The 72,089-nt window shown below is 34.8% G+C and overlaps 1 pseudogene; it reads right to left on the reverse strand.

Annotated features, from left to right (window-relative positions):
* Positions 1 to 6,559: 6,559 nt before the first annotated feature.
* On the reverse strand, positions 6,560 to 19,979 carry LOC149528300 (xanthotoxin 5-hydroxylase CYP82C4-like; annotated as a pseudogene).
* Positions 19,980 to 72,089: the final 52,110 nt, after the last annotated feature.

Here is a 72,089-nt window from a genome sequence, read left to right on the forward strand (position 1 = left end):
GGATTACTTATAAAACCACTCACAACTCCCACTGCATGAGCAAGATCCATACACATGCTAACCATGGCATACATCAAACTCCCAATAGCTGAAGAATAAGGAACACCATCCATCTCACATTTTTCTTCTAGAGTGGAAGGACACATCTTTGAAGACAACCGAAAATGATCGACCAATGGAGTGGCAACACATTTAGCATTTGACAAATTAAACTTTTCTAAAACTTTAAGAATATACTTTTCTTGAGATGATCTAATTTCTCTTTTATGTCTACCATGGATTATATCCATCCCAAGAATCCTTTTCACTGCTCCTAAATCTTTCATGGAAAAACGAAGAGCCAAATGCATCTTCAGCTCATCAATAACTCTCATACTATTTCCAATAGTCAACATATCATCAACATACAATAGAAAAATAAAAAACTCACCGGTAGGAAGCCTTTTATAGTAAACACATGGGTCTGATTCACATTGAGTAAAACCTTGTTGAGTCATGAAATTGTCAAACTTAAAATACCACTGGCATGAAGCTTTCTTCAACCCATATAGACTCCTCTTTAATCTGCAATAAAGATGTTCCTGCCCCTATTTAACAAATCCTTTCGGCTGCTCCATGTATAATTCCTCTTCAATATCCCCATGTAAAAACATTGTTTTGACATCAAGTTGCTCAAGCTCAAGGTCCCAAGATGTTTCTATGCCTAAAACCAATCAAATGGCTTGCATTTTTACAACTGGAGAGAAAATTTCATTAAAATCCACACCTTTTTGTTGAGAAAATCTCATCACTACCAATTTGGCCACGTATCTTTTACATCCTCCATCGTCCTCTTTTATTTGGTAGACCCATTTGTTTTTCAAAGCTTTACGATTTGGCGGAAGAGGAACCAAATCCCATGTCTGATTTTTTTTTGAAGAATCCATTTCATCTTTCATGGCATCCATCCAAAATGTTGAATTAACATTAGTACATGCTTTCTTATACATTTGTGGTTCTGTATAATCAGAACATAGAGAAAATAAGAAGTCATAGTCATCAAATTTTCTTAGATGCTTTCTCTCTCTCTCTTGTAGATCTTCTTCGTTGTATATGGTGTTCATTGATACTCTCTTTATTCACTGTAGAAGAGTTTGTACTAGAGCCCTGTGCAAATGGCACATTTTGAGCACCAAAATTTTGATTATACTCCCCAATTGAAGAATCATTAGTGACAATGCCTTGACGAGACTGAACGTGGATTGTAGATATTGCATTAGGAGTAAACGTTGAATTGAAGAGTGGCAGTACATTGGGTTGAGTATGAGTGGCACTATCATTAACAATCCATGTTTGAGCAAGTGATTAAGCTCCTTGTCTCTGCGACCAGTCAAATAATGAAGAAGGATTGCATGGGTTGGCTTCATTGAGCGATGGCTTGAACACAGTGTTGGGCATGGTGAATGAAGGTTGTGTAGTATTTGGTGGGATCAAGAAATGGACTGCGGTAGGTGAAGACCATTTCTTGATGATTGCACTTGGAAAGTTTGGTGGTGCTAACCATTTTGTCTAATACAACTACAGGGTATTGGGTCCCAGGTGTGTCTATGGTTCACAACATTGGAAGAGAAGAATGCAATGTAAGTGGAGCATTTTTCTCTGTCCCCGATAACTACATAAGGAACTATGTCATTGTCCAATGCAGAAGTGTAGCGAGCTGGGAAGTGTAAGAATACCATAGGTCTAAACAGAGGGACATACTCAGGTGTAGCCGCATCAGTTTGAGTGATAGTGTGTATGGGTGTAACTGTTGAGGTCGATGAGAATGTAACTATGTAGGAAAAACTCACAAATTTTCAATGTAGTACTTGGCCTTTTAGAGTAGACTAAGATCCATTATCAAACAAGTCATATTCAAAATAATTTTCAGAAGTAGTAACTGTTGTATGCAAACCTGAGAATGATTTCTCATTGAAAATAACATCGCGACTGCGAACAACTTTCTGAACTTCTGGATCCCACAATTGAAAGCCATATTGATCTTCACTGTACCCCAAAAAAATGCATATTTTAGATTTAAAATCCAATTTCGTTTGCTGCTCTTAAGGAACATGAACATATGCATCACAACCAAACACTCGTAAATGAGAGAAAGAAATCCTTTTACTAGTCCACCTTTCTTTGAGAATGTCAAAATCCAAAGGTGATGAAGGAGCTTGATTCATTAACTAAACAACAATATTGCATGCCTATGCCCAAAATTCCTACCCCAAACAAGCATTTGATAACATACATCAAGCCCTTTCCAAGATGGTCTGATTCAAATTCTCTGCTGCACCATTTTCTTGAGGTGTATAAGGGACTATTTTATTCCTTTGATTACCATGATCTACACAAAAACTTTCAAACTCCGAAGAGCAAAACTCACCACTATTGTCCGTTAGTAGACATTTAATCTTTTTCCCAATTAGATTTTCCACCATAGCCTTAAAAAGTTTAAATTTTGAAAATACTTCAGATTTCTTATTCAATATGTAAACCCAAACTTTCCAAGTGCAATCATCAAGAAATGTGACAAAATGGTTAGCACCACCAAGACAAGTTACTTCCGTAGGACCAAAAACATTAGAATGCACAAGCTCTAATGGAGAAGATTTCTTCTCATGACCTATCCTTACAAAGTTGGTGCAATTTTTCTTACCATGAAGTCAATGCTCACACAACTCCAAATCAAGAGATTTAAGACCCAAAAGCTAGTCTCTTCAAAGCATGACTTCAAGACCCATTTTTCTCATATGACCGAGCTTCTTATGCCAAAGTTCAACATTACTTTCCACAACCGCCATGGCTGATCCCACTTCACTATTGTACTCTAAAATATATAAACTTCCATATTTCTTTCCTTTAGGCAAAACTAACCAACCTTTGGACACTTTCCATGAATCAAGATAAAAGTTAACATTACAGCCTTGTGTATACAACTAACTGAAATCAGATTATGCTTGAGTGTAGAAACATGCCTAACATCTTTTAAAAGCCATTGACTACCATTTTTCAGCAAAAATAAAATATCCCCTTTGCCGACAATATCACATTCTTTTTTATCCCCAAGAAAAACTTTACCAAACATACTTTTGTGGTAATTTGTGAACACACTCTGACATGGAGTAGCATGAAAAGATGCACCAGAATCGAGAACCCATGAACTTGAATCCATATCACCAGCTGCAAGTACCAAAGCTCCATCAGCTGCAATATTTATGCCATCTTGGATTACTTTATTTTGAGCCCTCTCGTAATTCCAACATTGCTTCTTTGCGTGACATGGTTTACCACAAAACCAACAAGTGCCATTTCTTCCTCTAGACTTTGAATGATGATTCGATTTGCCTCTTCCATTATTATTATTATTATTATCATGTTTTCCTCTTTTAGGACTTCTTCCTCTATTATTTGTGCTCACAACTGTTAGAGCATCACCAGAAGAGGGTTCTTGGTGCTTCCTCCGCATGTCTTTGCTAAGTAGTGTGGCTGCAACTTCATTGAACTTTAACTTGGTCATGGCTGCAACCGAAGTGTTCACAATTATTACTACACCCTCCCAGCTGTTCGAAAGTGAACATAATAATAAAATGACTTTTATTTCATCATCTAGTGGGATACCAACTGAAATGAGTTGACTAACCAATGTATTAAACTCATTCAGATGATTCAACATCACTCCCTCTTCTTTCATTTTCAGATTATATGACTTCTTCATTATAAAAACTTTGTTCGAAGCTGAGGGTATCTCATATAATGAAGATAACTTTTCAACTAGCTCTCTAGTTGTCTTTTCTGCTAAAACGCTAAACAATATGTTGCTAGGGAGAGCTAAGAAAATTATTGCATCCAAATCCATTTTCTCCTAGTCATCATCCGACATCTTTCCTTGGCCCTTTGTTCTACTAAGAAACGCAGGTTGCAAATCTTGCTTGATAAGCAAGGACTCTATCTACACTTTCCATAGTTTGAAGTTTTACCTAGAAAACTTTTTGATTTTCCACTTGCACACCTCATCCATGGCACCTGTAAATCTTCACCGATTTTCAAAAAACTGTATGAGCTTAACCAGCTCTGATACCAATTGTTGAGCTAAAGAAAATACAGAAAATAATATAAAATCTAAAACTAAATCAGACAAAGAAAAACACAAGATTTAACACAGATTTATAGTGGTTCCTCTAGAATGTCCGGAATACATCCACTCTTCAAGTAGGGCAATATCTCTATTTGAATTATAATTCTCAATGCAATGAACAGTAGTCTCAACTGACTTTTCATATTTCAATGGAAAATGAAAAGACCAAAAAGAGGAAGAGTTAAGACAATGATTGTCACAATCAGAACCGTTACATATTCCCTTGTCAAACTTGTGAAAATCACGTTGAAGATTTCCAGATTTCCACATGGCCTGGGTCTCGCCGCACCCCCTGCAGTCTCAATAAATACTCCGTCTATTGTCATCATTCTCGTCAATGCTAAATTCCATCAAACAATGTCTCTCAAATCTGATGTGGGCTTTTTCCGTTGTGTGGACAATATTATATGCTATGATGGGGGAGTCTGCTTAGCGGATCTGGATTCATGGAGGTCAGTTCTAGCTATAGTCTTAATATTTATAATTCAACCTCGAAAAATGAGGTGTGACCCTGTATTTCGAAGAATAAAGGCAGGGTGATATTATGTTGTATGCTTCCATTAGAAATCGTCAAGTCTAAGAGCAGACGTATAAAATGGAACGATAGAGGACTAGGCTTTGAACCTTTAAGCTCTGAAATGTTTGACTGAAAGCCACAAAATAGTTGTTGTCTCATGGAAAATGATACAGGAAAGCTTTTCGAACTTGTGTCGGAAATCTTGGAAAGGATTGGGAGAGAGGAAGCGAGGAGAAGGAAGGAAGAAATTTGGCCACAAAGGTGAAAACAAAACGACGGGAATATTTGGAGACGTTGCCGGAATGTTAAGGGTTTTCTTTCCCTGAAAATTTCCGCGACCTTGCGGTAAACGTATCAGGAGTCAGAATCTTGTGGAAAACCTGTCTGTTTTGGCTTAATGTAGACAACATTGTGAGAGGTGCTGAGATGTGAGGCGGCCATTTATGGTACTAAGTTGTCTCAATATTGCTAACTCCGCAGATTTTTGAAAACACCTCAGAGCAACCAAGAGTTTTGAAGACGTTTGAAAGTAAAATCTCAGAACAGTCGAGAACCTAAAAATTAATGAAAATCAAAGTGGGCAAAGCCAGACGTCAAACCGCTCAAAAGATCTTAAACTTATCGTCCTATTTGAATAGTTCAAACTTGTGCATACATTAGTCTTTGTAGGAAAGTAATGAGAGTTTGAAGCATGAAGGCACCGCATAGATGCAGCAATTCCTACATCATAATTCGAGCCATAAACACAATGGATAACCCACATTGAAATAACAGAATAAATTTGAATCTGAATCAATTTAGATAATTCGAGCCATAAACACAATGGATAACCCACATTGAAATAACGGAATAAATTTGAATCTGAATCTCGTCTACAAGTTGGCAGAGATTGCATTTAGATGAGATTGAGAACTTGTCTGGGTTTAAAGACTTTCCTCAACTTAAAAAATAGCTTGTCTTGGCTGGTAGGTAGCTCACAGATTTTGTTGTGCTGTCTTGCATAATTGAACCCTCAAAAAATAAAGCAGTTTGTCATAGTTCCTACCAAATAGTTTGTTGAGAACCCTCATTTTTCACTGCAACTTATGGTTCCATAGAAGTAAACGTTGTATTATATTTTCCTCAAATCTCTATTGTTCAGATAATTTTATGAACTAAATAGAAAATCCAGTTCACCCTATTTGATGATCTTGCATTGCAGCAATAGCATGGTAAGACGATTAGAAAAATAAAACAACAGAAATAAAAAATGAGAGAATAGAAGAATGCTATACAAATTTCTGAATTTGTTTGTGTATATTTTTATCTTCTCAAAATTTTAAATCACACTATTTAGAATATAAGAAAATTGAAGTAGGCAAGAGCCTACAACACAATGGTAAATTATGAGGTCTTGGGTTCGAATCTCGTGCTTAATAAAATAATAATTACTAATAATACATAATAATTAATCTTGGCTTTGACCTCTTACCGATAAAAAAAAATCGAAGAAGCAAATAATAATAGATCATATAGCATGCATGATTCCTTTCTAGTCTAAATGAATTCTGAAAATAGAAGAATTCAATACATACTTTTATTGATGAAAACAAATTCCAAATTCCTTATACATCTTCTATACAGACTAACTTCTAAAAGGGAACAGGTCTAATATGCAGTACACAATTCAGTTTTGACATATTCTAACAAAGACAAGCTTCAATAAGGTTTAAAGAGTTAATGATCTAAGGACTAAACCTATTCTTCAAAGTTCATCCAAAAAGCTTCAGTAACCTCTACAAGGTTTATATAGAGAAGCTTCAATAAACTGTACAAAATTTTATCTTTAATCCAAGAAATAAGCAAAAGCAAAGGAGTTCAACAGTTGAATTCTAAACCTCTTGTTAATAAAGATGATAGGGAAGACGGGGGATGATGATAACCTCCAAAGGCTCTTTCTTTGCCATTATCACTCCTGCACCTTCACTCATGTCAATGGTTTTTGATTTGGAAGAACCCAATTAAAGCTTTGCAACAACCTTGCCAGAGTTGTTTGCACCACACTAATTGCTAAAGAAGCACCTGGGCACCCTCTTCTCTCAGCCCCAAATGGAATCATCTCAAAGCCATTCCCTCTCATATTCACGTTTAACTCTATTTTGTTCTCTATAAAACGCTCTGGTATAAATTCCAATGGCTTGTTCCACACTTTTGGGTCCCTGTGAATTGCCCACACATTTAGCATTAGAATTGTTCCTTCAGGAATATGATAGCCTCCCACCATGCAAGCCTCAATAGATTTGTGCAGCCCTATTATAGGGGCTAGTGGATAAAGATGCATAGTCTCTTTCAGTATTTCTTTCAGGTAAGTTAACTGGGGTATGTTGGATTCCTCCACCACTGTTCTGTCCGACTTTAGAATCGAGTTCCTCTTGTGCCTTCTTCATTGCATGGGGATGTTGCAGTAACAATGACAATGCCCACTCTAGGGAAATAGAAGATGAATCAGTCCCTCCACTTAACATGCTCTGCAAGGATACAATATTAATAGCAAGAAAAAGAGGTTAAACTTGCATGAAGTAAATTTCTTCTAATGTATTGAAGTATTTCTCGAGCACAAAAGTCCTTGAAAAGCATGTGTAAATAACTGCCGATTTTTACTCTCCATAACTGCTACCAAGAAGTTTTTATGTCCTCACTTTTGCGCTCTAGATAGATGGATCAAGGCATTTAAGGGTCTTTTGACTTTTTTGAGGCATGTTTTGATTGAAAGAATGGCTTTTAGGGGTTAGACATGAGTCAGGTGAAGTTATTTATATCTTAGGTCTAAGCAAGGACCTGTGTACGATTGATGTTAAATAATCTCTTGATCCCTTCTCCAAATCAATGGGTCTACTATTAATTATTTGTCATAGCTCAATTGCAAAACAGTTGGTGAGCATTAGGTATGCATAAAACAGAAACCAACTATGATGTGCTCCTCCCCTGAATGTGGGAAGTATTGTTAGGCCCTTTTCTCATCGTTTCACTATTGCCCACCTTATCATTTCTCTCATTTCCCCATAGTATTTATTGCTCACCATTTCAAATGCACATCCTTGATTTAGTTTGGAAATTGAAAGGATCTGAAAGCAAACCATTGGCAACTAATGGTGAGCACATGTGAACCTAATGAATTTGTGGCCGCTTACACCTTTATAAGGAAGAGGTGTTGGTTGAATGTGTAATTGTGGCTGAATGCGGATTTAGTTGAATTTGTATATGAAACAGGGTATTGCATTGTATATACATATTTAAGAAATTAAATGTTTAATTAGGAAATCTAGCAATCATGTACATTGTTACTTGTACGAACAGAATCCTTGACAATATCAAATTAGGCATTTGAAATTTCACATGCAATTAGAAATCGTCCATTTGTATTTCAACATAGATTCTTGGAACTGGCCTGCCTATCATATTAGGTGGTGGTTCAGTACTAATTTATCAGCTTTTGGGATATTTTAAAGTAGGTTTTGATGATATTTTGAAATTATCATTTTTTAATCCTTGCACATATAAGAGGTCCCACAGCGTACCCCATTACTACTCAGAAATCAAAACAATTGCGCACTGTAGATACATAAAACTATAACAATTACGAGCACACTTACCCTATCCTAATAATATCTCAGCATTATAAAACAGGATTACCAAAACTGGCAAGTTGGCAGCAACTTACTATAGCAGTGGCCTTAATAAATGCATCTTTATTAGGTATTGCTTCACCATTCTCCTCAGCCTGCAAGATCAACACATCAACAAAGTCTTCCATCACCCCCTCCTCTTTTGATCCCTCCTCCCTATGCTTCTCTAGAATTCTCTGCATATACAAGTCTAATTTTCCCTGCACCTCCTTCATAGCCTTCTCATACCCCAGCAAATCAAGCCACTTCAACTAGGGAAACTTTTGTAATGGGCCGATTGATTTAATGTATCTCGGACCCATTTTTATTTTTGTTTCTATAGTTTGTGTCACCGTCAACTATCTTTGTACACCCTCGAAAAGTTTTTCGATGGGTATTTAAGGATGGCTTGTAGGTAGTCTGTAGGTATGCTTTGGATTATATTTGCTTTGTATTGTGAATTCCTGTTGGGGATTCTCTATAATTCGCCAATTCGAAATTGAAAGACCTTCCCTATTTGGTTCGTGTGGTTTCGGTGGGATTCAACCCTTACCCTAGTCCATTGTTGCATGTATCAATTCGCTCGGATCTGACAAATTAGAGTAATATCTTTCGACAATTATTTCAAGTGTGTTCCACCAAGAGTTATTGTGTTTTGTGTATGAATCAGATTGCATTCAAATAACTATTCATGTGACCATCGATCTACTTCCGTACTACTCACTACTGAGCCGTACGACCCTCATTCATCCCTATATGGCATTTAATTTCTTTCATACCACTTAGTATCATCTTTGTGCAGTCTCTACCTGTACAACTTCATTTCCCATCTCCGTACTTCCCTGCACCCCCTCACTCCTGTACGGCATTCACCACCTCACCATCGTATGTCTAATACTGCCCATTGTATGACTATTTCTGCCCACCATATGGACTCATACTGCCACCGTACAGCTATCAAATCTTTTTGTACGACCATTGGAAAGACCACTGTACAGGCTCTCACTCATTCGTATGGCCAACTTTGCCCAGCGTATGGCCAACACACTTACCGTACGGCCTCTTGTTTGTGCATTTCTGGTCCTATACATATGGTGCCTTGAGTTCTGTAACTTGCCTCCAATTGGAATTGTTGGGAACACTACACATAATCCCCAATATTAATTTCTCCTTGAAGCACAAAGGACTCTTTGAACAACTAGGTGATTAAATCTACCGAGATCCCTAATTCCTTTCCGAAATACCTTTCATCTATGATCATACTCATCAGAATCTTAAAACTTAAGCTGGCAAGAACATTTCTCATGTTGACAATACTCTACAGTTGTGACAGCTGAAATAGAGAATTGTTAGAATAATGTTTATTCTAAGGTGTAGTAGCTGGGCATTTAATGCATACTCCAGATCTTTCTACTTGCCTCATGAAGATTCTCTCTTTGTGCAATATGTGAATTAAAAAATATATAGAAATCTCTAGATTGCTTCCTTTCTTGAAGCTTCTCAAGAAGCCTCTAGAAATATGTATAAGCTCTATAAATAGAGCATTCCTCTCAGCTGTAAAAGCATGAAGAAAAAATATAGTGCTTTAATGATAAAGTGTGCATATTGGATATATTGAATCTTGTTTTTCTATTTTGTTTTATTTAGCTCTATTTTTACTCTTTATGCTGCTATTTTTTTAATTAGTTCATCATGGTATCAGAGCTATTTTTAGTTCTTTGGGCTGTGTATATATGGCATTTTTGGTATGAGTGAATACTTGCAAGTGTAAAATTTGGGAGTGAGCAGCACCAACATTTCTTGTGACAAAGGAAGAATATTACAGCAAGAGAAAATAGGTTTTTCTTCAACAAATTGGTGAGATTTTTTCAATTTTAAGTCTGGGTGCTCAAGTTTTAAAAATGAACTTAATTCTCCTGGAAATGATATAGGTGATAGAGATTTTGTGCAAATTATATTACAAAGTCTTCTAGGATCTTATCAATCATTTTTAAAGGGGCTTAGATACTACAGATAAATTAAAAAGTATTAAATCTGAAGAATTGTGTGCTAAGTTAGTTCAAGAAGAGAAAAGACAAGTTAAAGAAAAAGAATCATTTGATGGTGAATCTCAAGCATTTGTAATGAAAGGAAAACAATATTATAAGAAGTCACAAGATAATCAATTTAAAGGAAAAAATTGGAAGTATGAAAATAAGAATGTTTCATCTATAGATCATAATAAAAGTAAATGGAAATGTCATTATTGTGGTAAAATTGGTCATAACGCAAATGAATGTTTCAAGAAGAAGAGAGATATAGAGAAAAAGGCAAATAATTCTCCAAAATTTGGTGATTTTAAAAGAAATGCATTTTGTGTTGCACTTAAAGAAAATAATACTTTCAAAGATGATTGGGTTATTGATTTTGGTGCTACACAACACATGTCTCATAATGAGAATCAATTTGAATCAATAAGTGAAAATAATATAGAGAAAATATATTTGGGGGATAATACTGCTTTAGAAGTTAAAGGGACTGGTGATGTCAAAGTTGATAATGGTTTGTTCAAAAATGTGAAGTTAGTTCCTAAATTAAAAACAAATCTACTTTTAGTATCTCAAATTGCAAGTTAAGGACATAAAATAGAATTCTACAATGATAAGTGTTTAATCAAGGATGTCAATGATAATTATAGAGTTATTGCAATTGGTAAAATGGAGAATGGATTATATAAGTTTCAAGAATTTACTTCTAAATGTGGAGATAAACATTTGTGTGCTATTGCCCAATATGATGATATTAGTAGGTTATGGCATGAGCATTTGGGGCATGTCAATTTTCAAAGTCTCAAGCTTATGGAGAGATTACAAATGGTGCATAGGCTTCCAAAGATATCATTAAGTCCCAAGGTATGTGAAGGATGTGCAATGGGAAAACAACATGTGGAAAGTTTCCCTCAAGGTAAATCATGGAGAGCAAAAACTCCTCTACATTTAGTCCATAGTGATGTAATGGGTCCTTTTAAAACACCATCAATTGGAGGATCAAGGTATGCTCTCACCTTTATAGATGATTGTAGTAGAAAAATTTGGGTGTATTTTCTACAAAGGAAAGATGAAGTGTTTCAAAAGTTTAAGGAGTTTAAAGTTTTGATTGATAAACAAAGCACAAAGTGTTTAAAGATAATAAGAATTGATAGAGGGAGTGAATACATGAATAAGGATTTTTTAGATTTTTGTAAAGAACATGGCATATGTCAGCCAACTGGATGGTTTCAACGGTGTTTCTATAGCCGACGGAATGATTGTCGTCGGTGTTCGATGGTGTTTCTGTAGCCGACGGGTTGATGTCCGGCGGTGTTTCTGTATTCTGTAGTCGACGTCGTCGGTAGATAGTTTGTAGTGGATAGAATATTTGTGGCCGACGGACTCTTTCGAGAAGGTTTGGTGGTAGTATTTATAGCCCGTCTGGGATCTTTGTAAATCATCATGAATCTACTATTGCGAATATAATTCTGCTATTCTGTTCGTGTTCATTGTCTGTATGCATTCATTTTCTTTACCTGTACGGTAAACATTTGGCACCATTGCCTTATGAATCTGGAAGGTGGGAGGAATGAAGATTAATGCCAAATCAGCTTAACAAAGATCAAAATAAGGTCAAGGGAAAAGATGGAATCCGTATTATGCAAGAGAATTTAATTCTAGCATAGCTAGCCGAACGCCAACGAAGATTTCAAAAGATTGCCGATGAAAATTGAAGTGCGGAGGAATTGTTGGAGGAGACTCGGCAGTGGGTGGAATTGGTGGAAGAAGCACGAGAGTAGTTCTTGAATTTGTGTTTGCCAAGGGAAGAAAATTCAGACGGAAGAGCATCAACTCGCATGGCTCGCAGTGCCGAGGGAGCACGAGCATGGAGTGACCTCTTCGTCCGAGATAGACTTCCGTGGGAAACAATTTCAGAGGATCCTTCTTCTTCACCAAGGTTTGCAGCTGTTGACACCTCCGGTGTGGGAGTGCAGACCGCCGGTGCGAGAGTTCAGACTGTCGGTGTGGGAGTTTAGACTGTCGGTGTGGGAGTGCCGACCGTTGGTGTGGGAGTGCCGATCGTCGGTGTGGGAGTTCAAACTACCAGTGTGGGAGTGCCGACCGTCGGTGTGGGAGTGCCAACCATTGGTGTAGGAGTGCAAACCTCCGGTGTGACAGTGCAGACCTCTGGTGTGACAGTGCAGACCTCCAGTGTGGTGATGGTGGGACCCAAAGAAAAGTTGCTAAAATTTGAAGGCGATGGTATAGTCGACCCCATCTGACATTGTAAGACATGTGAGATGATCTAGCAGGCAAATGGAATCACAGCTGTTGACGAATGGGCCAGGCAATTTTTGGCAACCCTACGGGGTGTCGCGATTGATTGGTTTTCGGATATGGATTCGCAAAAGCTAGATACCTGGGATAAAAATAAAAAGGAGTTCCTGGCAAAATTTAAACTCTTGTAGGATGATAATGAAATTGTAGCAGAGATTTTTAATATGAAACAGGGGAAGCACGAAACTGTCCATGTCTATGCTAGGAGATTAAAAGACTTAATAAACAAAATGGAAAGCAAGCCGGCGAACAGATTATAGAAAAGGTGGTTTGTGGATGGCCTACGCTTGCAATTGCGTAGGAAAATGAAAATTGTGCCACCGTCGTCATATGTGGATGCTTATAACAGAGCACTGGACCTTGAAAGTGCGCACAAGACAAAGAAGAAAAAAACTAGCTCCTCTGACTCTGATGATGACGAATCTGCTGGAGATGATAGCAGTGATGACGAAGGTAGTATCAAAAAAGTTTGTGCCTTACAGAAGGATATGGTTCACATGATGAAGGAGTTTAAAAACATGTAGAAGGAGCCAAAAGGCGGTGACCTGTGGTGCACGGAGTGTAAGACCGATGGTCATACTAAAGGATCGTGTCCAAGGAACCAATTCTGTGACATTTGTCAGATCATAGGCTATTCGACAAAGGAGTGCCCCTTTAACATAAAGACAAGAGGATCTCCACAGGTGTTTATCACATAGGAGGCTTCCCCGTCGGGTAGTAGCGAAAACACGAATATCGCCAGTGCTACATCTAGAGGATACAAGAATAATAGCAGAGGGCAAAATAACAATGCAAATAATAACAATAATAATGGGAGCCAAAGTCAAACTCAGTATGATGCAAACGGATGGCCGATCGTTCAATGCCGAGCATGTAATTTGTGGGGTCATTTTGCACGAGATTGTACAACGGCAAATACACCCAAATTATTATGCAGATAGTGCGGACCCAGCGATCACGAAGATTCCAAGTGTCCAAAGGCTGGAGTAAACTTGATCACTGTTAGCACGGATGTAGAGGAGGTTTTGGCAATTACACGGAGGCAAGTGGAGGAAAAGAGAAAAGTGGAGGAAGCGCAGGCGGACATTGCAAAGGCATCGTCGGCGGGGACATCTCAGTTGAAGGATATCACCGGCACCTTGGCAAGGAACTTCGCAAAATAAAATATTGTACGACAGCTCTTACAAACGCAGATATCGGTCAAGATAAGTGACCTCCTTCTTACAATGCCCCAGTTACGGATGACCATTCTGAATCATACACCATTTTCGAAAGCACTGGAGGACACAAGAAGGGATAGTAGGGAAGTGATGGCAACAGACCCAATGCTGCTGGCACTCACATCCGGACGGCATCCAGCAGTCATCGAGATGGGGATTTTGGGAAATGTTTTGATAGACACAATTGTCGACGGAGGGTCCAACATGAATGTGTTGCCGGAGGATACTTGGAAGAAGTTGAGAAAGCCGACATTATGGCCACCTGCATTTCAGTTTCTCATGGCAGACCAACATGGAATCAAACCGTTGGGAATCTTAAAAGCACAACTGGTAACAATTGGTATGCAACCATTTTTATTGAATTTTGTGGTCATTCCATTAAAAAGAAAAGGATATAATGCTATTCTGGGACGGGACTGGTTGGTGCAAGCAAAAATAAAACATGATTGGAAATGAAATACCCTATTAATGGAGCACGAAGAAAAAAGATTCACAATTGACCTGCATACACAAATGGTCGGTGAGGAGGCAGCATCGTCAGATTCAGAGAGTGATGGCGAAAGTGATGATGAAGCAAAGAAGAGAATGGAACCAGACGAAGAGGGAGTATTGAGACTTGATGGAGGATCGAATGACGACAACCTGGACTCGGTGAATGGCCTGTTCCACTGGCAGATAGAAGACTACGAACTGTTTTCGAGTTGCAATATGTTAACGATCGACAAACGTGACAAAACACAAGAAAATGAATGTCCAGAGGAATGCAAGGAAGCGAAAGAAGGAAAAGCTACCATGGCTAAAGCTGAGGGGAAGAACATACAGTTTGAATATAGAAAAATGAAAGATCCCACTGTCTGGTACATGGTGAATAGACCGCGCGGAAAGAAAAGGTTACACCACAGAATAAAATTAGTGGAAGGGCACCAACAGCAAGGAAATAATCCAGCTGCATGACGACCGCAGGCACAGTGGGTGACGGAGGTGGCACAAAACAAACGTAAGGTGTACGACAGTTAGAATGAAATCAAAGTGGAAAAGTTTAAGGGTAGATGGGTTGGACCATATCAGATTCGGAAGGTCGGCGACAATGGAGTGATTAGATTATCAACTTTGGACGGGCAGAAGGTACCTTTGGTAGTCAACAGATCCAAATTCAAAATATATGGTGTTAGGAAGACTTCGTCGTTGTCACAGGATGGCCAGTTGACTTCATCGTCGTTGCAGAATGGCGACGCCTGGAGGCAAAATGGAGGTACCTCTGTTATTTGATTTCTTTTAAAAAGAAAAAATTGGAAAAAAAAAAAAAATTGAAAAAAAAAAATAATAATAATAATAATAATAATAAAAAAATTTTGGGGCTCCGCGGACTGAAAAGCCCCGCGGGCAACAGCCTGTCTGCGGGCAGAGTCAAAGATCCCGCGGGCAGCAGCTTGTCCGCGGGAGTGACAGGAATGTCCTCACGAACAGTTTGTTTGCGGGTTGTTAAAAGCCCCGCGGGCATAAAACTTGGAAAGTTCTCCGCCAAAAAAAAAAGCCCCGCGGGCTTAAAATCCTTTGCTCTAAAAACATAACATCCTCTATCAAGGAAAGCCCTGCGGGCTTAAACACAGTTTGCTTTGAAAACTTCTTAAAATCTCCTCCATGCGGGCAGTCTTCGCCGGTAAAAAGGAAGAGGACTGCGGGCATAGAACTTAGAAAACTCCTCCGGCCAGCAGACTTCTCTGCGGGAATACAAGATTTCGATGCGCGTTCTTGGGTTTTCTCTATGCTTCAGGTGAACAACATAACTGGCGTTGGCTTATGGGGGAAGGCTGTTCTCATTTTTCGAGCAGTTGGCCATCATTCTTTTGCCGTTGGCAGTTCTCAATTTGTGCGCTCGATAGTTTCCATCCAGAGGATTAGGATTTTCGCCAAGAGTTTCGAGAGGCACACTAATTTCTTCAAGAGGCATGCTAATTTTGTTAGGAAGGAGAAATTGACAAAAAAAAAAAAAAATGATGACAGATTCAAGTTGTTCAGAATGAGTTATAGATGATGCCAAAGGAAAGGGGATTCATCTGTAGTTGCTAGAAAGAGTGCAGAATCGACAAAAAATGATAGAAATTGTGGGTTCCGTGCATTTCTGTGTGGGTTGCGAAGTGCTAATTTGGTCTTGGCAGTGAGGGGCACTGCCCCTCGACCCCGCCCTGTACTGTGACAGGGAGCGCACCTGAGGTGCTACCCGAGGACCCTGCAGGGGCGCTGCTCCTCGACCCCACCGGGGGCATTGCCCCCTGGACCCCCAGTCATTGCGGATATCAGTCGTGGGAGTCTGACCAGTTGAGAAGAGTTGAAGTTGTTGTAGTCATGAATTTTTGTATACCAGAGGTAGTGGGAGCAGGTGTTGGCTGTGAGGTTGTCTTAGTGGATGCGTAGAGAGCTCGGAAGGAGCTGATCATCCAGTTGGAGGCAGTGCAACGACACTTAGCTCAGTGGACCCAGTATTGGAAGCAGAGAAAGCAGCACAGGTGGCTATCAAGGTTAGCTTCATCAAGGAGGCAATGTTGTGTTAGCAGAGGCTACAGGCACATGATGAATGTGGAAGTGATGTGACAAAAGCAAATTTTTCTTGTTGTAGTCACTCTGATAATATATTTTGTTTATTAATTTGTCTCAGATATTTTGTAATTGTCGTTCGGAGATGACTTTTCTTTTTTGGGGGGATGGTGTCAGCTGACTGGATGGTTCCGACGGTGTTTCTGTAGTTGACAGAATGATTGTCATCGGTGTTCGGCGGTGTTTCTGTAGCTGACGGGTTGATGTCCGACGGTGTTTCTGTATTCTGTAGCTGACGTCGTCGGTAGATAGTTTGTAGTGGATAGAATATTTGTGGCCGACAGACTCCTTCAGGAAGGTTCGGCGGTAGTATTTATAGCCCGTCTGGGATCTTTGTAAATCATCATGAATCTACTATTGCGAATATAATTCTACTATTCTGTTCATGTTTATTGTCTGTATGCATTCATTTTCTTTACCTGTACGGTAAACATCATAAAGAAGGAATCAATAGTCTCTTATTCACCCCAACAAAATGGGGCTGCTGAAAGGAAAAATAGAACTATAATAGAAATGGCTAGGTGTATGCTTTATTCTAGAAATCTAGAAGCTAAATTTTGGGCTGAAGCGGTTCATACTGTTGTATATATCTTGAATAGAACACCTAGTAAGGCAGTTTTGAACATAATACTTGAAGAGGCATGGAGTGGAAGAAAGCCTACAATATCTCATTTTAGAATTTTTGGTTGTAAAGCATATGCTCACATTTTTTATGAAAGAAGGAGCAAACTTGAAAGGAAGAGTGAGAAGTGCATAATGGTTGGATATAGTGAGGAATCAAAAGGATATAGATTAAACAATCCTAGAACTAATGAAATCTATATTAAAAGAAATGTATAGTTTGATAAAGATGTTAAGAATGATAACTCTCCAACATTATCTTTCTTTCCAATTTGATTGATGAAGAAAATTCTACTTCTACCAATAGTCAAAGTCAAGGTGTGCAAACTACTACATGGAAAGAGACTCAAGTTGAAGAATCAAGTGAAAGTGATAATGAAAATCTAAGAAAATTTAGAAGCATCCAAGAAATTTATCAAGAAGGTCCTAGAAATATATTTGCTAACTATGCTCTTATGACTAAGGTGATGCAAATTGACACTCCAAGTACATATGAAGAAGCAAAGGGAAAAGATGAGTGGGAAGCAGCTATGCAAGAAGAATACAACTATTTGATAAAGAATGGAACGTGGGAACTAACAACACTTCTAGAAGGAAAAAATGTGGTTGGTTGCAAGTGGACCTATAGAACCAAGTTCACATCAGATGGAGCTATTGAAAAATACAAGGCAAGGTTAGTGGCTAAAGGTTTCTCACAAGAAGAAGGTATAGACTATACTGAAACCTTTGCTCCAGTAGCTAAGATGACTTCCATTCGTACAATAGTTGCTTTAGCTACAAAGTCTGGTTGGAAAAATTTTCAAATGGACGTAAAGAGTGTTTTTTTGCATGGTGATCTAAAGGAAGAAATTTACATGCAACAACCACCAGGATTCATTAAATATGGTGAGGAAAAATTGGTGTGTAGATTAAGAAAATCTCTCTATGGTCTTAAGCAAGCACCAAGGGCATGGTACTCAAAAATAAATAAGTACTTTCTAGATAATGGATTTAAAAGAAGTAAGGTTGATTCAGACGTGTATGTAAAACATAGTGATGATAAAGTTGTTATCATTGTATTGTATGTGGATAACTTGATTAATACAGGAGATCACACACATAATATTGAGATAACAAAAGATCAACTCAAACAAGTTTTTGAAATAACTGATTTAGGATTAATGCATTACTTTTTGGGTATGCAAGTATGGCAAGGAGGAGGAAGGATCATGCTTTCTCAAACTAAGTATGCTCTTGATGTACTAAAGAAATTTAATATGAGTGATTGTAAACCATGTAATACACCATGTGAAGTAGGATTAAAGTTGAGTGCTAACTCTACTCAAAAGAAGGTGGATGAAAAATTGTATAGGCAGCTTGTTGGAAATCTTTTATATCTTACTATAACTAGACCAAATATTGCATATGCGGTTGGTATTGTATCCAGGTACATGACAGATCCACACATTGAACATTGGAAAGCAGCTAAAAGAATATTAAGATACATTAAGGGTACTTAACAGCTTGGCATTGAATATAGATATGGAGGAGAGCCTACTTTAGTTGGATATATAGATTCTAATTATGCAAGTGACATTGATGATAGAAAGTCAACTTCAGGATATATCTTCCATCTTGGATTGGGACCAATCTCATGGAGCTGAAAGAAGCAATCAACAGTGTCACTTTCATCTCTAGAAGCTGAATATATTGGTTCATCAAAGGCATCTCAAGAAGCATTGTGGCTTAGGCGGTTACTTGAAGAATTGCATCATCCACAAGACTCTCCAACAACAATATTTTGTGATAATCAAAGTGCTATCAAGCTAGCAAGAAATCCAATATATCATGCAAGGTCCAAGCATATAGAAGTGCATCATCATTTTGTTCGAGATTTAATTGAAAGTCAAGAGGTGGAGCTACAATTTTGTGGAATAGAAGATCAAGTCGTTGATGTATTTACAAAAGCATTATCCATAGCCAGATTTATGAAATTTAGAGATCTATTGCAACTCAAAGATGTTTCTACTCTCTCCAAATAAACATTATGGGGGGGTGTTAGAATAATGTTTATTCTAAGGTGTAGTAGCTGGGCATTTAATGCATACTCCAGATCTTTCTACTTGCCTCATGAAGCTTCTCTCTTTGTGCAATATGTGAATTTTAAAATATATAGAAATCTCTAGATTGCTTCCTTTCTTGAAGCTTCTCAAGAAGCCTCTAGAAATAAGTATAAACTCTATAAATAGAGTATTCCTCTCAGCTTTAAAAGCATGATGAAAAAATATAGTGCTTTAATGATAAAGTGTGCATATTGGATATATTGAATCTTGTTTTGCTGCTCTGTTTTATTTAGCTCTGTTTTTACTCTTTATGCTGCTGTTTTTTTAATTAGTTCATCAAGAATTAACTGTGTTAGAAATCTCTTGCATTCTCTTGGGCTCGAATGATTGGATTCTTCTGGATGAAAGAAGCTCAAGAACATAGATTTTTTCTAGCATTTCGCCCGTAGGGGCCATAAGGAGCCCAAGCTAGCATAGAATAATTGTAGCCTAGATGCTGGGCTTGTGCAAGCTGAGGGCGAGAAGCGAAAGACCTATCATTCACTGTAAAACATTCTTTGGCCAACTCTGAAGAACTTGTCACTAAAACAGGGCAGCTACCGAATTTGAGATACATAATAGGTCCATAGATTGGTGAGAGTGAATTTATGATGTGGTGAATTGGCTTGGTTTTGTCAATGAAAAGATGAAGGTGGCCAAACAGAGGAATAGCCATGGGCCCTGGACGAAGATGGCTTCTACAATTTCTATGCTGTTTTAGTAGAAGTGTAGCCACAAGAACAAGTGTGGCTGCGCCTACTACAATAACAAACATCGTTCAGAATGTTATGTCCATGACTAGATTCATTGCTTCAAGTTCTTTCTTTTCTAAATGCTATGCTGAGAATAAGTATGACTACATAAATTGAAACTTTTTTGGGAATGTAAATAGACTCAAAGACGTGAGTATGACCTGCCTGTTAATTTTTATCACCCAAACATTTCCATATGTCCTTCTGCACACGGTCCGCTATTCAGAAAAGAATCTTTCTGAGATTGAGATAGTTTTCACATTAGATTTATTCAGATTTTTAGATATTAGAAATGTAATTCAATTATAAATGTAGTTTAGTAATACATTGGGCAATTTCAGGGACTCTGTAGTGTAGTTTAAATTTTCAAATTATGGAAGTTTGTGTTATATATAGCGTTGAAATATTTTGTGCAAGAGAGATCAATTTACTGTCCAGATATTTGATATTATTAATAAGTGCAAAGAATATTAGTTGAATCTCTTCAACCCCCAATACTTAGGTTTTAATGTTCAAATTCTTATATTAATCAATCAAACAAATTTGGTTATTGAAATGTGTGTATGAAAATTTAAAGTAAATGTGTTGTTGCTCTTTTCTTTGGTCTGTACAATGCTTTTTAATATATCTGTAAACAAAGAAATTAAAAAATATAAATAGAGGTATATAAATTTAGTTCAATTATAGATGTCCTTTAGTTATAAATTTTGTAGTGCAGCTTAAGCTTTTAAATTATGAATGTTAGTGGTTCAATATATTTTATTTTTTATTGTTTATTTATGAAATTTTTTATTAAACATTGATATGTTGAAATATTTTGTGTAGAGGATGCAATTCAGTATCTAGATATCTGATATTATTGGAAAGCACAAAGATCTTCGTTTGAATCTCTACAGAATCTAATGACCAACTTTCTAATTGTGTGATTTTGAGTCAAACTCATTGAAACATGTTTCATGAGTAGTGATTCAACATGAATCCATCTCTCATGAGAATAAATGGAACACTTAGCACTCATTGGATCTAGGTGATGCTCATAGGGGTGAAGCACCAGGACTTCCTGGGAGGTCACCCATCCCAGTACTACTCCAGCCTGAGCGCGCTTAACTACAAAGTTTCCTCCATAGTTAAACCCAAAGCTTGCAACCCCATTTGCAAAACCTTCACCAAGTGTTGTGCCTTATGAACCATTCATTAGAAAGCCCCTTAAACTCATCAATTGATAAGTAGGAGATAATTTCCACAGCAAGTCAAATTTTGATATTGCTATCAGGATTTAACTATGTGATTTCGAGTCAAACTCATTGACCCATGTTTCATGTGTAGTGATTCAACATGAATCCATTTCTCAAGAGAATAAATGGAACACTTAGCACTCATTGATCTAGGTGATGCTCATAGGGGTGAAGCCTCGAGACTTCCCGGGAGGTCACCCATTCCAGTACTACTCCAGCCTGAGCGTGCCTAACTACATAGTTTCTTCCATGGCTAAACTGAAAGCGTGCAACCCCATTTGCAAAACCTTCACCAAGTGTTGTGCCTTATGAATCATTCATTAGAAAGCCCCTTAAGCTCATCAATTGATGAGTAGGAGATAATTTCCATCGCAAGTCAAATTGTGATATTGCTATAAGGATTTAACTGTGTGATTTTGAGTGAAACTCATTACATGTATTAATTTTGATTGTGATTTTGATGTTGAATTGCTACTTAAGAAACATGGGTATGTAATGAGTTTGACTCAAAATCACACAATTAAATCCTTATAGCAATATCACAATTTGACTTGCTATGGAAATTATCTCCTACTCATCAATTGATGAGCTTAAGGGGCTTTCTAATGAATGATTCATAAGGCACAACACTTGGTGAAGGTTTTGCAAACGGGGTTGCAAGATTTCAGTTTAGCCATGGAGGAAACTCTATAGTTAAGCACACTTAGGCTGGAGTAGTACTAGAATGGGTGACCTCCTAAGAAGTCTCGATGCTTCACCCCTATGAGCATCACCTAGATCCAATGAGTGCTAAGTGTTCCATTTATTCTCTTTAGAAATGGATTCATGTTGAACCACTACTCATGAAACATGGGTCAATGAGTTTGAATCGAAATCACATAGTTAAATCCTGATAGCAATATCAAAATTTGACTTGCTGTGAAAATTATCTCCTACTTATCAATTGATGAGTTTAAGGGGATTTCTAATGAATGGTTCATAAGGCACAACACTTGGTGAAGGTTTTGCAAATGGGGTTGCAAGTTTTGGGTTTAACTATGGAGGAAACTATGTAGTTAAGCGCACTCAGGCTGGAGTAGTACTGGGATGGGTGATCTCCTAGGAAGTCCTGGTGCTTCACCCCTATGAGCATCACCTAGATCCAAAGAGTGCTAAGTGTTCCATTTATTCTCATGAGAGATGGATTCATGTTGAATCACTACTCATGAAACATGGGTCAATGAGTTTGACTCAAAATCACACAATTAAATCCTGATAGCAATATCACAATTTGACTTGATGTGGAAATTATCTCCTACTTATCAGTTTTCTAATGTTCACACTTTTAAAACACAAATGATGAAAATATAAACTAATAAGATAAATTTTAATATTGAAATATGCATATGATAATATGATAATTTAAACTGTCTATACCCTTCTAGTTCTTCATTGATCTGTGCATTGCTCTTTGATTGTTCTCCAAATAGAGAACTCAAAAAAAAAATTGAAATTGAAAAAATTCATCGGCAAAGAATTTCATGATCAATTGGTAACAATTAAAAAATTATTCATGGTTGGCAAGTGGAGAAAATTTCTAGTCTTCCCTTAAGTGTGTTGGTTCAAAAATTATAAGAAGAAATATTCTCAATAGAAAACTAATCTAAATTGATGGTTTATTTTTCAAAATTAGAATTACTTGTTGGATGGATCTATAAACAATCATATTAAATTGTAATTAGTTGCAATGAGTATTAGGTGGTGTTTAATATAAAAACTTCTATAAGTATGATGTTCCTATGTTCTCACTGGTAATTCATTTGGAGAAGAACTCACAACTTTATAATTGTTTCCATATGCCATCATAAGTGCATGATGGCAACATACTCTTGTAGTACTAGAATAAAAGTGGTGATGACTAGGAGCATGGTGACGTTTTAATAGATTCTTAAAGAGGTTGAAGCCTTGGTTAGAGGGTACTTATTACTTTCATGGGAAAATAAATTGTGGATGTGTTTTTTCTAGTAAATTTTGAAAAGACTTTTCATATGAATGTACGCATCTTATGTTTATTCATAGTTTGTGTATGTGTGTACATTTTATTTTATTTTTAAATTAATGCTTGATAAACTATTTAATGTTGTTTGGTGATGTTGGTAAGACACTCTTTGACTCCACATAAAATGCTTTTTGTCAAAAGCTATGAATAAGTTATCTCATAAATGGGGGACCTCATCTCCATACTTGTTGAAATTCACACGCTCCATAAATTTGTAAAGGCACAAGGACTGTGAGCACAATGGCCATGCAAGGGAACCTTGGTGACTTAAACTATGATAGCTTGAAGACTATAGACAACTAACATTGACCACTAATAATTTAATTCATTGTCTCAATTCTCCTATTGTTTCTTAAATTTTAGTATGTGGTAACTTATATATATATATATATAATATTTATCTATGCTATGCTATCTTTACCCCTTTAATCAATGACATTAAACAAATCTTTTCATTTATTTTACTTTATTTCTATGTAATCTTCTATGAACCTTGAAGAAACAAACAAGAAAAACAAATCTAATTTGACTTCATTTTAATCCTCAATTTTCTCTATGAAGCTTGTCATTTCCTCCATTCTTTGTCACTTGCATTTTGCTTAATCCTAAAATTCCTCTAATCTCACCTTACCTCTCCTAATCACTTGCATACTTCTAATTGATTGGATTAGAGAGGGTCAACTCTTTCAAACAAATGTCTAGCCTTTTTATCCCCTAAACCTTAAATGCATAATATTGTTATGAAGGACACCCACATGGGCCCTTTCCCAAAAATTCCATATGTAGAATTTAGTATCTATTTATTGTAGACACCTAAATTTGATTACATTGCTTTAGTAATCCTATTTAGTTATCTCTAAAGGCATCATTAATTAAATTTTTATTTAATTAATCCTTTGCCATCCCTAGTTGATTAATTTAATTAATCATCTATAGTCCTAATTGATAAATCAAATAACCTATTATTTATCAATTAAATCTTATTCTTCTATCTAATTCCAAAAATCCCCATTTATTAAATAAATCTATTTGATAAATAAAATCCTCAAATCTAAAAACCCCTAACTTATCCCTAATCCATCATTTAGCCTAATCCACCCCATCCACCCATACTAACCTAGCTTAGCCACTAACTCACCCAACCTCATTAATGCCATCCACTTGCACATCTCTAACATCTCTAATCTAATCCTAAACCCAAGCCTAATCTGCCCCCTAATGTTGTCACATTCCTTAAACAAGTTTAAGACTTTCCTAATCCAAACCAAAGTCTCCCCTCAAAAATCCCAACCACCAAGTCATGAGTGCTCTTACAAACCATAAAAGACTCTTACAAGTCCACTCATGACTCTTACATCCATCTTCCACACTCTTCCCTCTTCCACACTCATTCCTCTTACATCTCTCTTACATACTCAACCCCACTCATCATGCCTTTAACCAACCCTTTACCCTACCCTCTCACATTCATCCTCCTTGTGACAAGTGTCACCTTCCCATTGGTGCTAAACAAGCACAATCCATGTGCTCTCCTTTGAGTGCATCCTAGCCCTCCTTAAGCCTTAATCTCTCCTTGCATCTTAGCCCTCCATCCCTCAAGCCCTTAGCCTATAAATTGGATCCCCTCCCAAGCCATTTCATCAACAATCTTTGAGCTAAAGTTACCATGCTATTTTGAGAACCAAAGCCATCAATCTTACCCTTATAATGCCAAATTGAGAGCTCACAAAGCTACCAATTTGCCATTACCCACCTCCATTGAAGCAGCTTTTGAGCATCTTGAGCATACATCCACATCAAAAGGACACATCTACAGAATCAAGAAAGCATGGAGTGTTTTCTCTTGTGAGGTTTGCACTTTTTGTTTTTATTTTCTTTGTCTAAACATATATGTGAATTTAGTTTTTGGTTTGTGAATGTTTACTTTATTTGTTAATGTTCTTTGCATACTAAATCTTGTTCTACATTTATTACTTGATACCTATAACTTTGGAAGTTAGGACAATGATTGACTTTATGAAAAGATGTCTTTTCCTCCCAAGGGTATAGTCTCCTTGTCAAGCCAAAAATATTTCCATATTATAACTTGAAGAGGACCACACTTGTCTCGATCCTTATTGTCCATTGTTTCCATGTTGGCCCTCTATTGGTCTTTCATCTCCTTGTATTTCTAAAAATAAATTAATGATTTTTCACAACATCATACATCTAAATCAATTAAGCATTATTATACTATTGATATTTAATGAGAATAAATTGAATTTGAAAAAAAAACTATAGAATGAAGAGATCAACATAGGCTATGTCATTATCATTATCTTTTATTATTATTATTTTTTATAACTCTAAAATCCCTTTTTAATACGTTTTGACATGCTTGAAAGGCCTCATATTAGATGTCAAATCCTAAACTTGTAAAAGTTCATAGCTTTTCCTTGATTAAACTCACTTTTCTTTTAAACATGCTTAGAATCATCATGTGCATAGGTGAATTTATCCTATAGAACAATTGATTTTATTTTCCATGCTTTGTGCTTGGGTGATCAACTCTTGCTTGGGAAATTTTTTATCTTTCTTGGTAAACAAACAACAATAAGAAAATCATGAATATAACAACATAAATAGATAAATAAGGAAATCATGAATATAACATGTATAGAGAAATGAGAAAATCATGAATGTAACAGTTACATAAACTAAATGTTGTTACCATAGATTGAAGAAGAACAATTTTTTTAATTAACTGATAAAAACTAACTAAATCACCTTTATACATAGAGGATTGCTAGTAACATAACTGTTAGCATCAATAATTAATTATTATTACACTTTACTTAAGTTTACTTAGGTTAATGCATTATTTTATTATTTATTAGTTAGACACCTAGGAGTATGTGTACTCATATGAGTTGTCTTGTTGAAAACACAGGAGCTAGCAACTCTAATTTAGCACATGCTATCTACAACATAGGAGTTCGCATATTTATCTAAGTTGTCATGTAGACAACACAATTGTTCACACTCTAATTAAGCACATGGTGTCTACAACATCTTTTTATGTGACACACCTATGTAAGCTTATCCTCTCATCATCACACTAACTTCTATGCTCAATGGAGGATAATCCACTCTTGGTGGACATGTGCTTAGTTATGAGACTTATCACTTTGCTGACTCCTAGTCATTCTAGGGGCCTTTATATTCAGACACTCCTAGTGTGTATGTACATCAATTCATTTTCATATTGTTATTCTGATCATACTTTATTGGTCTATTTTGTGCTAGTTCTTGAGCTTCTTGATCTTAGGTGATTTTTCCCTAAGGAAAATTCTTACATGGTATCAAAGCTAAGGGAGCTTCTCTTCACATAGCTATTAGAGACATTTTTGCTTCACCTCTCGAAAGACCTTGATTTAGATCTGGAGTATCACAATCATTGGGAGTGTCTAGAGCCAAAACAGACCTCACCATTGCATTTGAAGTGTTGATTCGGTGAATTTTGACTATAATTTTGTCTACACTAGGCCATAGTCAAAATTGAGGCAATTTTTTTTTGCAAACTAGAACCTGAAGGCCCAATTTGCGAATTTTGGTATGATCATTTCAAATCTCTGAATTTAATTATTAGATTTTCATATTTTATTATTTTGCTTTTCTACAATTTTCAGATATGCGTATTTCTTTCAATTTTTTTGGCCTAATAAGCTTGTAGAGGCAAATTTTTTGCAGGAATCGAGTGGTCAAATCTCAGACCCTACAAAGGAATTTCTAATAGCATGGTAGAATATTCCATTATTTCTAGCCACACATAAACTGATAGTCCACACTTCTGTGGCCCTTAAGCCACTACACCATCCGTGGGCTCTTTCTTTTAATAATCCTTTTGCACTGTGGTGGAGTGCATGTGAGATAATTTCCCACCATCAACATTTACACCACTAGCACCCACTCCATCTTCTAGCCACTTCAACCTCCTACCATCGATCAAAGGTTTTCCAGTGCTGGCACCGACCACTTTTGCAGTCATCACCGAACAGAAACCCATTGGTGAAAAGCTCTTGCTGACCTTTGCTCTCACTGCCCTTTCTCCAATGTCCACATGGTGCATCCTCCAAATGCCACATAATAGCACCCAATAACTAGTCAACACACATACTCAGATACATGTGGATTTACCACGATAGTGACACATGTCCCATGCGGATCCTACTCAACACGCTATACCAACCACTGTACACACATGATAGGCCATGTCACCTGCCACGTTGGACACATCACTCTTTTGTACAAGCCATGTCGCAGGTCATACAATTCTATACAATGACACAACAGTAGTGATGTCACCTACCACGTCATTAGGACAAGCCCTTTTTTACTGACATAAGCATTTGATGGTCATCTAACCATCACAAGCAAGCTAGATTGCACTACCACAATGGCCATTTGGATGTCAAATTTAACATGGTGTTTTGCTAAATAGACCCCTCTCCATATGTAGTTTTGATTCGACAGTCCAACTTTGGGAGGTCATATCTCAATCATCTAAACTCCAAATCAAGTGCATTTTTTTTGGATTTTGGCTAGAATTTCCTAAATTTTTTCACGGTGCTATTATTTCCTAGTTTTGGTGCACGAATTTGTTAGAAATTTCAGTTTTTGGTGACTATACCTATCTAATCCTATATTTTAGAACTTCAAACACTCCGTGCAGGCTCATCTGGACACATTTTTTGGTTCTATTTTTTTTGAAAGTGCTTTATTTTTTATCTACTTTCTAGATCTACAATCAAATTATAGACTTGTGTGGACATAAATGCCACTTTCAGAAATAGGTCCTTTTTTGCATTTTATTACTTTGATAAAACTTTAAAATTGTTGTACATTTGAGCTAAGTTGTTAGGTACCAGATTTGAACTCCAAGAGGAGGTTGTAAATAGAAAAATCAAAAGCCCACTTTTGTCCATTTTGACAAGTGGTCTATTGTAAATGCACTACATATAAAGTGCCAAAAGCATAATTTTTGGGGAGGTTCTTTGATTGAGTGAAGGGTGGGGCGGGGGGAGGGGTATCTTGTGTTTTTGTGTCTCTCTTTCTCTCTTGTGCTCTTTTAACCTTTTGCATCATGGGTTCACCTAAAACTCCACTTCTAACTTCACACAATTATAATACATGGAAAGATATTGTATGGAGTCGACTAATGGAAAAAGGTTTAAATCTATATGTTGATGGTACAATTGTAAAACCCACTGATGCTAATGCACAATTTGATTAGCAAGTTGAAGACAACTATGCTTTAGGAATTATTAGGAGTTGTGTTCATAGAGATCTCTTCTTCCACATATCTAGCTTTAAGGATGCCAAGGGTGCTTGGGAGAAACTTGAAGGGATGTATGATAAGGTGGATGAGGAAAATGGATTCCAAATTGAGGATGATCTACTTCTATTGGATCCTAAGAATTTTGACACAATTCAAGACTATGTCAACAAAGCCAATGAATTGAGAGAACTACTTAAGGATTGTGGTAATCCTATGAAGGATGATAGATTGATTTATCACATCTTGAAGAGTTTATCTCCTGAGTATGCATCTTTTGTTTTGAGTTACAACACTCACATGTTGACCATGGGAAGTGCCTTCACTAAGCCTACATTTGATGCATTTGCAAAAATGTTGATGTTGGAAGAATCCAAGCCAATAGATATGGAAATTCTCAAGTCATCCAAGTCTATAGCATTGATGGCTAGTAATGAGAACCAATCAAATTAAGACGAAAAAAGTTTTATGAACAACAAGATAAAGTAGTGGAAGTAAAAATCACAATCAGAGACACAACAATCTTCCTCCTCACAGCAAGGCAATTCTTCTTCTAACAAGAAGGGAAACAACAATAAGAAGGATAAACTATTTTGTGCATATTGCAAGAAACCAAATCATGATGAGCATCATTGCAAGACCAAGAAAATATATGAGCTGGAAAACTTACTTAGGAAGAACAAAATCAATGTGCCAAATGCTTCTAAGGATTCAAATCCATCCACTTCATAGGGAAAAGGGCAAGCATTTATGGAAAGTTCAAGTTCTTCTGGGGAATGGATTCTTGGCTCAGGTGCCTCATATCATATGGGTTCTTCAAAAGGATAGTTTTCTTCATTGAAGTAGTTTAAGGTACCTCACATCTTTGTAGGGAATGATACACAAGTGGAAGTTGAAGGGAAAGGACAAATTGAGACGGAAAATGGAGAGTTCAAAGATGTTCTCTATATTCCTAATCTTAGCACTAATTTCCTTTCAATTTACCAAATCACTCACTATGGAGGTGGCAATAAAGTTGAGTTCATTCCTAATTCAGTAATGGTGCATAATGTTAAAGATGATTCATTGGTTGCAGTGGGTAAAGTCAATCATGACACAAGGCTTTATTCCTTCTCCCACTTTGTGCCTAAGTCTCCTTCACATGCCTTATTGAAACACTCACACTCACAAAGTAAATTATGGAATCAATGGTATGGTCATCTTATCTTTTGCTATCTTCATCAACTTAGCTCAAAAAATATGGTCAAAGGTCTACCTAAAATCAAATTTTCTACAAGTGAATGTTCAACTTGCTCAATGGATATGCATCTAGAAGAGAATTTTGACAAAGGAAAGTCTTCGAGGGCATTCGTTGTTCTTGAGTTAATTGACATAGTTCTAACGTGCCCTTTTTTAGTGACATCAGTTAGCAAGGGTCACTATGTCCTCACTTTCATTGATGAATTTTCACGCTACACATGGGTCTACTTTCTTAATCAAAAGAATGAAGTGTTTGATTAGTTTCTAGCCTTCAAGAGTCATGTTGAAAAGAAATCAAGGAAAACCATCAAGGTTCTTCATATAGATGATGAAAGTAGATATGTGAACTCAAGACTTCGAGACTTTTGTGAACTTGAAGGTATTGATCTTTAGAATCTAGTAGCATTTAGTCCCCAAAAGATAAATGTTGCAATATTGAGGATTAACACTCTTAAGTCAATGACAAGTTGCATGATTTAAGCTAAGTCTCTTGATCTATCACTTGAAGTCAAAGCTATAAGTAGTGCCAATCACACCCTTAATAGGTCTCCTCATAATGTCTTAGATGGAATGACTCCTTTTAAGGCATGGTGCAGAAGAAAACTAGTTGTGAAACACTTAAGAGTTTTTGACTGTCCAGCATGGGCACACATATCTTCAAAGGAATGCAAGGCACTGCCACCATGGCCTTGTACTTTCATTGGATATGACAAAAGCATTAAGGCATATAGACTTATGGATCCTGAGTCTCATGAGATATTCATAGAGAGAAATGTTCACTTTGAAGAAAGTTCACCTAGCTTATCCTCTAATCTTCTTCTTACTTCATACATTGTGGAAACTGATAGTGACAATAGTGATAGTGATTCAATAGGTTCAAATATAGGGGATCCTACTAAAAGATGCAGAACAAGGTCACAACATCAACATATTACAAATCCATACATTGCTACAGTGATAGGTCCATGTAATTCAGTACAATTGGGTACACCTTGTTTTCTGATTCCAGAATCAAGGGATGACTACATAATAGATATTTCAAGTTTTTTTGTGGAGTCATACATAGCAGATTTGGAAGACATCATTGATGATATACATCTTCTCTTTGTTGAAGAAGATCCTTCTTCAGTTGTTGTGAGGGCCCATTCTGACCCTCTTGTCCATTCTCTACATGATCAGTCTTACAAGGTTGATATGATTGTGGATCCTTATGTACAATAGTTGCAAGAGGTCTCTTTATCATTTGAGGAGACACATGGTTCTTTGGGATATGTTCTACATCCATCCTTCCTAGATCCAACCATGTTCTTTTCAGTAGTGTTGGAAGGGGCGACCATCAGTAACAACACAAGGATAGTTGAGTAGGTTTTAGAGACATCATTCATCTTCTGAATTCTTTCTACATTGGGGAAGCATCTCATATGTACCTATGATTTTGTTTCTTCCTAAAGGGAGGAACATTGTTCAACAGTCATGGATTAGCTTCTACATTCATCTTGGAGCAGCTATCACTAATCGACATTCTACATTTGGGGGGGGGGACCACCTTGTCTCCTTTCTTCTTCTTCTACTTTTTTCTCTTATGGGGTTTTTTCCTTCTCATGCATCTCTATTGTACATCCATGATGTATGGTGTAATGGGGGGGTTTTAATTACTCCATCCATTCATGCATCTTGTTTTTTCATCTATCTTTTTGGGGGAGGCTTTTTCCCATGAAGTTTTTCCTCTTTCTCTATTTTCAGAGAGATTGCATTGCATTTGTACATGGGCACCTAACATGGCCTAGTAGCTAGGACTCATCATGCATTTTCATTATAGCTTTTGTGAGCTTAAGTGTATTCTCCTAAGTTGCACTTAAGAGGGGCTATTAGTGTAAATAATTAATTATTATTACATTTTACTTAAGTTTACTAAGGTTAATGCATTATTTTATTATTTATTAGTTAGACATCTAGGAGTATGCATACTCATATGAGTTGTCTTGTTGACAACACATGAGTTAGCAACTCTAATTTAGCACATGGTGTCTACAACACATGAGTTTGCATATTTATCTGAGTTGTCATGTAGACAACACAGTTGTTTGCATTATAATTAAGCACATGGTGTCTACAACATCTTTTTACATGACACACCTATGTAATCTTATCCTCTCATCATCTCACTAACTTTTGTGCTCAATGGAGGATAATCCACTCTTGGTGGACATGTGCTTAATTGTGAGACTTATCACTTTGCTGACTCCTAGTCATTTTAGAGGCCTTTATATTCAAACACTCCTAGTGTGTATGTACATTAATTCATTTTCATATTGTTATTTTGATCACACTTTATTGGTCCATTTTGTGCTAGTTATTGAGCTTCTTGATCTTGGGTGGTTTTTCCCTAAGGAAAATTCTTACAATAACAAAGTCACAAATCAAACCAATTTTGTTAAGAGACGTGTTGTAAATTTTCTTCAACTATTTACTGGTTTTTAGGAAAGGTAGTAAAGACTCAAAAAAAATTACATGTGTGGTTGAAGACACAAGCAAAAACATTATGAGTTTAACCAATCAAATTGAATTTGTTATTTTTGGTAAATAAAATTATATATACACTTGTTCTTGTAATGTAACTTAATATCATTTTCTACGCTTGATAAAAGAGCTTGGATAAGATAAGATAAGATAAATTGATTGATGTCCAATAGGATATGAATCTATAAAATTTAAAACCAAGTTATCACTAAACATGATATATGTCCTTGTAGCTATTAGATATAGTAAACTTCCAACAATACTTTTAACAATGTTTTCAACTCATGACTTTCTTTCCTCTTTCCTAAATTTTTGTTCTTGTTGCAATTGGAGTTGATGTTGGTTTACAACTCAACATTTTGATTTTTTTTTTCAATAATTTGTTGGCATATTTATATTAACAAATAAAAATTTCTTTATCAGATTGAACAACTTCAATGCCTAAGAAGTATCTCATTATTTTCAAATTGATCATCTCAAATTCTTTCATTTTGTTGTCCTAAACATGTCAACAAACAAATTACCAATGATAATAAAGTTGTCAACATACAACCATACAATCAAAACATGATTTTGGCATATAATGTGGGCTCACAACTACTTTTACCGAATCCATCACTCAACTAATATGTTCATCACTTCAACTTTACTAAGCAATCAGTGCATGTTTCAAACCATATAGAGATTTATTCAATTTATACCCATTACTTTCATTGCAACATACATCATAACTTAGTCATTGTTGAACATAGGCTTATTCTTTAAGAAAAACATTCAAGAAAGTAGATTTTACATTGATTCAAAAATCAAGCTATAGAACTAAAACATTTTCAACTTTGTTGAAGCTATCAATTGAATAAAATGGTTCATTATAGTATATCCTAGTAGTTTGTATTAACTTTAGTTTTATAAATCCACTTGACAACAACACACTCATTACCTTCATGATGATCAACCAACTCTCACATTTGACTTCTCTCAATGGATTCAAATTCTTCATCCCTCACTTTGAATCAATGTTTCTCCTTAATTGCTTCTTGAAAATATATAGGATAATAAGGGAATAAAGAAAAATTTAATTCAAATCCAGAATTTCTTCACTTTGATCATAAATATCTTTCAAGCTTCTCATTTTCTTACCTTTTGATGAGGAAAGTGAAAAAATTGACTTATTACTTACACTTGGAGTAATATGACTTGATAAGTAACCTTGCACCATTATATTTTGCAAAGTACTTGGTCCTTCTTGATTTTATTGAAGTTCTACTTTGATATTTTTATTCTCTTTCACTATTTGGTATTAGTGCTCTACTTGTAACTATATTGTCAACATTTCTATCCCATATTTCCTCCTTGAATATTTGAAATAAAGGAGGGGTGAAAATTTATTCAAGTTGAAAGAAAAACAAGAACAAATAGAGAAAGGGCATTAGATAGCCCTGTTAAGATCAACCAAGTGATCAAGTTTATGGGACAAGCCCATCAGAAGTTGAGTCTTATCAACAATGTTCCAACTTCACATATGGTCAGAAACCCACTTCACTAAACAATCATCAACACTATTCCATTCCCTAGGAATATGAGTGAAAGTAACAAACTCCAAAGAAGTACACAAATTATGAATCTAGTTCACAATCAAAGCTAAATTCCAACTTCCAACTTCAGATCTTTGCTAATTCAATAGATGTATCACCACTTGTGAGTTAGATTCAAAGATAAGCCTTCTCCAACCAAGTTCACAAGCATTCTTCAAAACATACAAAATAGCTATAGCCTCCATTAGGTTGTTAGTGTGATGACCTTTATAAATAGAAAAGACAAACTGGACATCCCCCTTACTATCTGTAACAACACCACCAATGCTAGCAAGGTCTAGATTTCCCTTAGAAAATTCATCCATGTTGATTTTAAGAATACCTTGTGGAGGGGCACTCCACTTCCCCACCCTATTTATCTTTCACAAGGGATGTCTACACATCTTTCTTAGTAGTTTTCCATGTGAGGAGGGAATATTTAGACGATTATTGAAAATATCCTCCCTTGGTTCCATGGCCTTAGAAGTGTCACATTTTGCAGAAATAGTTTCCCCCAAAGAATGGAAAATTTTCCACCATAAGTAAGGAACCTCTAAAAATTCATCCTTGAAGATATGACAGTTCCTTTCCAACCAAATATGCCAAATAATAAACAAGGGTCCAAGATTCTAGGCAACTTGAAGAAATGAAGTCTTGACAGGAGCCTTACCTAAGCGAGAAAAGAATTATGCCAGTGAGAAAACATGCCAATAGGATTGGTTCCACACATTCCACCAAGAGTGCCAAATATGTCTAGTGAAAGAGCATTGGAAAAAGAGATGAGAGATATTTCCTTCACTAGTCTAGCATAGAACACACATTGAGGGTCCTTGGAAGCCACATTTGCATAATTAATCCCATGTAAGACATCTTCTATGGACCACCAACCACATAAAAAATTACAATTGGGCCAAGAAAAATTGTACCAGACTTGCTCCCACCAAGGCATCTGAATGTCCCCTAACATCTACCAAAGAAGCTCAACATATCTTGCAGACACTAAAAATTTTCCAGACAAATCTTCACTGTCCCAAGCAAGAACATCATTACCAACCAAAGTAGTACACTCATGAGACTGTAAAATCTGAAACAACTCCTTCCTATCCTCCTCAGATCCTCTTGGAGGCCATTCAAAAGGGCATTTCCAATGAAAGGAAGGAGCCAAACCTCTAACACAACTTATCTTATAAAAATCAATTGTGTCCCAATCAACAATTCTAAAATTTTGATAGAGGGCATGTAGCTAAGGATGAGTGGTAAGAATAGGAGGGTGCCCATCCCAAGAGTCAAGCCAAAATAAAGCTTGTGATCTTAAAAAAAAAAAATCTAAAAGAGACCATATTTAATCAACTGAGCTCCAAACTTTAGCGTAGTCCAAATCATGGATCCTCTCCCTTCAAGACGAAAATAGTAAACTTCAACCACATCAATATCTAGAAAATACTTATGGGTGAGAATATGAGCCCAAAGTTGATGGTGGTTAGTACAACAATGCTAATAAAGTTTTGCAGTGAGAACTTGTCCATTTAAAATAGCTGATCATGAGCCAAGGCCACCCTCCTTCTAAGGTCTACACACTGTTTCCCATTTAACTAGACTCCATTTAGAAGTTGAGAAGTTCCCACTCCAAAGGAATTGATAGGACAGAGCATTAAATTCCTAAAGAAAATACATAGGAGCAGCCTAACCAAGACACCTATAAATAAGAAGGGCTTGAATAACCAATTTTAATAGGGCCAAGTGAGCATCAGTTGATAGCCATCAATGATTCCAATGATTGATCTTTTGCCATAGTTTTTCAAGCAAAACTTGCCAAGAAGATCTAGGATATTTACCAATAGTAAGAGTAATACCCAAATAAACAAAGAGAAGAGACCAAATCTAAAACCTCAAAATAATAGCCATACGCCTTTGAATAGCCCGGGGAGTATTGAAGAAAAAAATGGAGGATTTTTTCTCATTAACTTTCTATCTTGAAGCTGCAAGATACACATCCAGAGCATGCCTAAAAGAAGTAGCTTCCTGAAGATGGGCCTATCCCATAAATGATGTATCATCCACAAACTGAAGATGCAAAATAGGAGGCAAGCCAACACCCCATTTCCACCCATGAATCAAACCCTAGTGAACATGAAGCTTAAGAAAGTGGCCCAAACCCTCAGCTAGAATGACAAAGAGATAAGGTGAAATAGGATCCCCTTGATGAAGTCCTCTAGAGGCACCTGTTGGTGTTTTTCAACTACTGAACAACAAAATTTTAATACCAAGATAATAATACTCACTAATCTAGGGACTAGCTACTTCCCATTAATAATTATGTATGCATATTATTTGGATCCAAATTCAACAAAACCAAGACTGCTTTTGTACTCTCTAGGCTCTGCAAAACCAAGGTGGGTATACCTAGGGGATGATTCAAATGAATGCTGTTGTATGAGCATCCTTTTAATTTCATTTTGATTCTCATCTATTATCTCCTACATATACATATTTTTTTTCATTCCTTGGCATTTGTAGATGATATACATCCCTTATAAGTAGATTTGGTCACAATTCTCCTTAGGTTTACAAATATTTCTGAAAAGAGTAGCTATCTAAGACTCAAAAATCAGATGTAGATGAGTGCTGACCCTCTTTGAAACTCTTCAAATGGTAAAATAGAAATAATTTTGATTTTAGAATTTGTGCTTATTCATGATCTCTCTATCTGTAGAATGGATTAACTGGATCAATGCTTTATCCATTGGAATTCAAAGTCTACTTCAATTTATAGATCTAATTGATTGCATTATAACCAATACTATCATCAATTCTTACTAGAATTTATTCTTATAGACATCCTTCCTATTACCTTAGCAATCCTATCAAATTCACTAAAGAATTTACTTAATTCATTGAATCAATAGCAATAATGAATTGACATACAATCTAAGTGAATTGCATTCAACTAGACAAGCTTTTCTCACACAACATCAGAATGACCAAGTAATAACAATGGAGACAAAATTTAGCAAGAACATATATGGGGACAATTCATCTTTGTATTAATCTTCTTTGAAAATTGTATACAATTGTAATAAAACTTTGAATGACTCTAAAAAAACATTAGACCCCTATAACATCAATATATTCCCAAGTATTTATAGAAAAAATACATCATAAGTTTTGTACTAAAACTGGACAGAACCATATTTAGTATAGACCTAAACTATCAATGAAATTGGACCCTTCTCTAGCCTTGGAATCTCACTTAAATAGAGTGAGATGCAACAAGCTTCAGGCATAGAGAACTGACAGGTGTCAAATAGAAAATATATATTTACATTTAGCTATCACAAAAAGACAAAAAACCATGTAACAGAAAAACTTATACATCGGATTATTCTTTTGGTAGGCCCCTCTTCTGTTACATTTTCAAATGCTACAAATGACATGATGGGCTTTTAGTTATTTTGAGTCCTCAACATATGTAGCTATCAAATTTTCCAATGATGTGTCAGGCTCTGATTCCTGCAAATTCACTTATACTCTGGCATTTCCACTTGCATCATCATGTACTACCAAGGTGATAGTTATATTTGGTTTCATTTTTGTCACATCATGCATCTGGCCCAAGGTATTTTCCACATAAGATGATTGCCCTTCTTTGTCTTCTTCCATCCTCTAATCTTCCAAAGGTGTATCAATGATTTGTACTTCATTTGGATTCATCTCATCATCATCACTCTCAACCTCTTCCAACTGCTCATCAAAAGCAACATCAACCATCCATTTTTCAAAGAGAATGTCATCTGGCCAATTAAACTATAGAATATCACTTTGCTTTTTGATCACATATTCTGCCTCTTTATCAATACTAACAAAATCTTGCTTTGAAGAATCAAAGAATAACTAGGCCTTCACTATTTCTTTTGTTGTGGCTGTCCACCATGCATGTCCTCTTTCATTTATGACTTCATTCATTCTTAAACAAAATAAATCATCTAATTCTTTGGCCCATTCATCTTTATTTTTCAATTTATTTTTCTTATCCAAAGCAAGAGGGAATAATTTTTTTTCTTACTCTTGTACTTATCCAAATAGCTAACAATTCTTCTTTGTAGCTCAACTCTCTTATCATCAAATTTCGTGAGATCATGAGCAAGAGTTAATTCAATGTGATCATGTGAAGACCTTATGATATAGTAGTACAAGAATGTGATTTCCTTTCTCCTCTTACTCCACTTATTAACAATAGGTTTCAAGGCCTCATCACTTGCTTTTATTTCATCCCACATGTTTATTACTTTTTCTAATTGATCATAAAACAATGGCCATTCATTTTTATCAACTAGATACATGAGAGCCTTTCTTAGTTTGTCTTCATATTATGCATTCAACTCTACATACATAGTGCCCATAGTTTTCTCTTTTCTTCTTCAAAATCTTCAGCTATTTAATATTGTGGCCTTTGTGGAGTATTTGGCATTTCTATGAGAGGAGTGGATTTAAAAGGTTCCACTGGTGGGTGAGGATATGTAATCCTTGGCCTGGAAGACCTCCCCAATACCTTATTTTCAAGTTCAAGTCTTTTTAAAACTTCTTTATTATAAGCCTTCAAAACTCTCTTATATTTACTTTTTAATTCAAACATTACCTTCTCTTCTTTCTTTACAATAGCCAGAACTAAGTGAGATGTTCCAACATTCATATGTGCAACCTCTACATGGGTGGTATCTACTACCCTTTTGATAATTATATTTCCAATCATCCTAGTACTATTTGATTGTAAAGACATTGTTCTAGACCCTTTCCTAATTGACCAAATGACCAAAGCAACTTGGTTATCACTGAATGTAGTACCTATGAATTCTTTCTTGTTTTGATCTTGTAGGTCCAATTTATTTGAAACATAATTAAAAACTAGAGCATTTGCTATATCCCAATTGGGTAGTAGTAAAATATTTGATGCTTTCACCATCTGTCTCCCCTCTTCAGTGGTTATACTTTGAAATTATTTTATCATTTCATCTTTTATTTGGGTTTAAATGGCTATATCTTCAATTTTTGGATGCTTAGTCTTCAATTTATTGCACCTCTCTTCATACTTTCCTATGTTTTTTCTCCATGCAAACTAGTGGAAGGCTCTGGACTTAACAAAACTATCATCTAACAAATATTAATGACTACCTTGTTCTATCATAGGGTCTAGTTCCCTTCCTTTATAATCTGCCATTGTCAAATCTAGGCTTGGCATAGGAGGCTCCTAGGGGTTTCCCTCATCTAATTTTGTCTGGGTAATAAAAACTCCTCCCTAGGACCCCATCTATTCAATTTTCTCTCTAGTAAGTTGTTCTTCAATCCGCAAAGGGGATTGTGTAGGTGAATATTCCTCAATGTGAGGACCTTTATCTTTTATTATTTTTCACCTCTTAGGGGAGGGCTCATCAGGCCTCTCTTCCAAGACAACACTAATGGATCCTATTATTTGTTTACCCTTATCTACAGTGGCCTTCTTATTTTGTATCAGAGTATAACCTGACCTCTTTTAGATAATCAAATGTCCTACCCCTACATTGGGAGTAAATGCCAATCTCTTCATAACCTCTTTGGCCTTATCTAGATAAGCATTAATAAAAAAATGTTTTTTCTCATTCATAGTTTCCATTATTTTAGGAAATGTAATCATGAGTTTATTGATTCTATCTGCCTCTATGTTGGCATTATCCAGAGGACTACAATCTTCATCAAAACAATGGATAAACTCCAAAACCCTTGAGAAAACCCTCCATTTTTCTTTCTTGGTTTCTTGCTCCTACAAGGAGAACTCATTTCTTATTATTTCCTTAGGGTAATATGGCTCATGTTTTACTTTACCAAGCTTAGCTTTGTGTCTAAAAGCCAAGTCATAGAATCCCTTAGTGTCACAAAAATGGGAATGAGACACAACCATCTTATAATAGTCTAGTATTTTATAAAGGGATAGCCAACCACCTTTAGTAATTACAAATTGATGAGCTACAGTACAAGTCGGGAAAATTGACCCTCTTCACCTTTTCACCAAATAATTTTCCTCCAATCCTCCTAGCTGCCACAAAAACTTAGCTACCCCTACCTTTAATGGCACCTAGTAGGGTAATACATGAGGAGTTCCTTTGAAACCACAAATCCTAAAAATAATTGAAACAGAGTATGGGATAATGTCTCCCCAATTATGTGATACTTTCAAAAAAGTAGGATTATCCACGGGCTTGATAAGACTTACCAGTGATTTAGGCACTCTAGGATTGTCACTCAATAAAAGGCACCTCAATTTTGAAGCAAAGTATCTATCAAATCTGACAAAACTAGCTTTTTCCGCATCCCATGTCATATCTGCACACCATAACTGGACTGGTAGTGCTTCTCCATCTTGTTCTCTATTCAACTTCATTTCCTTACCAAAATATGCTACTCCTTTGGACAAAAACATATGCATCAGTAAAGAATAGTGACCAAAAGTTTTATCTACCTTTCCTTTTGCAATCCCCACTAGGCCTATGTGAATTTCTTTTGCTAAATAGGAGGAAAAATAAAAAATAACATCAACACCAAAATAAGAAATCTAAATGATCATATACATAAAACTTATGGGCATAACATTCTATTCATCTTCACCAAAAACTCTACACAGAGTCTAGTATGCCTCCATAGCCTAGGTAGTGAAATACCTCTATTTGAAAGGTTCCCTAGAGGATGTTGTGATTTCTAGAAAAATTCCAATTGTGCCTATATTTTCCATTAGTGCACCCTACCTAATTACATCCTTCTTTAATAAATATTCTTTTTCTAACTCTTGTAGGTCAATGGGTACATGATATTCTGTTAGTGGCTCTAGGCCAAATACCTTTCAAATTTCCTTAGGGTTGGTTGTGATTAGACTCTCACCATCAATTCTTCTCACTACTTTGATTGCTGAATCATAATTTTTTTGAAACAACCTCTAAGAGGGCATAGTCCATGAAGACACTAGGAACCACTAGCTTTCCAAAATCAAAGTTCTAGATATTTGCATGAGGGGCAAATAAATTCCTTTTCAAAAACCATTTTTTAAACAAAGAAAGCCCAATTTGGGAATTTTTGGCATCCCTAACCCAATTCCCCTTATCATATAGCCCATCTACAATTTTAAGTCTAGGGTTTAATGAGGTTAACTTTTTCACTTTGATAGTTTCATTTGTGGATTCAGGTAGTAATTCAAGAAGGTCATCATGGATATTCCTAGCCAAATAGTCTTCCTGCCTAGAGAAAAACTTCTTTGGAGGCATACTAAATAAAATTTACAGAAAATTAGATTACTTCAAAGAGTATGGAGCACAATAACTTACTTGATTTTCTGCTTATTCTTCTTTGTGATTCTGTGATGCTTTGTGAACAAAGGGAAATTGTTTCACATTTTGATCAAGCCCAACACAAATTCTTAATAAATTTGTTTTTAGAGGCCTAAAAATTTGTTCATGTAAGATGGAAATGGAAAATCTTTCTACAATATACTTTATTTTCTGCTGGCACAAGAAAGCTTTCATTCCTCATTAATGAACTATAAGAGAAATAGAGTGGCACCACCTTCTAGCTTCAAACTTGCATCATTGATCCTAAAACATTTGATGATCCAAGAGTGAAAATAGGAATGACTCATTTTCCACTCACCACGCTGGAAGTCAATTCAATGAAATTCCTCCACATGTGCTTTTCCTTTACAACTGGCAATATAAATTGGACCCACTAGTTCTAGAGGACATGTTTCACCAATTCACTACATCGCTCTGCATAAGAAATGAGCATGTTGTCTACATGACATAGCCACAATCATTGATTTCATTTCAATATGATAATGTGTATTTGATTCATGGTTCAATGCAACTATAGTGGGCCCCTCCTTTTTGCCCTTTGGTTGCTATGTCACTACCCTTAAAAAATGAGCAACTCTTTATACCGACTTGGTGACAATCATTGATTCATCTTCAATATGACAATCATGAATTTCCATCTACCCTTTCCTTTAGAGTGTGGGTCCATGTCACATATGACTTGGAAATGTCCTAACAAGTTGGAAAATAATTCAATATTTTAATCCCTTTTGTGACATCATAGGATTGGGCCCCGCCATGTTCCATATTTTCAAGTTAGGAACCATGTCACTACTAGTAGGGCACAAGGACTTTCTGATTGTGACATAGCAACCTGTCAAGTTCTTAAAAGTTTCAGTGTAGATATGTTTCTTTGCAAGATGCCACCATGTCAAAGTGATTACATGGCTCATTTCTAATGAAAGGATTGTTGGGACCCACCTTTTAAATTTCTGCCGCAAACCCATTTCCCATCAAGGTACTATGTTGCTACCGGCGTGATTCCTTATTTTCTTGGTCATGACATAGTGACCTCCTGAATACTATTGAAAATATGGTGCAGGGAAGATATACATTTTCAATCATGAGTACCATAATCAATGCCTCTAGCAAAGTAATAAAAGTGTACAACCATATTATCACCTGAGAACTTTATGGTCATTATCTTTTTCAAAAATTTGTCATGCTTTCTATTCTTTGGTGAGGCACTATGTCACTACCGGTAGGGCGCAAGGAATTTTCAGTCGCGACATAGTGACTCATTAAAAAAACCAAACTTTGATGATGCTAATTTTAACTTGTTCCAAGTGGTCCCTTCTCTGACACTAACAACTTTGACATCAATCATGTCACCAAAACTTCAAAAAATCAAGATTTCTAGTGTTGACTCTCAACTTTACGATACTACCATTCCAATTCATGGTAGTCACTATGTCACATGGGTTAAAAACCTCACACTTCCTCTATGCAACATAGTGATTGCTATAGATCTTATAGAGATCAGACAATGCAAACAACTTTGATAACAAGCACCAAAAAAATGGTAATTTAAATGGGTGTTGAAGGAATATTCAAAATTCAAAATAGCTTTGCGCCTAATTAAAATTTAAAAAGCACAAGAGCTAGGCATAAAGCTTAGGGTTTAATAGGGTTTCTCATAAGATTTTAAAATTGCAAAAAATAGAAAACCAAAACCCTAGTAGGAAAAACATAGAATTTATTCTGATTTCTATACCTAGAACTAGGAAATTTTTATTTTGTAAAAATAAGATCAAAAAAACCAAATGGCTTTGAAGTAACACCATTCACCATAACAGAAAAAGAAGTTGAAGTAACATAAATCATAATCTAGTTCACCCACTATTGGTAGAAACCAAAAGCCAAGAGGATCTTTTGGAGAAAACCCCATTTGACTTTGTCATATGCCTTAGCCATATCTAACTTAATGAACATAGCTTTCTCTTTTGATGTATGCATAGAATTAATAACTTCAGAAGCAATAACAATTCCATCAAGAATTTTCTTAGCAGCCACAAAACCACCTTGTTCCTTTGAAATCACAACTGGAAGGCATATCTTGAGTCTATCAACAATCAATTTGGTGATAATTTTGTACATAACATAGCAAAGAGCAATGGGATGAAAGGAGTCAAGATTGTTAGCACCTTCTTTCTTAGGGATAAGAGTTGGTAAAGTACAATTCAATGCACGAAGCACTTTCTTATTATGAAGGGATTCCTTATATTAATAATTTTCCAAAATTCTTGAAGGAGTTTCATAGGGAAGCCATCTAGGATTGAAGCTTTAGCTTTATTCATCCCAAACACAACCTCTTCAAGTTCAAATATCAAAATTGGATGAAGAAGAGAATCATTCATAGTATTGGTGATAAGAGAAGGAATGCATGAAAGAATTAAGTTCTCCTCCTCAGTTGTAGGCTGACAATCCTCAATAAAAAGGGTAGAATAAAATTAAAGGGCTTCCTTGGTCATGGTAGACTAAGAAGAAATATTAAGTCCTTCAGTAGTAACAAGAGAAGAAATATACCCTTTATTATGAAAATCCTGAACAAAATGATGAAAAAAAGTAGTATTTCTATCCCTTTCATGCAGCCAATCAATGCGAGCCTTTTGTTTCAAGTAAATCTCTTCCCAAAGTTCCCATTCTTCCACATCCCACATAGCTTGGGATTCTAACCTACCAAGAGCCTCTATAAGCCTAAAGTCCCTAATTTGGCGAGTAATCACTACACATTTATCTAGAGCATTCCTCTTTCTAGATTGAAGGTTCCCAAAGCAAGAAGTATTCCATCTCTTAAGATGATATTTGACATATTTAAGTTTATTCTCAAAGACAAACATAGCTGTGCCATAAGTTGGGCCACCCTTTCTCCACACTTAGCGACCAAATCATAAAGGGACGAGTCTCATAGCCACATAAGCTACAATCTAAAAGAAGGGTTCTTAGGGAGTGCAACATGAGAAAAAGAGAACTTAATTAGCCAATGATCAAAACCTCTCCAATCAAGAATTTTAGAACTCGTAATTAGGCCACCACCAACCCAATAATATGAAACAAGAAACCTATCTAAATGTTTTGAGATAGCTTCCTAACCACTCCATCTATTGTTCCAAGTGAGAATCCCATTTGAAGACTTAACATCAATAACAGAAAGAACATCCACCTAGGCTTGAAAAATATCAAAAGCAAGGCCAAGCCTAGACCAACCTCCTCTTTTCTCCTTAAGACTTAAAATAGAATTAAAATTGCCTCCTAAAACCCAAGGAAAATAAGGAGCACAAGAACACACATACATAATGTGATCCTAGAGATGAATCTTCTCATGAATGTCAATAGGGGTATAAACATTTGTCACAAGAATAGTCTCACCAGAGTCCAAGATAGTAGCCACCATAGAGATTGAGTAATGAATAGAAATACACCAAAGGGGAGAAATATTTTTAGGGTCCTAGAATAGAGCCAAACCTCCATAATTCCCTTGTGAACTAATACTTTGATAGTGACCAGCATACCAAATGCGTGGAGCATGTTGATGCATAACCTCAATAGAAACCTTAGTCTCTTGAACACAAAAAACATCTAGAGAATGAATGGCAATCAAATCATGAATTTCTTTTTGATGACAGGTGCTATTCAAACCCCTCACATTTCAAAAGAGAATGATCATTGAGGGGTTTAAGAAAAGTGAGCATCAATAGGTTTAACACATCCACATTCCACCAATAGATTTCCAGTCATTTTTATCTTTTCAAGGTCTGTCTTTCAACCTTTTGAGGAGTTATCAATAGGACCTTTCTTAAGGGGTCATTCTTGCACTCCCAATCTATGAGATGAACCCTTATTTTGAGATGAAACTAAAACTTTTCTAGCTAAATCTGCTAAAACAATGTCATCCTCTATAGAATTATTTAAAGTCACCTGAACCACTTGTTGTCCCTCAATAGCTTGAACTGGTTCTAGTTCAAGGGTTGTTGCAACCTCCATACTGACCCCTACACTATTAGAAGTGACCACATGTGGGACCCTTTCTTCCAAAGCTAAATTCTTTAGCACCTCAAACTTGTTATAGCTCCCATTTGTCTCTCTATCCTTGAATGGACTCTTTTGACCTCATCCTTTAGCCTTAGTTTTAATAGGTACAAATCCTTCCTTTTCCTTTCTTTGAGGTTTAGCCATCATGAGAACTTTCCCTTTGTCCTCTTTACCTAGAGGAGGAGGTGCCAAAGAGAGGGAATGAGTTTCCTTATGAACATTAGGGAAATATCATAGGAGATGGCCATACTCATGACAAAATTGACATAAAAAAGGTAGAGATTCATAATCTAACTATTGAATCCATGAGTAAGATCCCAACCAAATTTCCATTGAATCTGATAGGGGATTAATTAGATCTATCTCAACACAAATCCAGGTAAAAGAAATCACCTTTTTATCAAGGGTTTGTGTAGCAATTGCTGCAAGCTTTCCCAAGAGACTAGCAATTTTATGTAAAATGTCTTCTTGCCAAAACTCCAGGGGGAGGCGAGGTAGATGAACTTGAACAGGAACTCGAGAAGGCATATCTTTAGCTAAATTAAAAATTGCATGCCATGGTGTAACAAATAATCTAACATAATTATAAAAATATGGGCCACCTTCAAAAACTCTATTGCGATTTGCCATATTTGAGAAAATAACCATAAAATATCTATTTGCTGCAAGCATAATATCCATGTCTCCTTCAATCTACCAGGAATGTTGGATCCAAGCCTCAAGAGTGGACAAAGGAATGTGAATACCAAGAAACTTATAGATTAGAGCATGTCTATTCCAATATGAGACATCTTCTTCCATCAAATCAGGAGGAATGACCAAAACTGGGTGATCTTGGGTTCTAGGAAGATACCTATTAACCTTCTTCATATTAGGGCCAACACTTGTATAAAATGTATCTACTTTATGTGCATGCATGCTTGAAGAGGACCCATTATGAGCCTTTTCCATGTGATAAATATCCACAATTGATGCCACAAAAATCTCTGCCACGCAAAGATTGAAACTAGGAAAATAAATAAAAACAAGAAAAGCTGCTAGCAAACTGAAAAAGTCCCCGCAAATGGCAAACAGAAACAAAACCCACTGCAATAAACAAAAAAACTACTCTGTTGCTGAAACACTTCCACAGAACCCCCATATGCAAACCTGCATCCAAGCTAGGGCATCTCTGTCTCTCTAAAAATTCTTGTCCTTCTTGAATATAGCATTCTTTCTACTAATTACTTTTTTTGAAATAGGGTTCAATAATTTGAAAGCCTATTTTGATTGCTCACTATAACCTGATGAAGATACATTTTTTCCATTCTTATCATCTAATCTTATTCTTAATTTTGTTGACACTAAAACATATGCAACACATCAAAAGATTTTAATATGAGATAAATAATGTGTCTTACCATTTCATCCTTGTGAGATTTTGTCTTTCACAATTTTTGTAGGACTTCTATTCAAAATATATATTGCATATGCTCTTGATTTAGCCCAAAATTTAGTAGACACACCCTTAGCCTTGGTCATACTCCTTTGCATCTCTATAACATGGTTTTAATTTTTTATTTCTACTAGACCATTTTTTTGTGGTTTATAACTTGTCATAAACTATTGAACTTGATCTCATTACTTTAAAAAAAATCTAGAAATACATTAGAATTATATTCACCATCATTATCATATCAAATTACCTTACTGAATAGTTATTTTTGTTTCTCCAAGTCATTGATTTAAATTTATTAAATTTATTGAAGATCTTAGACTTCTCTCTTTAGACATATATCAAATTTTTTCTTGATGAAATTATCTGTAAATGTTAGAAAATATAAAATTCCTCATGGAGATGAAATTTTCATCAAACAACATATGTCAGTGTGAACTAATTCCAAATGCAATCTTTTTTTAATTGGACTTTCTATTAGAAAAATCTCTCTATGTTTTTTTTTGACTGTACGAATTTCACAGGAATTAGTGGGTTAAATAATGAGTAACAATCCCTTTACCATATTTCTCTTCTACAATAAACTCAAGCCATCAAAATTAAAATATTACCCTAACTTATATGCTATAGTCATGTCTAATCTAAGTGAACTTAAATTCATATGGTGTTCCTTAAATTCCACTAATCTGGAGAGGGAGCATTTGGTTCCTTGTCATCTCCACCTTTACAATCAACCTAACAAGGAATCATATCCAAAATTGTACACATATTACTATTAAAGAGAATGTTGTACCCTTCTCAATTATCTGTCCAACACACGTTAGCTTATGTTTTAGCCAAGTCATAAATTAAATCTAGACTATATATTTTTTCTCTTTTCTTATTTAATATATTTATAACACCTTTTCCCATCACAAATTCTCTGCAATCATTTCCAAAGTTTTTACTTCATATTTTATATAATAATCTAGATAAGAAAATAATTGTTTATCTTTTATCATGGGGTTACTATAACCACTATCTAAAAATCATACATACATACATACATACATACATACATACATACATACATACCTACCTACCTATCTATCTATCTATCTATCTATCTATCTATCTATCTATCTACCTATCTATCTATCTATATATATATATATATATATATATATATATATATATATATATATATAGTGCTTTCTTGAGCTATTATAAGTTTTAAATATACTTTGAGATTTTTTATTAAATACATCTGAATACTTAGCATTATGTTTATCAATATCTTCTTGTTTTTCTTACATTCATTTTTGAAAAGATCAGTTTCTTATGGTAATAACATTGAACACGAGCTTTATCAAATCTTTGTGGTTTCTCTTGGAATTGAATTCTTCCTTATCCCTATTATTGGAACTATGATTGGATTCACTAGTCCTTTCCTCTTGAGTTGTATTTGTTTGTCCACCTCTAACTCTTCATCTTCCTCTACTTGATGAGACCTAATATTTTAAAGCATCCTTTGAAGCATAATTTCTATTCCTTATTTTTCTAGATTCATGAGACAATAAAAACCCAAAAATTTTATCTATAGATAAGTGAGTTCAATTCTTAAATTTTTTAATGGAGACTATAATTGTATCAAATTTTTCATGTAGACTTCTAAGAACCTTTTAAGCCATTGCTTGATCAATTATTTTCTCTCTCCATATGATCTCATTTGATTAACAATATTCACAACACCAATATACAAATAATCCATAGAATCAGATCCACATATATAGATATTTTCAAAACTTCTTAATTTTTGTAACTTAACTACCTTTACTTTGTTTGTACCTTAGTAAACATGATTTTGTGCATCAATAAGTCTCCCCTATAGTCAAGATCTTAACATTGCAACTATTAGATAATGTCATGAAATCCTCTTTGGTAATATAATCTCCTTGGTTCTTAACTTCATTTGTTTCATTCTAAATTCTTTGAAAGTATCCTTTTATATGTCTTCACCCTCTTCCATCCTTAGATTGTCATAGTTTCTCTAAGTTGTTTGTTAGAGTAATAATGTATTTTCTTATTAATTAAATCATTTTGATTTAATTATTAAGTCACTTATTAACTCTATTTTATTTACTTACTAAAGTTTAGGCATATAATAATTAATTATTTGATTAATTATTATAATGCAACCTAGGTTAGATGCCTTTTGGGGTTTTGATCTCCTTTTATAAGGATTGATCTCTCTTTGTAATTTACACATTAATGTTGGAAACTTAAAGTGGAACAATGATTATGTTTCCATTATTGTCAAACCTTATTAGTGAGAAAGATTCTACCTAAGTAGAGTGCCATATTAAGATGATCAATGAAGAATATTTGAGAAGAAGAGATAACAAGAAGACCTAGTGGAAAGGTTGAGTTATGTGGAATTATAATTGGTGCTTGACCAGTTGGACATTGAAAAGATAATGTGTTATTTAATCATAACACTAAGTAGAGAAGATAGTTGAGTTGAAGCCTAGTAGAGATGATTAATGAAGGACTAAACGCATAGGCTAAACTAAGCTATAAAGAAAAATATTAAGGAACATATAGTAGAAGTCAAGTTGTGCTAGTGTCGATCAAGTGAACAGTAGAAGAAGAGTGGATATAGTGTTGACTGAGCACTAATGATGACTGAGTATTGAAAAAGTTAGACCAAGTGAAGAATTATAAGCCAAGCAAGAAAGCTTGGTGATGACTGAGTTATCAAGTGATGACCAAGGTTGAGGAATGCAATTTTGGCCAAGTGTTAGTATTTGTTATTTTTTGAAGGAATTGAGATTACTAGCTAACATAGTTGAATTTTTGGATTGGTAAAAGCACATGAAGGATAAGTATTTATAATTTGGAGCATTTAATGCAAGAGAAACTATGTTTGAGTGTTTCTAGACATGGATTCTAAGAGAATTTTTGAGAAGTTTCTAGAAGGAGAAGGAGGAAATAAAATGATGGAAGGATTTAATGAATCTAACCTAAACTTGAGATTAATGGTGATGTTTAACTAGAAAAAGATCAAAGATACCTATTTAAGGAGGTATAAGAATTAACCTAGAGAGGTTAGCAATTTCTAATTTTGTTGACTAGCAAACTTGAGCTGAAGGCTAAAATGAAGGAGAAGAGATGAGGTGAAGAGTGATTGCTAGAAGGATTTTCCAAGTAGATTAGAGATAGAGATAGAGATATGAATGAGTTTAGTTAATGATTTAGCATATAAGCTACATTATGATTTGTATTTGCAAAGTGAGCTGTATTTATCAAATCAGCCTATTGTTACTTTGTAACCATTATATCAATTAAAATACTCTAATCAAGACTGGTCTAATATTCATTCATAAATCCTTTAATCAAGATGGCATTCTTAAAATACTTTAATCAAGATTGATCTAATAGTCATTCATAAATCCTTTAATCAAGATGGCATTCTAATGGAATGTTCTTAAGTCCTCTAAAAAGGTGACTCCTAATAGGGTGATTAAATCTTTTAACAGGGTCACACCTAATAGTGTGTATTGTAACCTTTAACAGGGCTGGCTCCTAACATAGCTCACTTTCAAATAGTGAAAAATAGGTGATATGTTACTGAAATTTTTTCCAAAATTAGGTTTCCATGTTAAATCCTGGTATTATACTTGTGTGCATAATGTTTGAGATATTTTTTTGTTTATTTTTTTACATTCTACAAGTTTAGGTTACTAATAAGTTGCAATAGAGACCGAGTGGATTGAAGAATAGATCTAAGTTGTTTGAATTGTTCAAAAGTTTTATTGGTACATCTAGACTCAAGGATAAAAAATTCACCCTCCTCTTAGTTATTCTAATTATTCTAAAAATTGTTATTAAATCTTTGGTGCTTGTAAAGAAAAGTTTGAAGGGACTTAAAGCAAAAGATCAAGATGTAAAGAAAGGAGGTACCAAATTTGAACAAGGAAAAATTCCCTACATGGAAAAGTTTGATGAAGTTTCACATTGTTGGAATTGGAGATTCAATAGTATACTACTTTGAGCATGAATATATCTCAGTACCAATACCTTGGACATTCTAGTAGATAAAGGATAAAGAAGAGCATAATCATGCAATGTTGGAGATTGCATATGCCTTAAGCTACTCATAATTTGATGATATAAAGGACTACAACAATGAAAATAAGATGTGGTAAAAGATCCATGGAAGAGATAAAAATGTACTAAGAGCCAAAATAGAAATCTTGAGAGGAAATTTTGATGACATGAAGATGTTAGAAGGAGAGAACATTGCTCAATATGTTGGTAGAATCAAAGAAATTATGAATGCTATTAGAGGAGCTAAAGGAAATATTGGTGATGAGATTGTGATCAACAAGGTATTGATAAATTTACTTCCTATTTATGCTATTAGAGTTTCTACAATACAAGGAATGAGATGTACTTTTTTTAATGATCTAACCTTGGATAGTTTGGTTGGTAGACATGTTGCTTTTGAATTGTCCAATTTTGATATTTTTACTACCCCTACTATTGGATCTGCTTTCAAATCACAATTGATTTTACATAAGTGTAAGAAGAAGAAAGGAAAGTATGAGGATAGTAAGAGTGAATCTTATAATGATGATCTTGAGGATATCTTGAAGCATTAATGGCTAGAAGGTTACCAAGAGGAAAGGGAAAAGTCAAAGGTAAACTTCCTATAACCTATTTTTCATGCAATACAGTTGGTCATATTGTTGCAAGATGTCCTTATAGAGATAACAAGGATGAAAGGAAAGACAAAAAGTTCAAAGGAAGAAGAGATGGAAAAGACAATAAAGGATACACATACTACAATGATAAAGGTAAACATTCTTGTTACATTGTTGAAGAAGAGACTGATGTTCATTTTGATAGTCATGATGAAGAATATTTTTATGTTGCTATGAAATATGATTTTGATGAAGATTAGAAAATTGCACTTATTTCATATGTGAGTAAAAGTGATAGATGGATAATTGATATTGGTTTATCACATCACATGACTGGTGATAAAAATAAGTTTGAAACCTTAGAATATTATAAAGGAAGTTGTGTTAAAATTGGTAATAATGCACCATGTCTTATAAAAGGTAAAGGAACAATAAGATTGATTGATAATGTTAGATGTGATAATGCTTATTGGGTTGAAGGACTTAATTAAAATTTTTTGAGTGTGGCACATTTAAACAATTTAGGCTAAAAAGTTGAATTTTAACACACAAAGGCTAAGATATACAATGATTCTAGTGAATTGATTTGAAGTGGAGACCAAACAAGAGGTAACTTATTCTATCTAGACATATTTGACGATACATGCTTGTTTGCACAATGTGATGATATATGTTTATGGCATAAGAGGTTATGCCATATGAACTTTGGTAATTTGGTAAGCATTAGTAAGATTAAGAGAGTAAGAGGATTACCAATATTGAAGAAACTTGATAATTTTATGTGTAAACAATGTTAGTTGGGAAAAATAACAAAGTCTAGTTTCAAGAGCAAGACCTATACTTCTGATGTTATTTTAGAGTTGGTTCATATTGACCTTTATGGATCCATTGGAATGGAAAGCTAATGTAGTGACGAATATTTTACTATATTTGTTGATGAATACTCTAGAATGTGACTATGATGTTTCTAAAAGAAAAATCTAATGCATTTCAAATATTTAAATGGTACTTGGCTAGAGTTGAAAAGGAAACATGTAAAAGCCTGAAGTGCTAAGAGATGATAGAGGAGGTGAATTAATATATGAGTAATTCAACACATTCTAAAATGATAGAGGAATCAAGAGACAAATTTCTACACCAAGGATCTCTCCACATAATGGTATATATGAAAGGAGGAATAGATCAATCATGGACTATGCTAGGACATTGATGGTGGAGAAGAATGTTGTACCTAAGTACTAAAGAGAAGATATAAGTACAATAATTTATACCTTGAATAGAGTACAAGTGAAGAAAGGTACAAATATCATAGCTTTTGAGTTATGGTATGGGTATTCACCCAATGTGAAATATTTTAATGTTTTTGGAAGCAAGTGCTATATATCAAAAGATAACAGACATGGAAAACTTGATGCAAAAAGTGATGAAGGTATATTCCTAGGATTTTTCACTAAGAGAAAAAAACATAAGTGTTTAAATCCTAACACTAACAAAGTTGTGAAAAGTGAAAATGTGAAAGTTGATGAATATGCACAAAAAAAATGAAGTTGAATCTAAGAAGGAATATGAAGATTATAGAAATTTCACATACATTGATGAAGGAGAGACAAACACTTTACTTGAACCTAAGAAGAAAGTTATGAAGAAACAACTAGTGCACGTTGAGTTACAACAATGTGTCAAGTATAAGATAACTAGTGTTGAGCACCATGAAGGGCATATCAAAAATTAACAAGTGATTATCGAACAACTAGAAGAACAAGATGAGACATAAGAAGTGTTATTTGAAGCTAGTCTATAAGATGATCTTGAAGAAAAAGTAAGGAGATGTGAGCCTACACTAGCAAAATATTTGAGAAGACACCATTCACCCAATCAAAGCATTGGAGATAAAGATTTAGGAGTTATGAAAAGAAAAAGACTAAGGAGTAATACATGCCTATTATGTGAATTTGATCCTAAATCAGTAAATGATTCTTTGGATAATGACCACTAGATTCAAGAAATGAATGAAGAGATTGAGCAAATAGAGAAGAACAATACTTGGCCATTAGTACCTAAACCAAAGGACATTAATGCCATTGGTACAAAGTGGGTATTAAGAAATAAGCTAAATGAGAAAGGTGAAGTTACAAGAAACAAAGCAAGAATAGTTTATAAGAGTTATGAATAAGAAGAAGGAATTGACTATAGGGAGACATTTTACCATGTTGCAATATTAGTTGTGAGAAATCTACTTGCATATGATTCTTACAAAGGATTCAAAGTGTACCAAATGGATGTCAAGTATGCATTTTTGAATGAAATTTTGGAAAAATTCTATGTTGAAAACCTAAAGGATTTGTTGACCCAAACAAAAGTGATATGGTATGTAAGCTACACAAAAAACTGTATATATTGAAACAAGCACCTAAAACATGGTATGAAATATTTCAAAGGTATTTGGTGAAAATTGGTTTTGAAAGGAAAAATGATAACAAAAATCTATACTTGAAGTCCGAATCTAAAAAGGGAGATAGTTAGCTGAGATATTTGTGGGTGATATCATATTTGGAGGAAAAGATGCATTATGTAAATCATTTGTAGATGGAATAAGAAAGAGTTTGAGATGTATATGTTTAGAGATATTAAATTATTTTTTGGTTTGCAAGTGTATAAGATGAAGAAAGGTATCTAAATTACACAATCAAAGTAAATCAAGGAGATACTAAAACTTTTTGGTATAGAAGACTCAAGACCAATTGGAACACCCATGGCTACTAGACACAAAATTCAAAAGATTGAGGATTCTACTTATGTGAATCAAACCTTGTATAGATCAACAATTGGGAAGTTGTAATATGTTATTTATAGAAGACTAGATATTACACTAGTAATTGTGATTTTTGCTAGATTTTTTTCAAATCCTAAGGAAAATCGCATGATGGTTGTGAAAAAAATACTGAGATATTTGAATAGAATGGAGTATAATGGATTATAGAACAAAAATAATGAAAAATTTGAGCTAAGAGTCTATATTGATATAGATTGGGCTAGAAATGTTGATGATAGAAAGAGTACAAGCGATGGAACTTTCTTTCTAGGAAAGAGACTAAGTTCATGGACAAGCAAGAAATATAATTGCATTTCCCAATCTACAATTTGAATATGTAGTAGCATCAGTTAATTGTTCTAACATAGTGTAGATCAAGCAATTATTGAAAGGAATGAAGGAAGAGATCACTAAACAAATTGTTATATTCTTTGATAACACAAGTGCTATAAAGATATCTAAAAATCATGTGATGCACACCAAGACCAAGCATATTGCTATCAATTATCATTACTTGAGAGAGTTGGTATAAGACAAAGTGAGATTGGAGTATGTGAATACAAAGGAGCATATAGATGATATATTCAAAAAAGATTTACCTAAGGATGCTCATTGATATTTAAGAGATAAATTGGGGTTGATTCCCCTAATTCAAGCTACTTAAGATAGATCTCTACATCAAATGTTTTGATCAAAATATCTTAGAAATTGATACAGAAGGTCACACTTTAGGGCCTACCTAAAGCTATGAAGAGAGAAGCACAAGATGTTAAATCATTCATAAAAAAGATGACAAAAGGAGAATCTAGTTCAAAAAAATAGAAGAGAGTTATGTACATGTTGAATATGTGTGAGACAAAGTCAACTGAAGATGTTGAAGTGTCTTTGGAATTATTATCAAAGAGGGAGAGTTTATACTATTACCATGAGAAGCAAGAGTAACGAAGGAGATAAGTGAAAAATATATCTATCAAAGAGGGAGTGTGTATGTAAAGAGGAAGATCATGAGGTGTTGTATATCAGACTTGCATGGATGAGAATCAAAATGAAACTAAGGATATTAATGAAGAACCATTATTGAACACAAAGGAAGTCAATTGAAGCAAGTCAAGTGTTTTGGATTGCATGATAACTAGAGCTATTTCCATAAATGTCAAATCAAAACTACAATTGGAATAATTGTTATATTGTCATTGATGTCAAACCTTATTGGTGAGATAGTTTCTACCTGAGTAAAGTGCCATATCAAGATGATTGATGAGGAGGATTTGAGAAGAAGAGATAACAAGAAGACCTAGTAGAAAGGTTGAGTTATGTGGAATTACAATGGGCACTTGATTAGTTGGACCTTAATAAGACAATGTGTTGTATAATAATAACACAAAGTGGATAATATAGTTGAGTTAAAACCTAGTAGAGATAATCAATGAAGGACCAAATGCATGGGCTACATCAAGATACAAAGCAGAAGATTAAGGAACTTATAGTAGAAGCTAAGTTGTAGTAGTGATGACTAAGTTAACAATAGATGCCAAGTGAATATAGCATTGACCAAGTACTAGTAAAGACCAAGTATTAGATAAGTTGGATCGAGTGAAGATGTATATGCTGAGAAAGAAAGTTTAGTGATGACTGAGGCTAAAGAACATAGTTTTGGCTGAGTGTCAACGTTTGTTATTTTGTGAAGGAATTGAGATTCCTAGCTGACATAGTTGAATTTTTGGATTGTTCAAAGCACATGAAGGATAAGTATTGATGAACTAAAGCATTTAATGCAAGAGAAAGTGTGTTTGAGCATTTTTAGACATGGATTCTAAGACAAGTTTCTAGAAGGAGAAGGATGAAATGAAATAATGGAAGGATTCAATGAATCTAACCTAAAACTAAGATCAATGGTGATGTTTAAATGATACAAGGTTAAAGCTACCTATTTAAGGAGGCATAAGGATTAACCTAGAGAGGTTAGTAGTTGCTAATTTTGTTGATTAGTGAAATTGAGTAGAAGGTTGAAAGGAAGGAGAAGAGTTGAGGTAAAGAGTGATTGCTTGATGGATTTAGAGATGGAGACATGAATGGAGTTTAGTTAATGATTTAGCAAATGACCTACATTGTAATATGTATTTGAAAAGAAAGTTATATTTATCAAAACAACCTTCTGTTACTTTCTAACCATTATATCAGTTACAATCCTTTAATCAAGGTTGACCTAATAGTCATTTATAAATCCTTTAATCAAGGTGACATTCTAATGGAATGTTCTTATTTCTTCTAACAAGGCCACTCCTAAAATGATTATTATATACTTCAACAACTTCGCACCTAATAGTGTGTATTGTAACCTTTAACAGGGTTGGCTTGTAATGGAGCCCATTTCATAAGAGTGAAAAATAGATACAAGTTACTAGTGGTTTTTCTCAAATTGGGTTTCCACATTAAATCCTCGTACCATACTTGTGTGAATGATGTTTGAGATGTTTTTTTTTTAACCTTTTACATTGTGCAAGTAAGTTATTATTAGGACAACAAATTGCAAGTTTATGTTACTAATAAGTTGCAATAGAGATCGAGTAGATTAAAGAATGGAACTAAGTTGTTTGAAGTATTCAAAAGTTTAATTGGTATATTTAGACCTAAGGATAGCTGATTCACCCCCCACCATATTGTTGTTTTGTGTGGGCCCCTCAATTTCACCCTTGAGATGTGCGATGGGCTTTATTTCTTTTAAGAAAATATTGATGTGTTATCCATCTAGAATATTAATTGTATAGTTCTTTCACATTGTGATTTTGATGAAGGGGCCTAATTGGTTCCCAAAATCATAGATTGGAAATCCAAGAGCTTGACACTTCTCTGATAGAATTTTGCAATCAATTTTGGCCAATGAATGGGAATCACCTTGATTCCCCTATACTTCAGGCTCTACTACACCTAGGCAGGTATACCTTCATCTTGAACTTGATCCTCCCCTCTTAATTATTATAAATCATTCTAACAATTAATTCATCCAATATAATTGTAATTTAACTTTTTCACATCAAGAGTGTTTCCTCTTTCAGTGATCTATGAATCTAGTCTGCCATTGCTTTGCTTCTTTCTTTTTGATAGGTTTTTGAACGCAATTGATTCATGAGAGCTTTGGGTTGAACTTTCCTCAACTTCAACATTGTATCAAAACTTCAAACTTTCATGCCCCTATTCTCTTCATGAGAAGGTTGAACTAGGTTTTTAGATGTGTGTTTTTGTAGAGGATTTTCTTGGATCTTAGGGGGGCTGGGGGAGACTTTTATTTTTGGTCACTTTGAGCTCAAATAGATATCAGCATTGAGCTTAGAGAGACCAAAAACCCCCATTTTCATAAAATTGGTCCGTTTTGGACAAAGTTGCAATCTATGGCAAAAAAATTGCACGTAGGACATAAGACTTGGGCATGCATCACGAGGTGGAAATATTTTTTTATTTTATTTATCAAAAACATTAAGGCCATTATTTTCTTTCAAAAATATACATGGAAAAAAGGATTGCGTACAAGTTTGCCCCACACTACACATGTTTGTTAACTTAAAAAATAGAATGCAAGTGCTTCTTTTAAAAGCATGAACCCCAGTTATATGTAAGTGTACATATAGGCACATTAGCATTTTTTGAATTCTGTGTCAATGATGTCCAATGTACTCTTGGGCTCCATGCTTGTCACTAGCATGTCATACCTTGGGTTTTAGGAAGCAGCCACATCAACTAGAAAGAGGCGCCCACTATGCCTTCTCTACCTATGTAGGCCTTTTGCAGTGGTTGGCCCCCTTGATCTATTGTAAACACATTTAGGTCATATGCCCTATGCCTATGCACCCATGCATGCTATGAACCTCCATGTTGTGCCATGTTTTGTAGGTGACATTTTGACCAGGCACCATTTTTTGGTTCATGTGCCTCCCTAGTGCAAGGTACCTTTGTGCTTAGACCATGCCTATGTTGGTCCCAATCGATATTGGGAGGGAGTGAATTAGTATGGGAACTTTTGTAAAATCTATGGGTTAGTCTACTAATATTTACCACACACTATTTTATTACTAGTTTCACTATCAATAAAATGATAAAAATTATGTAGTAAAGCCATGAAATATTCTACATAGAAGCAGATATCAATGAAACATATTTTTATGTTGGAACCCTTCGGGTGGGGGTAAAACCCATAGTGGGAGTGATGTACCCACTAGCCTTTCCTTGCAAGAAAAAGGGTTCCCTTTTAAGGCCTTATAACTATTCCTTCTAAGAGCACATCCTGTTAGGACTACCAGTAAGTTGTTAGGACTATTTAGATCTCTTTTTGAGAGATGCTTTGTTAGAGGATTTCAAATAATTCTTACAACTCTACACTATTAAAGGCTTACAATAGATGTTGTGATTAGAAAGAAAACTAATGCAATGATCTAAATATAAGGAACACCTTTCCTGGTAGATGTTCTATTGTGTCTCCTTGAAGATTCCCTAGTCTTTTAGTTGCTTTAGCTTGGGTTAGTGTTCCCCTTCTCTCTTACCTTGTTCTTATCATGTGCTTAACACCTGTTGTAGCTTCCTATTCACAAATTCTTCCTTTGATGGATTCTCCAACTTTCAAAGTCATGGAGACAACAATGTTCTTGGTTCTTTCCTTCTGAGTAGTGAACTTATTTTCTCTCTCACTTGATTTCCAAATACTATAACTACCTAAATGATTGTTGAAAGTAATTATTTTAAATCACTCTCTCAGATTGTGGATGAAAAATCTAAAGTTATCCCGCTCAAATTGGATTTAAATTTTGAACTTTATAGTGAGCATGGTCAGAAGACATCCATGACTATTTATCTATAGATGCCTATAATTATAGGCCAACTTGCTCTTTTTCTCACCTAAATCTAGGCTAGTGACTTTGTGTGCTTTAGCTACATTCTTCTGCACTACTCTACTACATGTCTTTATCATGTTAAAAGCTTCCTCTCATGTTGTCACATCAATGGTGACTAGGTTGTGAACACTTATCATTCATGCTTCTCTCTTCATTCCACTATATTGACCAATACTCCAATGTACTAGTGGTTGTGCTTGCAACACTTTAAGATTTCTTGTTAACCAATTGTCAATCAATGATAATAAAAATATTTTAACTCAACACTTAAGTTCATCATTCATTAATTTCCTAGTTGATGTAGCTAAGTCCAATAATTTTTCTCTTAGGAATTGGTGGAAAAACCTTCTATACTACATTATAGGTTAAAAGGATACTTAGAATGATACTTGACTTGTTCCCATGCTTAGCCAGTTCATTCTTCTTGTCTATGTCCTTAGACTATTTCTTTCTTGTTCTCACATTTTTCTAGGGTGTATGTGCATGCTCCCCTTGAGGTATATATTTCCCTGTGTCTCTTTTTTCTTTTCTTCAGATTCTCTACTATATCTTTCTTCTTTTCCTTTTATAGCTTCATACTTCCCCTTTTTCATCAATGACAATGGGAAGAGTGAAGGTAACTGTTCCACTTGTTTTTTCTCCCCTTGTGAGGGTGATCCCTTTATGTCATACTTTTTACAATGTTTCAAAGATGTTCTTGTACTTTTCTCTAGTTGAGGTAAGAATGGTCTCCCATGACTCCTACAAATATTTTATTGTAATAATTGCACTCTGTAGGTCTACTAACTAGCTTTAAGATGCTTCATTTCTCTCTATTGGTGACAAGCCAAGTATCTCATCTTCCCCTCTCAAGGATGCACTGATGGCTCCAATCATTAGAGTTAAGAAGAAGCTCCATTAGTTTTATTTTTTTCTTCTCCTCTTCAGCCTACAACTAATGTAATAGGTACATTGTGTAATGTATCTTTGTAATATATTCTATTATGGATTTAGAGAGTAAATTAAATTCTTGTGCTTCACAATCAAGTTCTTGTTGATCCTTAGCATTTTATTTCTCAAGGTCACCTGTGAGGGTGTGTGATGTGATTTGTTTCTAAAGTACCAAGGTTATTTCTCTCAAGGCTTCTCACATCTCATCCCTGAGTGTCATAAGTTCCCCTTTCTTCTCTTTGATTGGTTTATGCTCCGCTTAAAGCAATCTTACTAGAACCTATTGTTCCACTATCCTTGGAATTTGGATTATATTGTCATGAAGGTGTTGTTGACATTAAGTCAAGTTTTTTATTAGTGACAACACTTATTAAGATCTTGTATGGCTACCAAGCTCATTGAACAGTCGTAATGGTTACCAAGTGAATTCAGTTGGTGTGAAGTCCAACAATTCAACCTGACCAGTTTAGAGGTTACCAAGATTTGCAGTTTCTACTGAGCTATTAGTTCATGTGAAGCAATGTTAGTGTTAAACAAGCTATGTGATGATTAGTGTTTATCGAGTGGAGTCATGGTAAATGTGTAATTCAATTTCTACCAAGTTACACAGTATCTACCGAGTCACTAGTGTAGACCGAGTTCGAGATTACTCTAAGATGATTAGTATGGATCAAGATTCTACTTCTATCAAATGCATGATGATGTCAAGTAATGACAGTGGATGTTGTGTATCATAACTTCACCAAGTCAGTCTTTAGAACCCAAGTGTCTTCATTTGACCTTACATTGTAATATTGGTGTTAACTTATATATTGGCCAAATTTGTAATTTTGTAAATTGGATATATATATATATATATATATATATATATATATATATCCAATAACATACACATAGATGAATGAAAAAGTGAGAGAAGCATATGAATGTGAATCAACAACAAAGTATATTGTAAGGCCATATCAGCAAAGGAGTAGTAGAGTTGTATCTATCACATAAAGGTGATCAATACTTCAAAGAATCTCTATCAACAAATATATTGTAAGTCAGAGATATACTGTTTCATTTTAATAGATGAATCAATCCAAATCCTCTAACAAGGTAGATTTAATAGTCTTTTGTTGAATCTCTTTACCAAGTACATACTTCATTGTATGTTTGTAAAACCTCTAACAAGGTGGACCTAGCAGTCCTAATTGCTTTTAATAGGGCAGATCATCAAAAGTGATCATTGTAAGCCTTAATAGGCCAACTTTATGCTACAGTATTGAAGTTTTGTGGGTATCATCCCCACCCTAGTTTTAATTTCTATTTGGAAATTTTCTAGGTCACTGAATCATTGTGTTCATGTGCCATGAAAGTTTATGTTTTTCAATTTCTTATGCATGTAGCTAGATCTAATTTAATGATTTAATGGTTATTGGGTTATTGCAATTAAAATCAATATTGTGTAAAAGTTTTCAAAGTTACTGATGCACCCGTGAATATTTCCAATAGGTGTCTTAACATCTTTGAATTGAGTAATCAAATCATCATTGTCATTGTACATTTCTTCTATTGTAAGTCCCTTCAAAATGTCATGGGTGTTAGCCAATGTGCTTGCATGTTCATACCTTTTTTGACTTTTCTTTGTCTTCTTATATTTCTCAGTGAGGTTAGTGTATTTTCCCAATTCCTTTGGTTTCACTTATTTGGTTCTCTTTCTCATCTCATTAACTCATTCTCTAAGTTTTAGTATTTTTGCAGTTTTGGTTGCATCAAAGTTGTATAGTGTTCCCTTATCCTTAGATATATCAGATTCTATTGGTTCTTGGGATTCTTCAATCCATTTTATCCTTTTATTTCTTCTTGAATCCTCTGAGTCTCCCTTTCTTTTCTTTATCTTTTTGACACTCCTTTTCCCCTTGGACAGTGTTGAGGATGGATAAAATATTGGTGTCTCTTGGGCTTGAGTGGGTTGACTGGCATCTTGCCTTTGCGTTGTATCTAATTATTTTTCTTGTTCCTTTCCTCCATCAATTTTTACTTTCATTATAGGTAGCTCTATGTCACTCACCTCATTTCCTATTTCCATCTCCTACACTACTTCAATCCTCTCTACTTTTCCACTAGATTCATTTGACCAATTGTTTCTTGTTCTTTATTCTCTCCTTCCTCAGTCACATATGTGACATTTTCCTATTCTTCAACTATCTAAGTATCATCCCTAGGTTGTTCATATGTAGTTGAAGGTTTCCTAGAGGCCTATTGTGTTTCTCTACTTTCCTTTAGTTCTTGATTTAGATCTTAACTGATATGGGTTATTTGTTCTACCTGTGTAGTAGGCTTATATATTAACTTCTTCTTGGCACTTTTAGGACCATTGTCTTAGATCTCTCTTTTCTCTTTTGAGCATCTCTAGTTGTCTTGTCTCGAACTCCTTCTTTCTCTAGATTTTCCTCTTCTTTCTCATAGAGTTATGACTAGAATTTCCTTGCATTCACAAATGCATCTCTCCTCAACCTTATGGTGATTAATACCACATTCTTTGGAGGGTTGGTATTTTCTCTAAATTAATCATCTAGGTCCATGTCCTCTTATTTTTTCAGGTTTGGTCTTATTATCTGTGAGTGTTTCATCCGACATATTCTTCTAGTCAATTATGGCCTTAGATCATTTCTCTTGGATTATCTCAAATAATTATCCTACAGTTGTGACTCATTTTGTGGTGTTCTACTAAAAACTCTTAAGATTACTAGCACATAATGTATTGTCTTACTTCTATTAGATTTATTGAATTTCAAGAGTCTATCTCCAATGGTATTTTAGTTACCATTATTTTTATGGTGAAAGCTTCTTACCTTCTTTTTTAGACTTTAGGCTTTCATAATTTGGTTCTTTTTATTGTTCCTCTTCCTCCAGTTGAGTAGGATGTTTTTTTTAAATTTTAAAAATTGTTAATTTCCTCTTATAAGTCTTCACTATTAGAGGCTTGGAATTTTTATGTTTCTTCTTTCTCATTGCTTCCTCTTCCTGTTTTGATTTAGGTTTTGGAGTGAAACTTTTCTATGAGTCAGTCTGTAGACTATCTTAACTTTCTTGAGCTTCCTCTTCCTCTATTTGCTTTATATCCCAATTTATTCCTTTCTTCTTCTTTAGCTTCCTTTTCTTTGAATCTTTTTCTTCTTGCTTAGTGAGATTTTTCTTTATCTCTTCGAATGTACGAAACTTATGTTGATCCTTGTCAACTGGTTTCTCCACTAGCTTCATGATGAACCTTCTAGTTAGTCCTCCCTCAATCTCATAAGGGAATTCTATTAACCAATGAGTTCTTGGTTTGAATGCTTTAACCATATAAGCATTTGTGTTTTCTAAGAAGCATATGTTTCTTCTAAAATAATTTATTAGGTTTATTTGTATCCTTCTTCTTTTTTGCATGTCTTCTTGAAACTTATTGAAGTAAACTTCAAGCTTTTAAATTTTGTGTCACATGCCTTGTTGCGCATGCCTATTATTTTGAGAGTAACACTATTCCTTTATTTTCACTAGAATATCTTATATCTAGGGTACTCACCCTTGAAATAGAAAAAATCCAAACCAATATAGCATTGAATTTGAAAGTGTCTACTACACTACCTATCTTAATCTTCTTAAGACTTTCCATTATTCTCCCATGTAACCAACCACTAAGATCTAACTTGGTTTTCTTTACTATTATTTGATGCTCTCAATAAATAGGTCCTGATGGTACATCATTTTGTCAACTTGACTTGTAAATTATGTGTGTTATCACCCTTGCAGAAAACTACACCTTACCATCTATCCAATGTTGAAAAAAATTCTTCAATTTTATGTTATCATTGATGTTACACAAATTTTAGTAGTAACCAAGCAATACAGAGTTTGCAGTATTAACCTTGTATATTTTAGTATTGACTGAGCAATTGGGTAAAGAAGACATTCTAGTATTAATTGAGTAGTTGGTTAAAGAAAGAAATTTTGCTTGCAGTATTAACTAAGTGGTTAGGTATCCAACTATTGAAAATATAGATGGAGTAACTAAGGGGGGGGGGGGGGGGGGGTGAATCAGTTACTACAAAAATATATCCATATATCCCTTAGATGTCCTATAAAACTAGTTACTACCATCACTCAGTAACCATATAGAAAAATGATGTAACTTGGTAGATGCAGTGTATGTTATCTTTAATAGATCTTTAAGCATCCATAGTAATTAACATGCAACCATAAAAGAAATAACATGAACACATGAGACACAAGATTTAACATGGAAACCCAATATGGGAAAAACCACCAAGTAACTAGCTACTGATTTTCACTCTTCCCAAGTGAGCCCTATTAGGAGCCAACCTAGTTAAAGGTTACAAAACACACTATTAGGTGTGACCTTCTTAGAGGATTTAATCACCCTATTAGGAGTGGCCTTGCAAAAGGACTTTAGAACAATTCAATAGAATTGTCACCTTGTTAGAGGATTTACAAATGGTTGGTAAACCAACTCTGTTAAGAGATTTAGGAATAATTGCTACAATGGTAAGAAAGTAACAATGAATTGACCTAAATGAGATGCAACTGAATTGCTGATACAAATCTTTGTTCTGCTTCACTAGATCCTCTCTGATTGAATGCAACTTTTCTGCTCCTCAAGGATATCTAAGCCTCCTTCAAAGTTCTCTCATACTTTCTTCTTCAAACAATCAACACACTTGCATGCTCGCTCATTACACTTTAGAATTCTCAACTTGACCTTTCATATATACCCTACAAATTATCAAGTTGGCTCATTTACAAGTTAAAATTACCAATAATCATTACCCCAGTCAGCTACAAATATTACATGAAATAATTAAATTTTATTTCCCCAAAAAATGAAATCCTTCATTAGCTAACCCTACTCGGTAAACACTATTCCAAAAATGATTTTTGATGTTAACCAACAGAAGCTTAGTTAATACTGAAAACCCTACAAAATCCTTTGGAGACCGAGTGAACTCAGTAGAGACTAATTTTCCTTTATTAATCTTGTGAGCTCAGTTACCACTGAATTTTGTTACAAAATCCTTTGACGCTCGAGTGAGATCTGTAAACACTATTTCCACAGAGTACTTTCCAAGAATGCTCGGTAGACTCTACAATTTTCTTTGTTGACCAACTGAGCTTGACAGATACTATATGCCAACTAATATGACATTTGTGTAACATCAAAGACAACACACAATTAAACAATTGTATCCAACACAAAGGAATCATAGTTTCAACTAAGCATTAAATCCTTATATTGATTGAGTGAAAATTGAATGCATTTCTCTAATAATTAGTACATAGTACTGGTATTTTGGGTAGAAAAACCTATTATAGATTTCTCCCATGAGTCCATGTAATGCCTTGCCAAGAGATCCTTCGAACAAGGATGAAATATAAGCCAAGATAATTTTTTTTTTTAAAAAGTGACAAGATCATACATGGATCACATAGATTGCAACAAAAGACTTCACCACTATCCCAACAACCAACGAATCTCCAAATGCCACTACCCAAACTGACACACACACAACAAGAAACAAAAACTAAAAAATACAATAGCACAAAGAATCTAAGATCTATCTCAACATGGAAAATTAAGTAAGCCCAAAGGGTACTAGAATCACCAAAAATGGATCCCCAAAAACTAGTGGAGATGCCCCCTATTTTTCATGTGAGGACCAACAAAAAATAGAAATCTTGCATGAAGATGTGTAGAATGACACACAAGAAAGTACCTAATGTATGAGGATGTGCACCAACTAGCATGAGAAAGTACTTGGCCAAATAGCCAAGACAACTGAAACTGGTGTTGGGTTTCACACAAGAAGGTTCCAAAGGCCCCATGAGAAAACTCAATATGCCACATGAGATCTTGCATTCTCATGTCAGAAAGTACAATTTTGCATGAGAATCCAAGAAAAAAAACTATAAAAAAATAAGGTAAAAATAAAGGAATAAAGTTCCTATACATTAGGGAGTACTAGATCCACATCTCAAGGCAAGGACACTCAAACAATAATTAAAAGATGAAATCCAGAATCTAACCATTTAACATGGCAGAGAAGGGAAAGTAAAAAAGGAAACATCACAATAAATTGAAACAACAACACAATAAACTAAAGCAACATCCTAATGAATAGAACAACCAAACTAAGTATGTGGTTCCTCCCAACCATAATAGCATCATAAGACCATCATGGACCCTGGCCATCCCAAGCATGTAACATCCCAAACTACTGACTAGATTTTTGATACTCATATGAGGATGTCATTACAAAAATGTGCTACAACGTAAGCATAAGAAAATCTAACATGCTAGAAGTAAAGCATAATATGATCCTACAAATCAACTTATAATCTATATATGCTATACATCATAATAAGGAAATACACCAGTACTAACATTATCTAAATGTGATATACAAGCATTCCAACTAAAGCATAAATCATAAGAAAGCATACTCTAGAACCAGAAGTACCAAGTGAAAACATCAAACAATAGTCATATTGGGATAGTATACTATCTCTATACATTGATCCCTAGTAGTGGTATAGGTAGCTATGCCTCCTAGCCATGTGGAACCCATAGGTCCACTCCCACCATGCTAATGGAGATAGTGATCTAACAAAAAAAACACATAAAGCAAATGTCCATGGCTTAACACTCATGCTAGATAGTATGATGACTGAAACCAAGAACATAGACAATGCATAAACTACAAGTCCTAGTCAGACACTCAATGGGATACTTAGTAGGGGTTGACATCATGGAGAGTTGCTTGGCATTGACAAGCCCAAGCTCAGATATGTGCAGACTCAACTTTCCAATAGAAGGCTCACACACGAAAGCATTATTTTATTATTTTAAATTTTATTACCATCTAGTGTTTTATTTAGTTATCACTCACTTAAAACTTCTTCTACCAACCCTATGACATCGTGACACTAGGCTGCAAGATAGAAGCCCCCTCCATATGCTACCCTACCCTACCCATGCTCATCCAATGATGAGTGCCTATAGGCATACGAATTTTCAATGCAACTCCAATGATCATAAGTTTTGGAAGTACCATGGAAGATTGGGCCTCAAAAATCACCCAAAAAATGTACGTGCACATACTCATGTGTGGTGCACCACCATCATGAAGATCATATCACAAGGACTAGATGAGAACACAATACAAAAAGTCACTCAACTAAAAATAGACTTTGGAGGATAGATGTGACACATATCCCAATGCAATATAAAAGTGTAATAGTGGTCTGAGTGACATTCAAATGGATCATCCAAGTCCATGAACAACATCATGCGAAGAAAACCTGAGAAAATAGGGTGACACACAAAATGAGGTAAAAACCCCCAAAATTTGAAAACTTTAAAATTAAAATCCATTTGGTCCTTGGTTACAAAAACCCTAAAAATCCACTAATATTTGGGTTCAGACACCTTATGCAAAAATAACCAGCATAACAATGTGAAACCCTAAACCCCCATTCCAAAAATAGGAAAAATGTTCATACCTGACCAACTGGATAGAAGTAACAAAAAAAAATGGAGGGGAACACTAGTTCTCAGCCTCCTAACAAACTACTACTAGAAAGAAAAGTTGAAACAAGAAAATGGAAAGCGCTACCTGACAACAAAAGGGGCTGAAATTGAAAACATCATTATAAAATAAACTACCCACTGAAACTACCAAAAATCATGGTAAAGCAAGGTCTACTTGAGCCGGATCCAACAAGACTAACCTCGTGAAGATCCCATGCTCATAGCTCCCACAATGAATAGAAACATGATCCTCTAGAAAGGATTCTCAAAAAACTCTCAAATTTGTATTTCAAAAGTGAGAAGTGAGAAAATAAATCCCTTTTTCAATACTTATTCACTTTTCAAGTGAATAATCGATTAGGGAAAATAGCCAGTTAGACTAGCTAGACTCTGGATCATCCCAAATGAAAATAGATTATTCCTCATAACAAGAATTACCTAAGGAAAAGCTACCAAAAATTAAATTTAATAAAATTAAAATCCTAAAAACCCAAAATCATAGAAATCACCTTACTAACATTCACGACAATGTGAACTTCTAAATGCACAGACATACTTACTAGTATAATCACATAATGTAGATGAGTTTAGATTTAATAATCACTGAAAGCTTTAATTAAAATAATTAAAATAAGGATATGTTGACCATACATGGATGATATTGATAAAATATGAATAGTTAAATTACTAACTCCATGTGCCACTACCAAGGATATAAATCCTGCACACTAAAAGATATGATCAAGTGAAATTTCATATAATATCATAGCTGAAGCAGTAAATGCATTAAATAAATAATTTAACCATTTATTCAATAATATCTAAATAATCCATTTATATCACTCACATTCACACAAAGCATTAAGATACAAGAATGAAGTAAATCACCATAGCATAAAATCCATCACATAATAGAATCAGAGATATGTCCAAATACTAGGTAATTAGATATCAACATAGACCTATTGTCATATCAAAATGGAATCAACATACAAATATGATATACTGAACAACATAGTAGTAAAGCATCTATGAAACTGAAATCAAAGTATAACATCCAACCCTTAGGTCATCTCAAAGTACATAAGATAAGAGTATCAAGTATCTCATGAATAAAAATAGACAAGGTACAAACTGCAAACATGAGAGGCACTATAGTTTTCTTAATTAACCCCCTTATTGCATTTGAGGCCAACTATTTGGATGTTTATTATTGTTTTGGAAGGGTATCCAAGATGAGTTTTCCTAACTTATGATATATAAGAAAGGGAAAGTTGTGAGGGTAAAGGGGAAGTGGAATATGAAATAAGATGGATATGTGAGTGAAGGGAAAGACAGAGAAGGAAAGTGGAATATAATCTGCAAAGAACATCTAATTAGGAAGGATCTAAAAGTCAAGCTAGAATAGAGATATGAATCTAAAAAGATAGCTGCTTCATAAATCATGTCAAATTGTTGTTATCTTCTAACCATTGTAGCAACAAACAAATATCTTAATAGAGTTGACTTAAAAATCATATTGTAAATCCTTTAACAAGGTGACATTTCAAGATTGAAGTGTTTGAAGGCCTCTAACTAGGACACTCCTAACATGGTGATCTAAATTCTCTAACAAGGTCATACTTAGCAGTATGTTTTGTAACCTATAACAGGGTTGGATCCTAACAAGGATCACTTCAAAAGAGTGAAAAACATTATAACTAGTTGTATGGTGGTTTTTCAAAAACTCGGTTTGCACATTAATGTTGGTGTCATTTATGTTCACATTATTTTCTTACGCTTTATGCTTCTCTAACTAAGTTACTAAAGGTTAAAATCATTTAATAATCATAATATTTATTTTTTAACTAAGTGACAATAATATTGTAGTGTTAACTAAGTTAGATAGTATTGCATGATCAAAGAAAGTTTGAATTGACATCTAGGGATAGTGAATTATTTTTTATTGTAACTAATTCATCTCTCCCCTCTCAATTACACTCCTAAATTTATAGGAATTAGTATTAGATAATTTGGTGCTTGCAAAAAAGGTTTTAAGGACCTAAGCTAAAGATCAAGATGTCTTACAGAAGAGTTATTCCTAAGCTTAACAAAGACAAGTTTTCAACATGGCAAGAATTGATGAAACTGCATCTATCAAGCATGAGTGATATTGGTATGTTCTACTTGGAAAATAGATATGTACCACCACCTAAACCTATGACTATAGAGCAGATGAAAGAGGCAAAGGATCACAATATAATGATGATTGATATAACATCCTCTCTAAACTATTCTAAATTTTACAAGGTTAAAGATTTCCCTATTACATTCGATATGTGGGAAAAGCTGCAAAAAGTCTATGGAAGTGATGAAAATGTGCAAAGAGATAAGGTAGAAATCTTGAGAGGAAAGTTTGATCAAATGAAAATGAAACTGAAAGAAGCTGAGAATATTTTCTAATAAAGTGAGAGAATCAAAGAAAGTGTGAGTATAATCAAAGCTACAAGAGGAGATATAACTAATGAGATAGTGTTTGACAAGGTACTAAGAACTCTTCTTCCTATTTATGTAATTACACTTTTAGAAATTCAAGTGATGAGATGCAATCCTAAAAATGATATAACCTTGGATTAACTTGTCAGAAGATTAACTACTTTTGAGTTGGTTAACTTTGATAACTATGCTCCTACTTATAGCAATCTTGAATCTGGATTCAAACCCAAACTAACCCTTGGTAGAAAAGGAGGAAACCCAAAAAGAAAATAGGTTGAAAGTGATAAAGAAGATGATTTAGATGAAGACCTTGATGTAATTGAAGCCCTACTTTCCAAAAGGGTATCAAAATGGAAAAAAAATCTAGAGGTAAAATCCCATTGATTTTTTTTCTCATGTGAAGAGATTCGTCATATTGCTGTAAAATGTCGAAACAAAGAAGATGTCAAAAAAGAAGAAGACAAATATGAGAATAGAAATAATAGGTTCAAAGGAAAGAAAGAATTCAAAAGCTACAAGGACTACAAAGAAAAAGGTAATAAATCTTATTACATTGCTAAAGATTCTGATAGTGATTATAATGAAGAAGAAGTAGTCTACATTGCTATTAAAGATGAATTTGATAATGAGGAAAATGAAAAGATGGCACTTATCTCTCATGTTAGCGAAAATGATACATGGATCATAGATACTGGTTATTTTTATCACATGATTGGTGACAAAACTAAGTTTGAACATTTAGAACACTGTGATGGTGGAAGGGTTATATTTGGAAACAATAAACCATGTTATGTTAAAGGAAAAGGAATCATAGCATTAAATGAACAAATAAAATGTGAAAATGCCTAATAGGTTGAAGTATTAAGAAATAATCTACTCAATGTAGCACTGTTGAACAATATAGGATAAAAGGTTGAATTCATGAATGGAAAAGCTAAACTATTGGATGGAAAAGGTAACCTAGTTGGAATTGGCAATTAGACAAAAGGTAAATATTTTTTTACCTGGATCTCATTGAAAGTACATGTTTGCAAGCTCAAATAGAGGAAATCTATCTATGGCATAAAAGGATGTCTCATGTTAATTTTGATAACCTAGTTACCATAAGAAATAACAAGAGTTAAAGGAATACCTTATCTAATGAAACCTAAGATGGGGATGTGCAAACAATGTCAGATTGGAAAGATTTGTAAAAGAAGTTTTAGAAGTAAGTCCTATAATTTTGAAGAAGTTTTGGAACTAGTTCATTTAGATATTTGTGTGCCAATAGGTATAGAAAGTTACTATGAAGACATATATTTCATTCTATTTGTTGATGATTATTCGAGGATGATAATTGTAATGTTTTTAGAAAAATGGTATTTGGCTAGAGTTGAGAAAGAAACATGGAAGAATCTAAAATGCTTGAGACTAGATAGAGGAGGTGAATTCATCTCAAATGAATTCAATGATTTCTACAATGAAAGAGGAATCAAAAGGTAGGTATCAAAACTTAAAACTCCAAAGCAAAATGATATAGTAGAAAGAAGGAACATATACATCATGGAATGTGCAAGAACACTAATGAATAAGAAGAATGTTGCACCAAAATACTAGAGAGAAGAAATAAATACAATAGTTCATACACTTAACTGAGTTCAACTAAAGAAAGGTACAAATAAAACAATTGATGAATTAGGGTATGGGTATAAGCCTAATGTTTTTTATCTTAGAGTATTTGGAAGCAAATTCTATATCTTGAAAGATGTAAGGAAAGGAAAGCTAGGTGAAAAATGTGATGAAGGTATATTCATAGGTTACTCTAATAAAAGAAAGGCATACAAATGTTTAAATATTACTACTCACAAAGTCATAAAAAGAACATATCCAAAGATTGATGAATTTGCAGAAAGAAGTGAAGAACATAGTAGCAAGGAGCCTAAAGACTACATAAAGTTTGTTTACTACGAGGAGGAACTTGAGACTTTACCATAATCAATTGTAGTCAATCAATATTTGGTAGTATAACTAGAGTCATAGAC

The sequence above is a fragment of the Cupressus sempervirens genome, chromosome 11 (assembly GCF_028749045.1).
Source record: "Cupressus sempervirens isolate cs-2001-9-10 chromosome 11, ASM2874904v1, whole genome shotgun sequence".
NCBI lineage: Eukaryota > Viridiplantae > Streptophyta > Pinopsida > Cupressales > Cupressaceae > Cupressus > Cupressus sempervirens.